This window comes from Diospyros lotus, chromosome 9 (genome assembly GCF_014633365.1).
Source record: "Diospyros lotus cultivar Yz01 chromosome 9, ASM1463336v1, whole genome shotgun sequence".
NCBI lineage: Eukaryota > Viridiplantae > Streptophyta > Magnoliopsida > Ericales > Ebenaceae > Diospyros > Diospyros lotus.
In genome coordinates this window covers 12,250,027-12,322,115 of record NC_068346.1, presented here as the reverse complement: position 1 = coordinate 12,322,115, position 72,089 = coordinate 12,250,027, and the positions used below count along the sequence as shown (strand labels likewise).

Here is a 72,089-nt window from a genome sequence, read left to right as displayed (position 1 = left end):
TGGAATAGTTCACTATATGGAGTTGCCATATATGTAACTTGGAGACGTGGTATTGTTAACGTGGCATTTTGATGACATGGCAGTCACATGGAGCACACTCACTAGTCCATATCAAGGTAACTATTGGGTTTCTTTGATCTAAACGCAGTAGAAATTTAAAAATTATTTGGATCAACCAAACTCTTTGGTTAATCTTGAAACCCAAAATGAACGGATTTAGTTTACAAATATATAATCTCTTAAAAATGAAGAACATATAACGAAAAACAAACCTTTTGGTTGTTCGATGTAGAATGGATGAATTTTTGTGCCACGAGGTGTTTCTCATCCTCTATAAGTAATCCACACCAAAGAGAAGTTTCAATTGATGTCCATGAGCATGCCTCTTCGTTCTCCTCGCATCAACTATGCAAGATCTAATCTAACACTTGGAAATATTCTTGATTTTTCTCAAAAATCATTTTCTCTCTCTAGAAAGCCAAAGAGGTTAGAGGTAAGAATGAGAGAGCCAACCCAAACCCTAGTTAAACTAGGGATTTATAGAAAACCCAAGCATGTTTTGGACATGCTGGGCCTTGGCCCAACCCATTGCTGTTTTTCACCTTTTTTTTTTTTGCTTATTTTGTGAACATCCCGTGAACTTTTCCGTGAGTGCTAACTCACCCCAAAAATTCACTAATTCTTTCGAGCCCCAAAAATATTTTTCAGTCCCACTGAATTTTCATGAAACTTCTCTTTATTTGTATGTGACCTTATAGATTCACTATGAAGATGGCAAAAGGCAATTTATAGAATTCTACTCCTAATAAAACTCTTTAATTATGATCCTTAATTTATTTCATCTCACGACAAAAATTATTATCTTTCCCTTAGACCAAAATTGACGTCTAGCAACGTATCATGACCTCCATATCATAATGAAATACAAATGACACTTCTAATGAACCTTTTCATGATGAGTTTCAGTGTTATTCGATCCCTCTATCATAATGCCTTGGTATATATAGTCTAGAAGTATGATAAAATGTCAAACTTCTAATAACCAACACTATGTGTACGAATGTTAAGTTCACAACTCATATAGTCGAATTAATAACTCTTATTAATTCTCAACTATCCACGTTGGCTAACGACTTCTCGAGTTGTGACTTCATCATTCACATAGGGTATATGCCTTTTAAATCTTACTAAGGTCGATAGATTCCATCTTGCGTACTCACCTACCTTCGTATGATTCAAATCATACTCAATAACCACCCTATTTAGGGACTCATCTTACTGGACCCCGTACAGTGGCATCAAAGCATGACAATCCTCATACAAGATAACTATGGTATCTTAGAAAAAGAGATTACTAGCATTTGTTGCCACATAGAACTCCCAATTGACATTTAGTAAGAATTGTCATTTGGGTGTTCTCAAGTTAGGTTATTCAGTGAACTCAATCATCAATGAGCACCTACACACTTGCATTAGTGTCACCACATAAGTAGTCAATGAGATCAACTTCCCTCTTTACAAGCATGCATAGTGTGTACTAGTCTTGATGGTACTATAGATGCCCCACTTTATAATCCTATGACTAGGAATAGTTTAAGAATGAAATATCAGCCATTCGATCTCATTAGTATTATCTCATCATAACTGGATTAACATTGCTACACTCTTTGAGATTCATCTAAATAGTAAAATACACAGATGAGCGTATCGCCACGTATTAAAAAAGAAATACTGATATTAATCAAAATATGTCCAAGATTAATTAGAAATCCAGCCAACTCACAACTCTTATGATTGGCTCCCAAGTTACAACTCTATCAGCAACATCATCTTGTTGGTCTATTTTTGATGACAAGGTAGCCATGTAGAGCACACTCACTCGTTCATATTAAGATAACATCATCTTGTTGGTCTATTTTGATGACATGGCAGCCACGTGGAACACACTCACTAGTTCATATCAAGGCAACATCATTTCGTTGGTCTAAATATGGTAAGAGAATCATGTAGTCAATTTAAAGGTTTATAAAAGCTCCTCTACTAAGCTAAATATGGAAAAAAAAATTGAATTGCATTCAAATGGAAAAGTTAAAGATTCAGTCTTATTGTACAACATTAATTGAGAGAATTAAGATTTGAAAGTTAAACCTTGAAAGATATTACTTTCCTTTATTGCTGATTCTCTCTCATTAAAAGGATATGGAGACTCAAATCATGAAATCAAGTATCCTAGTCATTATAGCTGAATTTTTTATCATTATGGGAGAATATTCAAAGGATATCTTGCATATATTTAGCTACACAAATTGATTATTTGTCAACATTTTTAGTATGAAAACTTGATCAATTAAGAGTTTTTGAAATGATAATTGATATCTTCATTGTTGGACAAATTTACTTTATTATTTGAGAATATTTGACTGCATTTTACACCATTTGGAGGTTTAAATTTAAATTTCAAATCAATTATGCTTGTTATTGAAGCTAAAGGACTAATTGCACAATCAAATGTGTTTGAAGATCAAGTAGAAGTCAGAATTGATCATTTCTAATTTATGGACAATTTTGCAAGAATTATGAAGGATTTTGATGATATTTTAATCCTTAAAATCAGGCATGTATTGTAACAGCCCACCTCTTCAGGGCGTGTTATGTCTTAGGAAATTTGGGTCTTATTTTTTTTTTAAATTACATTATTCCTGAAATTCCCTAAGACCTATCTAGTGCCTAATTTACACACCAGAGGTAAATACAATCTTATAAAGCGGAAGCTGAATCAAACCTGCTCATGGCATTACATAAATAATTGAACATGACATTTATTATAAAGTTGATACAAAAGCTTCTGAAAATAAATTAAAACGTACATAATTCTTGAACTATTCATATTACAACATAACATGACACATTTACTCGTTTCTTGATGTCTCGCGTCACTACACATCTTCAACCTCTGTATTATCACTGCAAATCCCGACTGGAACGTTGAATGTTCCAGGGGCGAACCCAAGTTAGATGATGAATCATCTAAGTAAGGGTACATAATGCTATGTCATGTGTGTATGCAATATCTTTCCTCGTAGGTGTTAACTGCACCCTTCATTCTACCTACCATTTTAGCAGCCACCTCTTTCAAAGCCGGGGTGTATAGGTGCACCCTTGGTAAGGCAACGGTGCCAATTCGTACTCCATACGACCTCATATGCGTGTGATCAATGACATCAACGTGTATTTATGCATTTCATAATCATGTCATAGATGCAATCTATGTGATGGGTACATTTCATAGTATGTCAATATGATGTAAAGATAAACATTTATAATTGTACTAAGCTTGAAACGATACACTTACTTCTAAGTTGTCTCGAAAAATGTGTCGACCTCAAAAATCGTGTTGAGTGGCTATTTCTCAATCTTCTCGCCCTCAAGGACTCCTAAAACATTAAATTTATTTTTAGAATATCATTTTACTATTTTTCATAATTTCTACAATTTCTCTTTTATTTCTAAGCCTTATCTCTTCGAAATTACATAATAATTATCTAGACTTCCATAAAATCTAATTTCTCTTTACTAATATTCCTTAAATAACATTTCTAGTATTCTGGAATTTTCTTGGAATTTTTCAAATTAATTTCCTATTTTTTCCTTATTTCCATAATAGAAAAATTATTTAAATAAATGACTAATTTAACATTTTCCAGAATATTTTTCATAAAACAAGACATAAACAAAATTCCAGATTTAATAAAATTTTTGAAAAATTTTATTTCTTTTATTTTTATTTTTTTTTTTCATTTTCTTGGAAGGCACGCGCCTTCTTCCTACTCGCGGGCGCGTGCAGCCACACGCTCGCCTGGTTCGTCTTCTCTACCGGCCCTCTCGCCACCGGCGATGATGTCGGGCCTCCAAGCTTCAAAAGAAGCTTCCTTCCCCCCTAATTTCGACCTCTCGAACCCGAATATAACCTTAAAATCGAGAAAAAAACAACACGAAGTACCTCAATTTGTGCAATGAAGTCTCGGCTCTAGCGAGTGGTGCGATTTTTCGATGAGCTTAGATCTCCTTCTTCACTGCTCCGTTGGCCACCAAAATTACCAGAAACATTGCCCACGAAACAAGGACTAAAACCCCACTCTTAAATCTCTCAAACACTCTCCCAATCGACCGATTTATGCAGTAAAAGAATTCTGATGAAGGCCTTGCGCGAACTTGGCTATTTATAGCCAAAACTTCGCCATGAACGTCCCATCTAGGCACCCATGTGCCCTAGAAGGCCATCCCGACGTCCTTAGGAGCATTTAAAGCTCCCCTTACCCCCTGATGGCCAATTGCAGGCACGACCATGCTCTGGCCGTGCACCTGCTCCAGATTTTAGGTAATTTTTTTGATTTTTTTTATATATATACAGATATATATTCATATACATATTTATATCATACATACGTATACATATACCTATTTATATACACTTATACATATACATCTATTCATAAACATTAATAAAATACAAATTTTTGATACATAAGCATAATTTAATTATACTCTATGATTTAAACTAAATTGATTAATTACATACAACTTAGAAATAAATTTATACTTAATAAACATTATATTAAACATTTAAAACTCTAATAATTTCTTTAGGGTCACATACCTTATATCATTAAATAAATTTCGTTACTAAATACTCACTAAAATTTTAATAATTTTTCTACAGCCTAAAATCAGGATATTTACGGTTACATGTATTGCTGAAGCTAATTTGCTCATTCAAAGCTGATTGGAGATCAATAAAAGTTAAAGTTGATTATTTCTTAAGGACTGATCATTGCTGCACGAATTTGGGGTATTAACAAAGATATTTTGATGATTTTTTTACCACAATTTTAGCTCATTTATAGGTCTTGAAGATCAATCAATTTAGCTGGTTATGGAAAGTAAATCAAGAATTCAATATAAAGAGCTGAGATTGGTTTGAAGACTTGACACATAGAGGGCTGAGATTGAATAAGAAAAGCATGCTCTAACACTATATAAAGGGTCTTTTAAAGGATTTGGAACAACTTTTGGAAGCCCTATTACTTCTATATTTTTTGCTGAGATTTTCATTATCTCTAAAGTTTTTTCTTCATCTATCTTCTTGAGATAAAATTAAGAGAGTTCTCTACAATTCTCTTATTTTGAGAGAGTTCTATTTCTCAATCACTATTATTTTTGTATCTTGTAAACTACTATTCTTGTATCTTGTAAAGGGCGTACAAAATCCAAACTAGTGAGTGTGAGACTTCAGAAGTAGTATGGTGGTGGTGAAGCCAAGTGAAAGCTTCAGTGGTTGTAACAAATGTTGCATATAGTGGATTTAATTGAAAATCCTAAGAAAGGAAATCCTTAGGGAGTGGATGTAAGCCATTAGGGCTGAACCATTATACATTATTATGTTTTTCTTCTTTTCACTTTTACTTATTCTTGCTTGATTATACTTGTTAGTTTTTGGTCTTGTGCTATCTCAAGTGGCCGAATCCTAAGCCCTGCATTCTTGGTGGTTATTTTGATTATATTTTGATTTGCTTTAATTGATCATTCTTTGTGCTCATTCAATATTCTACTTGGTTTATTTAAAAACTTGTTCTTGTGTGCACTCAAATAACTTGTTTTCACCAAGTTGTACTTTAAAAAGTATATTTGACCAAAGCACATACTAGCATAGTCGACGGATATCATATTATCCATCTAGTATTTAAGTGCTCATGTATTCTCAACTACAATTTTGGTTTGTATTAAATTTGTTTTCTCATATATATACGTGCCTATGAACCCACTCAAAAAGTCTCCAATTTGGTTCATGGGCCTGGCCCATTGTGTTTGGGGCTGGGTCTGGCCCAATTGTGACAACCCTTTGTTTACATTTCATATGATGTTATTTCTTTGAAGAATTCACTTAATATATTCATGTAGCATAAATGGTAACTTGATCACATATAATATATTTCTGTTTCTCTAGTGTCTTAATGTAGCATAAATGGTAACTTAATATAGCATAAATGGTAAATGGTAACTTAATATATTCAGTTTCATATATTCAGTTGGTAACTTAGCATAATATATTCAGTTTCATGTAGCATAATATGGTAAATGTAACTTAATATAGCATAATGTAAATTACCATTTAACATAATGTAGCATAAATGGTAACTTAATATATTTAGTTATGGCAGCCTAGTTGTGGCAATCCTTTGTCTCCTTTTTGTTTCTCTAGTGTCTTTTTATATATTCATGTAGCATAATATACATGTACTCTAGCATTCACTTGCTATAATTTTTTAGAATTTATTGTAGATAATCAACTTTATTTTAGAAGACAAAGAAAAGCCAAATGAGTAACATAGGTATGTATAATTTTTATATGAAAAATGGCACTGCTTTCTTAGTCATATGACAAAAGTGAGTATAAATAGCTTGATGGGCTCATATAGTTGTTTCCCTAAATGGTAACTTGATCACATATAATTGGAGAAAAATGGAATTTATTCAAATGTGGTTTGCTCAATTTGTGAGATAATTAGTGATATAAAACATGGAAAATTAAATTTATGGATAATGAAAATTATATATGTAACATTGTATAAATGGTAACTTGATCACATATAATTAGAGAAAAATGGAATTTATTCAAATGTGGTTTGCTCAATTTGTGAGATAATTAGTGATATAAAACATGGAAAATTAAATTTATGGATAATGAAAATTATATATGTAACATTGTATTATCTTATGATTGTATCTTGTTATGATCTAGGAAATGATAATGTACTTCCAGAATCGTATGAAAATAATAAGGAATTTTTCTAAGATAATGAGTGTCCCCCGTTAAATGACAAACTGGTAGGAGAACACAGTGATCTTGTCCCTAAGGTTGGAATGAAATTTAATAATAAGAATGAAATTTATGAATTTTATAAAAGATATGCTTACGATGTGGGGTTTCCAATAAAAAAAAGGAATTCAAAGAAGAAGGAGGATGGGGTGGCAAGATATGTGACTTATATATGTAGTCGAGAAGCTAGAAGAATTAGTCAAGCTAGCACATCTCTAAAGCCTCAACTAATTATTCGAATAGGGTGTAAAGCTAAGATCACATCCATTTTAGTTGTTTTTGGAACATGGCGAATAAGCACGGTCCATCTTGAGCATAACTATGAAACAAGTCCAAGCAAATCTAGGTTGTATCGATGCAATAGGCAATTGAGCGAACATGTGAAGCAATAGCTTGAAGTTATTGATATAGCTGGAATTTCACTACAGAAAACTTTTAACTCAGCTGTTGTTGAGGCTAGTGGGTATGAGAACCTGGCGTTTGTGGAAAAGGATTGTAGAAATTATATTGATAGGGTGAGAAAGTTAAGACTTGGGGAAGGAGATGTTACTGCTATTCATGCGTACTTTTCAAGAATGCAAGCCCTTTGTCCAGGTTTTTACTTTAATGTTGATTTGGTCGAAGAGTGTCGATTGAAGAATGTATTTTGGGCTGATTCTAGGTGCAGAGAAACATATAAAGAATTTGATGATGTTGTCACATTTGACACCACATACCTTACTAACAAGTATGACATGCCATTTGCTCCATTCATTGGAGTAAATCACCATGGGCAGTCGATACTTTTTGGATGTGGTCTAGTTTCCAATGAAGACACTAGGACTATTGTGTGGCTATTTAGAACATGGCTTTAGTGCATGGAGGATTAGGCTCCCATAGGAATAATTACTGATTAAGATAGGGCAATGCAAAATGCAATTCAGATAGTCTTCCCTAATACAAATATAGGTGGTGTTTGTGGCATATATTAAAGAAGTTGTCGAAAAAATTTGGGAACCATAAATATAAGGCCTCAATTCTTTCAACCATACACGACGTGGTGTATGAATCACAGGGTCTAGAAGAATTCAAACAGAGATGGATTTTAATGATTGAAAAGTATGCATTGCATGAGAACAATTGGTTGTCTGGACTCTATAGAGAAAGAGCCCGTTAGGTCCCATGTTTCTTGAAGACTAGTTTTTGGGTTGGGATGTCAACAATACAACGAAGTGAGAGTATAAATGCATTTTTCGATGGTTATGTGCACTCAAAAACCTCACTAAAACAATTTGTTGAACAATATGAGCGGGCAATAAAGTCTAAAGTTGAAAAGGAATTTCAGGCCGACATTAAGTCATTTTCTCATATGGTCCCATATGTCTTGAGGTTTCCCATGGAGAAATAATTTCAGGAAGTGTACACAATCTCAAAATTCAAGGAGTTTCGGAATGAGTTCACAAAGAAGATGTATTGTGAGGTTTTGTCTACCAAAGAGGGATCATTTGGTATGAGGTACGAGGTCCACAAAGATGTAATATTTGATGAAAAAGTAAAGGAAAAAAAATGTCAGTTCTTTTTGAGAAAGAGCAATGCGATTTTGTTTGCAGCTACCACATGTTTGAGTGCAAGGGAATAATTTGTAGACATGTTACTATAGTATTGATCAAAAATGGTGTCAGAACAATTTCTGAGAGTTATATCTTAAGGCGATGGATGAGAGATGTAAGTATAGCCTACACAAAAGTCAAGATTAATTACAACAGGTGGATTAATAATCCTAGCCAATTAAGATATGATGAACTATGCAAAAAGTTTTTCAAGATTTCAAACGTGGTTGTAAATGACTAAGAACATAGTGGATTGAATCTCAAATGAATGCATTAAGCATATGTACTGCGAATCCAAGCTATGGGTTATCTAATAATAATGCTGAGAACATTATGCAAGAACTAGTTCCTCATTGTGGAGAGGTAACAATAGTTTCAAGTGGGCAAATTTTGGATCCAAGATGCTCGCAAACAAAGGGAGCCCCTAGGAAACTTCGCAAAAAATGCCCATTGGAAACGAGTTCAAAGAAAATAGAAATATGTTTTAATCTATTTTTTACTTACCTGAAAGCAAGATGTAGTGCTGGAATTCCCAATTGTAATGGCTATTACTTTTGTTTGATGTTTATGTGGAACCCTCGAAATCAAAACTGTTGGTCCCTTAGGGTATGGGCACTCAAGAGATGGGTGAATTGAGTGATTAAAATTTTTCTCAATTTTTATAAATATTCTTGATTAATAATTTTATTGAAAAATATATATTTGATAAATATAATAAATTATATTTGAGATTAATAATAAATGTAAGTCACAAGATATAACAAAAATAAATATAATAAGACACAACACAATTTATAGTCGTTCAGTGTCTTCACACACACCTAATCTACTCTCCCAAGGTCTAACTATCCTTGGGGTTCTACTAAAATAATTTCATAAAGGTTTCCACGTTAACTCACATTAGAAACTAGATACACACTTAGATTATAACGAGTTCTAGGCAACCACTACACCAAGGTTTCTTCTTAGCTTACCTTGAAAATTAGATTCACTTAGATTTTAATAGTTCTAGGAAATCTATACAATTCACAATAATAATTTAAATGTTACAAATAATTTGTCCACACTTGGACATAAATAAACAATTAAGAACAAATTATACAAGACAATAATATTTAAATAAATAAATAAATTTATAATCTCAAATGGAGAAGTTTAGATTTATCGTAGAAAGCTTGAAGAACTTTTCTCCTCTTACCTTGTGGCTTTCAGTAGATGTGCAATAATATTTCGAGAGCCTCGAATTGCTTGGATGCTTTGCTTGAGAGTTTTCGGGTGTTTTGGATATGTAATAGAAGTACTTGGATACTCAAAAAATGAGTTTGGAGGGGTAATTATAAGCATTTTAGCCACTAAAGAAAGGGTTAATATGAAGTTTGAAATTCAAAAATGTTTAGGCTTTCTCAAACAATAAGAAAATATGTCTCACCTTTAATTCAAAATAAATTTATTTTTTGCATGAAAAATCAAGATTTGAAAATTCAAATATAAGCTTTTGAGATATAAATTATTAAAACAATAAAATATGTCTAAAAACAATCTCCTTTAATTCAAAATAAATTTATTTTTTTGTATGAGTAAGAGAAAACATATTTAAAAATAATTCTCCTTTAATTCAAAATTTGAAAATTCAAATATAAGCTTTTGAGACATAAATGATTAAAACAAGAAAACATGTCTAAAAGCAATTCTCTTTTAATTCAAAATAAATTTATTTTTTTCATAAGTAAAAGAACACATTTATATCATAAAAATATTTTTGTTAATAATCAAAACTTAATTAAGGTATATCCCTATATCCTAGAATTGTGCTTATGATGTTACTCTTTATCTTGCAGGTGATTGATATGATAAATAAGGCCCGAGGCAGTGATGTAATTGGGGGCATCTAAACTTCATAAGCATTGGCCTGTGAATAAAGTCCAACACCATTTATTGGTGGCCTATATAGAAGACGGGCCATCAGCCCTTAACCCTTTCTTTGGAGGAGAAAGATGCCTTCGACCATTTGCTTAAGAGAGGGGGAGCCTAAACCTAAGTGGTAAGTATTTTCTATTTCAGTTTTTGGCTGCTTGGGTTCCTTTGTGGCTTGGTGTCCCCATTCTCGGTGTTGATTAAGTAGTGTGTGAACTGACCCAGGTTTGAACCTTTAATGCAAACTTCGTGACTGCCATTGTTGGCGATTAACAGGGGGTTTATTTCGTGTTCTAAGTGTCTTTGTTCTTGGTATTTCTGATTTCGATTATATTGTGCATTGACCCTCTTTGTGTTCTAAGTGTATTTGTTTTTCATATTTCTGGAACTATCATATTGTCTTCAGAGTACTGTTATCCCTTTGGTGAAGTTTCCTTTCGTTTTGTCCTTTTTTTGGTAGTCTAACAATGAATTGGAAAATGAAAACATATGTTTGTGGCTGTCTACTAGTTGTGCATGCAGTGGTACACTTTTCAAGTATGAAATCTCTAACCAATGAATTATTCTTTTTAAATGCATCATCTTTATGCAAGAATGGACCATTTGATTGGCAAAATGGAAGTTTTAGGGAGCTTTTAGTCATTTTCAGCGTGTGGAAGGAGACGACATCCAATGATTTGTAGAAGCTTATATATTGAACTTGAAGATAGTGGAGTGCATCTCTCTTTCTCTCTCTCTAGACAACATACATAATTTAGTAGAATTGACTAGAGTTGTTTATTGTAACCCTAGTCATCATACGACAATTTGATTCCAATGAATTGGAATTCTAGGAAGAGCTAATGATTGAGTGAAATTTTATAAGATAAGTAATGATGCTTGTTTTGTTGTAAAAGTGTGTATAACCAGGCTCCTAATTAGCAGTGAGCATATGAAATCTGCCTGGTCGGATTGCACCTTTAGACGTGTTGAAAATGTATAAACATTAGATATTGTCAATGGTTTTAAAAATGACTTGTGCTCCATTGTTGACATGTACCAATTTTACTCACATAGTGCCAATCTGCCATGAATCAAATTTTTTGAATGATTTTTGATCGCCCACAATAACTCATTTCAAATACTTGGAAATCACTTATTTGTATTAGTCAATTACACAAACACCACTTATTCTTTTGTAAGAAAACCAAAGGGATAAGCAAAACATGGACAATTTCAAAATAACAATGAAGCTAGACAACTAATGGGAATATGACATCAATAACTTCTGGCCTTAAGTAATATATGTGCACCAATGCATGCTTAACCAAAGACAAACATATGCCTAGTTCATACCTACTTAACCAAAGGCAAACATGCTTAACAATGATAGTTTGTAGCATCCATTACTTGCTATCTGACCCTGATGTAAAAAACAAAATACAAAAAAAAAAAAAAGTTTCTACAAAGATGAAACACATAATATGTTTTACCATCTGCTATCCGAAGCATGTTTTAATCCTCATCATTGTCATAGACAATAACCATTTTTTCTATTTAAATAAATAATTAAAATATAAAGAATAATCATTATACAAAGGAAGCCCCCAAATGTGAAATTACGTTTTATTTTTTCATTATCATACTGATAACAAAGATAATAATAAATTACAAATACATAATTATACCAAATCTAAATATCTAAATCTACTTTCGTCATTTTTCATCACCTATAAACTGAACAACAAACAACCCAATCATAACACTATCATACCCCTAACAAACTTATTTTCTTTTGTCTTATACTCGAGTTTTATTTTCAATTCTATATTTTCTTCTATAATACAACTATGCTCTCTCCGAAGCTTCAATAATTTTTCTTTTCTTCTTAAAACTTTTTCTTCAAAAATTTTGACTTGTTCTTGTAGTACTCTCTCCTTATCCAACAAAACTCCACATAATTTTTTCTTGTAAGCTGTGCGTTCATCATCAATTTATTGAAACCAGCTGCAATCATCATCTTGTCCACCAAATCATTCAACGATTAATTTCATTCACATTAACGACTTATACATTTATAAGAGAATATATTACCTTTCAGAACCGACACCTCAACAATTTCCTTCCAGGATTAATCTTAGTTCATGATGTGTAGCACAAAACAGATACACCATGCTTGCACACAATTGTCTGATCCGAATAAGAGGAGTTAATTGAAGTTTCACCCATTTCCAAATTGGAAGTTATAATTCCTAAGATAGTCAAATTTTATTTAAATCAAGGAGGGAGTAAATGATGAAGGCAATGTTTTCTGACTGATGATTTGCTATATCCAACAATACTTTATATTTGTTTTAAATAGTATAGGGAAAGACAAGATGATGAAGGAATTACAAAAATTAAATTCTCAAAATCTAAACAAATACCATTACCAGCTACATCTAAACAAATTACAAAAATTTATGTAGAAATATTTCTATGACCCAAAAATATAGTTTTGCTAACATGGTTCTATCTGATATGTAAACATCATCCCAGCAAATTACAAGATTAACATTATATCCTAAGTAACACTATACCCATCCAAGAATCTTCAAACCATAAATACATAAAATAGGATATGCCAACTCATATGATACAAATATTACAAAACAAGTATTTAGCTCACTCGATGAGCTAGGATTCATAAAAGCATTATTAAGATGGAAGTTGCTCTTCTGATTCACCAAACCTGTATAAAGCAACCAAAATTCATAACTAGATTGAAAATTTCTTAAAAATGGAAGATGCTCTTCTTAATTAAGATTAGGGAAAAACTTTGAAGTTCCAAATTCAACAAAAATCATATGAGGGTTCAACCAGTTAGACGAGAGATGATCTCTTTTCTTTTTCTTGGAAATGTGCAAACTCAACTTAAAAGAACAAAATCTAGACACAATGATAACATATTTCAAATATTTTGACAAAGGTTGTGGTAAATTTTCATGAACAGTAATACCTGTTTTGAGGCCCAAACTAGATGTCTTGGCAACTGAGGTTTATTGAAGGGCTAAAAAGTTTAGCCACTGGAAGTTGGTTTTACGAGGGCACAAGTGATTTTTAAAAAACCTTCAAAATTTGAAAATATAACCCCTAATTTTTGGCCACATCAAGAAAAAATGGGAAAGATCCTGAATTGAGTGAAAGGGTCTAGCTAGACAAAAAATGATGAAAATGCTGATGAGTAAGACACTCTCAGATCATATAATTTCAAGTTTTCAAGACATGGATCATACAATTTTAACATTGCCATTCATTCCTCATCCAGTAATCCAAAAGATATTATAAGAGAATAAATAATCAGATAAAAAGAAATAACTTACATATCAAAAATAAGAATATTTATCATCTGAGCATTCAAGGTGATATATGTGCATTTTAGCAAACAAAAGGAAGGTAACTTCAATACATTCACTCTGCTAGTCATTTTAACAAACAGAAGCTAGGCAACTCACCCAAGATCAGTACTGAAACCCACAGCAAGAAGGAAGGTAACATCAATACTAGAATATCGATCCAGTTGCGTACCTTTTACGGATAACAATCCTTCAAGATGCTTCATAAATCACAGTTTAAACTTTTGGTAATACCCAAATCGCGCGTATATAAATATATATAATGGATGTATGCTGAAAATCATTATTGATAAAACTAAAAAACTTATCTTCTTGTTCAGCGTGGGCGATATTAAGAGAAGCGACGGTGACGATGACATGCGTTTCAGCTCGGGCGAGAGGGCAGGGAGATAGAGGGCGACGACCTGCGTGGGAGGGAGAGGGAAGGAGACAGGGATAGAGAGACCGATAGCCAACAAGGAAAGGGAGACCGACGAGCATTTCAACTAGGGCGAAAGAGTAGGAAGAATGAGAGGTCGGGTCATTTCAGCACGGGAGATAGTGAGAGAGAAGGGGACCAAACTTGAAATATTTAGTCTTGGGCCACTCAAAATATTGCGATATTTTGTAGTCGCTAACTCGTGATATCCCACGATATATGAGGATGGCTTTGTGGGTGGCTGAATAACATAACTCAAGAGTGAATGCTTACCTAGTTAATTTTTTTTTTTATTGAGACCTAATGTTGGGTTCTAGGTTCTCATCAATATGATCCCACCATAGTGGTTGGACTGAAGTTCCCTCTAATTCATACTGCCATGGTCAATCAATAGGAGAGAGAAAAAGAAATGAGTGCATTTCAATCATTTTAAAAAAATTAACTAGGGTTAAGTATTGATAGGTTAGTACCACAGACTTTGTAATTTTTTTTTTGCTAAGAGGACAAAATTTGTTAAGGGATGTTGCTATTATTTTATACCACTATATCCAAACTTATTTTCATATAAATATTGTCTAATAAATTTAAAAAATAAGTTTCAATTGTCAAGTGTATTTTTTTTAATTTGCACGCAACACCCCTTATTATTATTTAAGCAAACGCTAAATTTGGTGTATAAAGTATTAAATATTCTAAAATGTCTTTAATATAATTTATTTAACAAAACCTTCAAATCATAATAAGACAAGAAGAACCTTATAGTTGTGCCAATATTCATTTTCATTTAAATTTGTGTTTTAAAAAAATAAAATTTGATGTATGAAAACTTGAATTTTCCAATATATTCTTACTATTTTTTATTTTGAAAATCAATAAAAAAAACTATTTATTGATTTAAACCCATAACACCCAAATTATAATAATACAACAGCAACCTATTATCATGTCAATATTTCTTTTTATTTAAAATTTTATTAAAAATAAATAAATAAATTACAATTACCAAGCACCATAATAATTTAAAGGTGAACTTTCATTTTAATTTTTTTTGTTTTCTCACACGTACGTATGTAGCACGAGTCACTCCTCTAATTATAACATATACATAAAAATAAATTTATTATTATATCAAAATTTATATTTATTTAAATTTTATTTAAAAACATAAAATTAAAAATTAAACTATAATCATCAAACGTCGCTTGATAAATGGTTAAAATCTTTTATTCTTTTATTTTGATAGGCACTGCACGCATCACCCATTTAGTGAAAGATAAGAAGTATTTTTAGCTATTAGCTAAAAAGAAGGTTTTTTTTTCTTATATATAATATCAAATTAAATTTGCATTTTTTGGGTAGAATCTTGCATTGTACTGGTCCAAGCTCTCAGTAATAATTTGTTAGTGTTTATATTTAAGGTATCAATATAGGTAAATATGTCATGTCTCGAGTTGGGTTACTAACGGGTCATAATTTGTTAAATTTTAACTCGAATTTAATCTGATAATTTATTGAGTTAAGAATCCTCGATCCGAATAGTTAACTAAATAGATAAATTGGTTAACTTATTCTAAACCTTTCAAGATTAACATTTATTTATCAGGTTGACCCATTAATTTATTTATATATTTATTTAAATTTAAATATTAACTAAAATATTAAAATTAAAATAAAATAACTCACAAATTATTAATTAAGTAATTAGTTTTTTTATGATTTTTCTAAATAATCTTGAATAGTAAAGATATAAACTAAGAATAATACATCTATCATCCATGGTATAAATTAAAAAATAATCAAAATATTAAAATCTTATATAAAAGATGACTTGCCAGGAAGTGAAAGAATGAAAATTGAGATAGTTGTTAAGGATATTTTAAAAATTAGCATATATTTTAATTAATGGGTCATTTTTGTTTTCAAATTTTGTGTTGATTTATTTAAACTTGTCTTATTATTGAGTCAGTTTTAATTTTTGTTTTGAATTAATCTATTATCAACTTGAATTAGTAAATTCTTATTGAGTCAACCCTATAACAACCTAAACCTGTTAATGGCCGACCCAAATTCACTAATTTCATATCGAGTTTGGGTTAGATTATCGGAACAGATGATCTATTGACAACTTTAGTGCTTTTGTTTTCTTATTCTTCTAATTTATACTATTTTGATAGAATTTTGATGAGTCCACTTATTTATTTAATTTATATATCATTACTCTTATTAAAATAAAGTTTAATTTAGAGAGTGATGTTTAGTTAGACTTAGATACTAAATACCACGAGATTTGATTTTTTAATTTAAATTTGATTATATTTAATTCTTAATATCTAATTTGAATTTGGATTAAAAGGTCAGAGAAAGGGGAACAAGTGATGGGGTTAGTTTGAAATTTGGACATTTTAAGAAGACGGGCGAGCGAGGGCATTGCCATTCAATACCGCCCATTCAATACGATTTAATGACCAAACTAGAGCTCGTGACACAGCGGAGGGGGCAGGTGGGGTACACGTGGAGCAGACGGGGCTTTTTCACTAACTAATACTATTCTTTAAGTTGAGATTTTCCTCTTCCGTTCCTTTCTTGAAAACCATTGGGATGGCCGCAAACATTGACTCTTTTAGCTACTTTCCCTCTTTTTTGTTTTTTATATATAAAATAAATATTAAAATAAGACTATATCTGATGTAAATCTGAAAAAATATTATTATTTACACACGCATTGACCCGCGCGAGTGCAATTTTGTTCACCCCCATCAAAGCGTAACTTTTATACCTCCGTTAATTTAGGGTAAAACGATAATCTTGGGGTAATTGCTCTCGTTGTCTTGTCTTGTCTTGTCTTATTTTATCACCGTCATATCATCTCGTCCCTACATCGCTATCTCGCCTCATCATTGCATCACCACCTCATAATCGACGAGATGAAATGGTTGACGTGCAAGGAAATATGGTCGACACGTGAGAAGAGGCGACAACGACTGCATGAGACTGACTTGGGAAGAAGAGAAAATTGAGAAAGAGGGAGAAAAGAGGAGAGGATAGAGGAATGCTTGGAAAAAAAGAGAGAAACAAAGAGAAAAAAATTTGTTAACTTTTCACAAGGGTTATTTTAACCTTTGTTAAATGAGGTAGAAAAAATTGCACTCCTAATAAAATATAAAATGTATCTTTAACTAATAACTATTTTTTTATATTTGTCTATTAAAATAACAAATTATATCATATAAAAATAATTATTGACGTGCTTAATATGTTAAATAATTTATTAAAAAACGTACTTGAAATTTTTAAGAATAACCTTATAACTGAAAATTAAAATTTATGTGCAGAATAGATATTATTTATTCAAAATATCATATAACAAAATAACATAATACCAAAAAATTTAAAATAACATAATAAATTATTTATTTTTATTTATTATTATATAAAAATAATTTAAGAGTTATGATTAATAACGGTATTATCAGTTATGTGGCATATTCTCATTAAAAGAGATTAAGGAGACCATACCAATAAGAAGACTAGAGAGATCGTGTGTTATTATTTTATTTGCTTACCATTTTTTTTTAACAAAAATGCTACACATGATTGATGAGATGACTTTTAACATTATTCAGGGTGAAGATGATATTTTTACATAGGGAAATTCTATCGCGAACCCGAAAAATTACTCTTCATAACCCACGTCCCATCAAAATTTCTAATAATTTTAAAATACCTATTTTATCCCCCCACAACCAGAGCCAACCCTCTTCTCCGATCACCTCTCATCGCTGACCATCATCTCGCATCTCTCTTTCCCTTTTACATCATATACACACAAACACACATATATATATATATATATACACACAGCAACCCAGCACACACACATATATATATATATATACACACACTCATACACACCTATATATATATATATACACACTCACACACACAAAAGCATGGTCGCGGCCATGAAAACCTCCGCACCTCGCGATGTGGAGGTTTTTAGCAACTCCCGCACCGCGAGGTGCGAGGATTTCAGCAATCTCCGCACCTCGCGGTGCGGGAGTTTCAGCAACCCCCGCACCGCGAGGTGCGGGGATTTCAGAAATTCCCGCATCTCGCGGTGCGAGAGTTTCAGCAACCCCCGCACCGCGAGGTGCGGGGATTGTTGAAATCCCCGATTGCTAGCAGTTGGGAAAGCCAAGTTTCCCCGACTGCCAGCAATCGGGAAGACTTTTTATATTTTTATTTTAATTAAAATTTTTATTATAATAAAATAATACAAATAAATAATTTTTAAATTTTTGGATTTTAAGTAATTATAATTTAACTAATTTTAAATTTTAAATCATGGTGTTGAATTTTTAATACTTAAAAGAATTTAAAATTAATTAATTTATCTTATTAAATTACTTAAAGATACACATATCTAAAAATTTTATCATCATTTAAAATATATTTTTTTTATAATTACATATATTTAAAAAGAATATATTTTAAATGATGATAGGATTTTTAAATTTATCTTATTGAATTAGGTAAAGATATATATATTTAAAAAAAATTATTTTAAATGATGATAGGATTTTTAGATATGCATATTTTTAAGTAATTCAATAAAATAAATTTTAAATTTTTTTAAGTATTAAAAATTCAACACTTAATTACAATGATTTAAAATTTAAAATTAGTTAATTTATAATTACTTAAAATACAGATATTTAGAATTTATTTATTTTATATTATTTTTTATTTTATTTTATTATAATAAAACAAATTTAATTAAAATAAAACAAATAAAATAAAAAAAATTAATTAAAATAAAACAAATTTAATCAAGCCTTCCCAGCGGTCGGGGAAGGCTTGATTCCCCGCACTGCGAGGTGCGGGGGTTGTTGAAACTCCCATACCGTGAGGTGTGGGGATTTCAAAAACTCCCACACCTCGCGGTGCGGGGATTGCAGAAACCCCCGCACCGCGAGGTGCGGGGGTTTCCATGGCCGCGGCTGCCATGGTCGCGGCCATGGAACTTATATATATATAAGTGTGTGTATATATATTTAATAGGTGTGTGAGTGTATATGTGTGTGTGCGCTGGGTTGCATGGTCGCGGCTGTCATGACCGCGACCATGGTGTGTGTATATATATATGTATAAGTATGCGTGAGTGCGTATTTATATATTTAGGTGATGGCTGGGGATGAGAGGTGATCGGAGAAGAGAGTTTGTTGTGGGTTGTGGGGGTAAAAGAGGTATATTAAAATTATTGAAAATTTTGATGGGACGGTTTGAAGAGTAAATTTTCGGGTTCTGAATAGAATTTCTCTTTTACATATTAATTTTATTAATTATTCTATCAATTTATTATATATATTATTATCATGTGCACATATCTATTGAAAGTGACTTTTTGACCTTTATGGGAAGGCGATTTGTATATCTTTTTATCGCATACGTAAATTATATGGATTCCAAGAATCAAAGGCAACCAAGAGCTTTATTATTACATTGTCCCTCCTTAATTAATGACATCCATAATTGGGAGCTTCACACTTCATGCGCTTGTTAGTTTCATTCATTCATTTATTTATAGGCGGATTTATTAATTTTAAGATTAATTACTTTTCTACGAGCAAAAACTTGAAAAAAAATATATAAAAAAAAGAACAACTCATTGCATTCCGTTCATCCGTGGGGGTGTTGTCGTTCGTTTCCCTTTGGTGGAGATTAGAACCGAAACCCTAATCGGGCTGATTACCGGGAACGGCATAAGACGGAGAAGATGTTGAGATTCGCAGGAAGGAGGCTATCTTCTCTTTCATGGAGGCCAACCTATGCACCATCGTCCGCCTTCGTTTCTAGGAATTCGATCAACGGTTGTGATTCACCTTCCGATGGCTCCAGATCCGTGATCGCACCCCACGCTTTTTCTCTCAGCTCCTCGTTCCTGGATCAAGTCAGAGGTTAAACCTCTAGCATTTTTTTCCCTGTTCTCTCGGTGTAAAGTTTGTGGATACAGAATTTACCCTTTGCTGTGGCTGTTGTGTATCTAGTGACCTTACTAATTGACGATTCCTTATTGTGTGGTTGATTTATTGTAAAAAGAATGCCACACACACACTCTCTCTCTCTCGATCCGATTCCAGTTTGTCTAGATTTTGTGAAAAAGACGTGACAGGAATAATTTTTGGATTTCCTATTTTCCGCTGGAGATCGTATTAGTACCTAATAAAACAAAACAGTGTTTAAATTATCATTTTTCTACATACCAGAAGCAGCATTAGGGATTAGATCTTTCAGTTCTATTAAATAAAGATCCAATTAATTGTTCTCTAGTTTGCTTCATGAAATACGACTTTAGGATTTATTAATGAGCTCTTTGAATCCTTTAAATGAAGCATGTCATTGAATTTGTCTAGCATACTATGCTGGTGCTGTGAATATCTTTTACTAGAATGACCTGCAATTGGAAGCCGAAGGCATGAATTCCATGCTTCACCACGTAACATCTTGTACTTAAGTTGGTTAAAATAAAATCCAATTTTTTTCTTTTGTGTGTTTGTCTATTGAAGAAATGTTTAATTCCAATTTTACACTACCAAGGTCATGTAGCACAAAAAATTCTTCTACTCCTTTTATTTATTTAATTATTTATTTTTGGCATTCATCTAGCTAGGCAATAGGATCAAGACAATGTGGCTGGAAGCTTGAAAAGTTTTTTGGGGTATAATATGAGCATAGAAGTAGTTATACTCTTTATTGTTTTTATAGCAGAAATTTGCCATCGTACTTGTTGTGGATGAGGAATTCTCCAAGGATGGGGATTCTTACACAGGATTGGGTGCTGAATATTAGCAACTTTTCTGAGAAAGCTTTTTGCAACATATTTGGCTTACTTGCGTGAATTTGTCGCCATCTTATTTTGGAACAGGCAGAAATTCAATTCATATGTGCTTTATGTCTTTGTTTAAGACCTTTGTTAATATTAATTTGTTTTTTTTCCATTTCTCATCATTCCTCTAGCCATGGATAGCTTCATTTATCCTAACTCGTAAAGATTCTATTTTGTTGGATGTTGCCAAACATCTATTATGAATTTATCTTATTTATGAGTATATTTTTTTCCTTTCATCTGTATTGGATCCGTCATGCTTATGCAAAGACCATTTTTTGTAGAGCATGGTAGTCTTATAATTGTCTTCATAAGTATTCCCTTTTAGTTTTGCAAATGTTGCATAAGTTTGGTATAGAGCATAGTTGTCAAAGGTGTGCCTAGGCGTGAGACCCAGCTCTATGTGCCTCATCACCACTAAGGTGCAGCACCATGCTCGTGGCACTGCCTAGGCACATGAGGTGCAAGGTGCAAGGTGCATGAGGCGCATTCCTTGTGTATACAAATACAAGTGTATTAAAACCCTATTCTCTTGTCCATTTGTCACCTTAGATCTTATTTCTTGTTGATTTGATTGCATATTCTTATATATTGGTGAGAGGCAAACTTGGTGGTGTAAACTGGAGGCTTGTTGGATCTCCCACTCACTGGGATCCTTTAGGAGTGATGTTTCCCCCCTAGAGAACTACTCATGTCTATGTTTTGCTTTATTTTTTTGTCATGACCCCAAGGATATATTAGTAATTGTAGTTTAATGCAGTTGTAGTTATTTCTAATAGTTATGAATTAAGAGTAGCTAGGAGTAGTGGAAGTGGAAGTGGTAATCGCTATAAAGTTGTAAATAACTACTGGATAGCTTTATATATAAAGCTATGCCATAGTTTTGAGAATATGGGGCAATGATATTTGAATTCAAGTATTTTCTCTCTCAATTCTCTTTCGAATTTCTCTTTGATTTCTCCCCATTCTTTTTCTCTTCCTCTGTTATTCCGATCTTACTCCCTCTACAACAACAACATATCCAACATTTATCTCACTATGTGGGGTCGGCTACATGAATTCTAGATTTCTATGTATTTTTGTCTTTTGTTATATTTTCGTTTATGCTCATACACTTCATATAAAACTTTAATGTCTCTCCCAAAGTCTTCTTGGGTTTGTCTCTGCCTATTTTTTTGACTAATTGTTCCATTTCATCAACTCTCCTACTCCTACAGGAGCGTCTCTTGGTCTTATTCTCACGTGACCAAATCATCTTAGTCTAGTTTCTCTCATCTTCTCCTCGATTGGCACTACTCATACCTTATTACGAATAACCTCATTTCTAATTTTATCTTTTCTTGTATGGCCGCACATCCATCTTAGCATCCTCATCTCCGCTATGCTCGTCTTTTGCTCATGCTGGTATTTGACTACCTAACATTCTGAGCCATACAACAAAACTGGTCTTATATCTGTCTTATAGAATTGTCCTTTCAGTTTTAATGGGATTTTACTATCACATAACACCCCGGATGTATTTCTCCATTTTAGCCAACCTGCCTTAATTCTATGCGTGACATCTTTGTAAATTTCTCTATCCTTTTGAATTACTGATCCCAAATATCGAAAATAGTCTTCTCTTTGTATGATTTGGTCTTCCAATTTTATTATAACATCCTCCACTATTGCATTCTTACTAAATTTACATTCCATATATTCTGTTTTTAAATTCCTTATATTCTAAATTGTTTTTCCACAACTCAAGCTTAGTGTTCACTCCCTCTTTTGTTTCATTCACCAACACTATGTTATCTGCAAATAGCATACACCATGACACTTCTGTCTGAATGTGTTTTGTGAATTCATCTATTACTAAAGCAAATAAGTATGGACTTAGTGCAGAATCTTGATGCAGTCTCATTGTAATTTTAAACAGTTCAGTATCCCCCCGCATGTTCTAACCATTGTCTCTGCACCGTGATACATGTCCTTAAGGGCTTGTATATAGTCTATTCTCTCTCCATTTCTGTTCTCTCTGTCTCTCTCTCTACTTCTTCCAATTTCCATTAAAAACCTTTAGGTTAAACCTAGATCCTTGACATTTTTTTCTTTTTTTTTTTAATTTCTTTTGCAATTTAGAAGAAACTAATTCTATGTTGTAATTGTTTTTCGCTGTGTTCTACTCTATTTTTTCTTCTTTCTTCCAATTTCTATTGCAACTTAGAAGAAAGTAATTGCTAAGAAACGGAAAAATAAAAGGAATGTCGGAAGTTAATGAAAAGAATGTACTTCCATGCCTTCATTGATCCAAGATATGCACTATATATACACATAATCCCCTAAAAAATCTCCTAAAATACAAGAATAGATTACAATAACATATTCCAGATTATAATTTATTTGAACTAGGACTGCCTTATTTGGTTTTTGTAGCAGCTTTGTCCTTCATTTCCTTTATCTTCTTAGTTCAAACTCTTCTACTCTTTTGCCATCTTAATCTTATCTTCGTATCTCCTTATCTACTCGTTTACAACTTGGAATTATTTCTCTTTTTTCCTTTATCTTTTTCAACACTCCCCCTCAAGCTGGTGAATAAATATCCATCATTCTCAGCTTGTCTTAAATGGATTCAAAACCTTGCTTCTGCATTGCCTTTGTAAGAATATTTGCCTCTTGAAACTCAATAAGAATGTAAGTAAGACTTATATCTCCTCTATTAATCTCTTGCTCGACAAAATATCAGTCAATTCTTACGTGTTTCATCCGGTCATGTTGTACTGGATTATTCACAATACTTAATGCTGACTTACTATCACTATAGAGCCTCTTTGGAGAGGATACAAGTATGTTTAGGTCCATCAATTTTTTCACCCAAATCACCTCACATATGCCTTGTGCAATAGCTCTATATTCTGCTTCTACACTGCTACGAGACACTATTGGTTGCCTTTTTGCTTCTCCATGTAACCAAATTACCCCATAGTGTAGTGCAATATCCGGATGTAGATCTGATATTCTCAATGGAACCAACCCAATCTGCATCTCCATATCCACTAATTCCTCTGTCTTGGCTCTTCTTAAATAAAAGTCCTTTCCTAAGTATTCTTTTGAGATACTTAAGGATGTGATGTGCTGCCTCAAGATGCCTTCTTGTAAGTGAATGTATGAGCTGGCTAACTATGCTTATAGCATATGCAATGTCAGGACGCGTGAGTGATAAATAGATTAACTTACCAACTAGGCGCTGATATCATCCCTTATCCACTTGGTATTCTCCTCTGTTGTCTTTTTTATTTTTCCAATTGAGTTCTAGTGGAGTACTAGTAGGTTTTCACTTGAGTTTGCTGGTTTCCTTCAACAAATCTATCGTGTACTTCCCTTGGGATATGAAAATTCTTTCTTTGCTTCTAGCCACTTCCATTCCAAGGAAATATCTCAATTCTCCTAAGTCTTTTACTTCAAATGCAGTCCTTAGTTGCTCCTTCAGATTTTCAATTTCAATTTCTAGGATGTTATCCTCTGTGATGATAATGTCAGCCAAATATACAGTGAGGATTTGTTCTCCTCCCATCTGCTTCAAGTTTTATGAATAGGGTATGGTCTACCTTCCCCTTTGTGTTCTCTGTCTCAAAACCCGAGAGTATCCTTATATAAATCTCTTTTTCTAGTTCCCTATTCAAGAAAACATTCTTGATATCCAACTAGTGCGATTTCCAATCCAAATTGACAGCTAATGAGAGCACACCCAGATAGAATTAAGCTTAGCTACCGGAGCAAAAGTCTCCTCATAATCAAATCCTTAGGTTTGGGTAAACCCTTGGGTTACTAGTCTAGTCTAGTCTTGTACCTGTCAATGTTTCCATTTGACTTGTATTTCACTGTAAAAATCCATTTGCTGCCAACAATTTTCTTTCCATTAGGTAGCCTCACAATATCCCAAATTCCATTGGCTTCTACAACCTGCATCTCATCCATAACTGTTGCCTTCCATATCTCATCCTATAATGCATGATACATATCTCTAGGGATCACAATATCATCAATGCTAATAGTAAAAGCCTTGAACCGAGGAGATAGATTTGAATACCGCAAATAATTTGAAATAGGGTATTTGGTACATGATCTCACCCTTTTCCTTAGTACTATTGGGATAACTAGATCATCAAATCTATTAGATGTCATCCTTTCCACATCACCATCAACTTCCATAGTACCCGTGTTTGGACGTATCTCTAGATTAGACAAAAGGTTTGGTTGAGGCCCTTGAGGGTTATGAGGCCTTCTAGAATACACCAAGGATAGTTTGTCAAAAGCTGGATCATCTTGGTTCTGGTTTTCCTGATCTCCCCTTGGATTAGGCACTAAGGTTTGGGTAGGAGGAACTGGTTCAGTAGTAAGAGGTGGTTCAGGAGCATAAATCATAGAAGGTAGGGAAGTAGGAGGAGACATAGGAGGTGAACTCAGGTAGAGATATGGTGGACTCCCAATATTCCTTTGCACTAGGTGTGCCCCTCCTGTAGAGGAATAGGGGAGAAAAATGGTTGATGCTCAAGGAAGGATACATCACAAGACACAATAAATCGTCGTGTAGAAGGATTGTAGCATTTATATCCTTGCTGAGTAGGAGAATAGCCAACAAATATGCATTTGAGAGCTTTAGGTTTAAGTTTGGATTGAGAAGGCTAGTACTTGTATACAAAAATAGTACACCCAAAAACTTTTGGGGAAAGAGAATTTAGGACTCGAGTATGATGAGGATAGAAATTAAGAAAGACACTTAGGGGAGTTCTAAATGCAAGGACCTTGGAGGGATGTCGATTAATAAGATACGAGAATTAAACAGAAATGGAGGGAGAATCATAAGAAAGGGGGAGAGTCCAAACGAAATAGAGAGGGGGAGAGAATTTGAGAGGGAAACATAAGTCAATTATCATTCATCAATATAACTAATTCTCTAGGTTACAACCTATTTATAGGCTTTCTAGGTAAAGGTTCAAACCAGCAAAACAGTAAAGTACAACACCTAACAATACATGTAATCTACTAGTACTAATATGCCCTTGGGGCCATGACAAAGGTGTGGCTAGTGACCAAGATGTTTTGGGGACAAGAAATCTTTTAAGGGGGAGGGAATGTCATGACCCCAAGAATTAGGAAGATATTTTCTTATTTTTATTTTCAGTTGTTATATATATTTATTTAGTGGTTATTTACATTATGTTTTAGGAATTATAGTTATGGAGAAGTGGGGAGGTAGTGGAGTGATTTAGAAGCAATTACTGATAGTGGAGGATATGGTAATTGCCTAGTAGAATCTGGGATATAAAGCTATACCCTCATTGTCGAGGCATCATGTTTAGAATTATCGAGAAGAATATTGAATTCTCTCTATTTCCCTCAAGTTTTGCCTATTTTCTCCCCCATTTCTCTCGGATCCCCCCCTTCCCAATTTCTGTCAGTTCTCCCTAATTTCAGTATATTCTCCCTAATATTCTATTTGTTTCTCCCTCAATTCTTGTCATTTCTCCCTCAATTTCTAGTTCTATCTTCTAAGGAAGCATCAATTAAGACTAGGGTCCTGACAATATTCTCTTCACATCCGTTACCTCATCCTTAAAGTCATATCTATAATAATCCCCACTCTATTCTTTATCCGGTCCTTCCTTGAGCACCAAAGTTTATATTCTTTAAAGCTTCTCTTCAACCCATCTCATCTCTTGAAACCACATGATACTAATTTCTCTTTTAACCACCAGGTCCACCACTTCCATAGATTTTTCTGTTAATGTCCTTGATATTTCATGATCCAATTCTTGATCTGTGATGTTGGACTAAATTTTTTACTCACGCATCCATGATCTTGGACTACATCCAGGCACTGATGTAGCAGCTCTAGCTCATTTTTCACTGCACATGAGTAGTGTAGGGTGTTGCCATGGAGGCTTTCGCCCTAATGATTTTATTTGTCTAGAATTAATGTTGTTTGTTCAATGAGTTTTAAGCTAGCTGTTTGCTACCTAATACATCCCCTCTCCTTTATATGAGATTGGGACCAACAGTAGATAGGAATCCACGGGAAGATTTCCTTTCTATGTCAACTATTATGCCAATAAAAGTTACAATTAAGTCTAGCAGAAGCCCGAAACTGTTTATTCTTCTGGCTAATTAGGTGCACTAATCTGAGTTAATGTAATTTGTGCTATATTGTGAGATCTTTTTCGGGCAACCTTCATGACAGCTGGTGTGTTAACTCCTCTCAGGTGTGAGGGATTGTTAGATACGTAGTAAAGAAGTTAACCATGTATTTTGCCAATCAGTTGGTTGTTTAGTCTTGTTTTAGCTTGTCCTTGTTGATTAGTTTCTGCTTGGATTACTTTGTTATTGACCATTTATTAGGATTTCTTTGTTCAGTTTCCTGTTTACATAATTTCTATGTTAGAGTCATAATTAAGATAGTTTGGATGTGAGGAAAAGACTGATAGACACACTTGTGAGATGAGTGCATGAAATGGAGAAAGTTTGTAGCAACAGAGGGAGAGGAAATACCCAAAGAAGAAAACTTGGTGGGAAGCCCTTAACATGACTCAAGATACAAGTCGTACAAAATATGACTGTGGATAGAGATGACTAGAAATCTAGAATAATTTAGCCAATCCCACCAAGTGGGATTAAGACTTGTGATTGTTGCTGTTGCTGTTTTCTTTCCCTCCCTCTCCTGTCCGCCACCACACCCCATTTGGGGGGTCATCAGATGCCAGAAACTCCTGGGACATTTCCTGTGACTTTGCCAGAGTTTGACCGCATCCACTTAGTGGTGGAGAGATGAAGGAAGAAGAAAGGAGAAGGAAAAAAAAGAAGAAGAAAACATAAACAATGAGAAGAAAAGTTGAAAACGGACCAGACCTTCACATGTTTTCATCTTTAAACTGAAAATGAAATGTGCACACAAACCAGAGAGAAAACTGAAAATAAAAAATTGGAAGTTATTTCAAATGCCTCAAGGCATCCTCTTTCTACTTCTTTGCTTTTGGCTTAACAGTTTCAATTGTTTGAGTTATCACGCTTCCTATTTAACCATCCTTGGAAAACACACTCACACATGCACACACAAATTCATAATATGTGTTCACTTCCCCTCGTAACAGACTTTATCCGGGTGTTATTTCTCTGAATATCATATTCTTATGCGGGCAGTCTTACTATAATCCACATTTAGTGATTAAAACCCGTGATTGTGGTTGCAGTTTACCATAGTGGGAATGCTTTTATAAACTTCTTGGACTCACTTTATTTACTTGTGATTCAGTTGGTGGGCTTTCTTGCAAACCAAAGAAATAAACAATTACATAGTGAGTGTTTTTTTTAACGGTTGATTTATGGTTCCAGGATTTGCTTCTGATTCAGTGGCTGCTCCCCATGAAACGGGTATATTCTCCGACCTTCCAGCTACTGTGGCTGCTGTCAAGAATCCCACCTCAAATATTGTGTATGATGAGTACAATCATGAGCGTTATCCTCCTGGCGACCCCAGCAAACGTGCATTTGCATACTTCGTCTTGACTGGCGGCAGGTTTGTGTATGCTTCATTGATTCGTCTCCTGATACTCAAGTTTGTCTTGAGCATGTCTGCCAGTAAAGATGTTCTTGCACTTGCCTCTCTGGAGGTCGACTTGTCCAGCATTGAGCCCGGTACAACCGTCACAGTCAAGTGGCGTGGTAAGCCAGTTTTCATCAGGCGTAGAACCGAGGATGACATCAAGCTGGCTAACAGTGTCGATGTCGCTTCCCTGAGAGACCCACAGGAGGATGCCGCCAGAGTGAAAAACCCTGAATGGCTTGTGGTTGTCGGGGTCTGTACCCATCTAGGGTGCATTCCATTGCCGAATGCTGGTGACTATGGTGGTTGGTTTTGCCCGTGCCATGGATCGCACTACGACATATCGGGAAGGATCCGCAAGGGACCGGCACCTTTCAATCTGGAGGTGCCCACTTACACCTTCTTGGAGGATAATAAGTTGATGGTTGGGTGAAAGTCGAGTCTTGAAGAAGGGGGTTGGGGGGGTAGGATTTCTGCAATTGCGGAATCTGGTGTTTGGTTTTTGGATAATTTCTTGGGAAAACCTTAAAAAAGCCAAAAGGTTATTCTCGGCAAATTTGTTAATTTTCTCATTCTGACCTATTTACTGATGCTTCAGGTGATCTGAACCTTGTAACTAGTCTTGGTTGAAGACGGGCATACATGTTTTTGAATAATTATTCAATTGACTTCTTGACTTTTCGTGTTTGGCGGTCTGAACGTTGCTTTGCGTTGCATTTCGCCTAAAGTATGATGCTTTGCACTTATGCGAACTTGTATTTTTTTTTTTCCATTTTTGCTCTGCAAAGGGGTAAGTCGGGGTGTAAGCGATTAATTAGGCTTATTATATTACTCCCGTGTTACAGATTAGGTTTATTATAATATCTCGCATTACACGTCTAATTTAAAGTGAAGTTCAAGCGGATTTGAGAATTGAGTTGGATTATCAAAGGGGAAAGCTGAGAATATTTCAAGAATTCAAAAGGAGTTGAGAAAATTAAAAAGTTTTAGATTTAATTTAATCATCCTTTATTTAAATTCCTTCTGAAATAGTTCCTAGAGATTTGGCCAGCTTAACAGGCCTAGTTCAATGAGATGATGCATACACAGTTTGTTGATTATAATTTTTTTTATAAGTGTAAAATGAGAAAAAAAAATTCACCATCATCTGAGTGACCAATGTGAAAGGAATATTTATTGGAAAAATAGTTTCATACTTTCATTAAAGTTTTTCTTAAGCTGAAGACTCTTAGGACAATTTAATTATTTATAATTTAATTATCCTTAATTGATAACCTTCAATTCAGGTGTCATTTCCAAGTAGATGAATTGATATTTGCTACGTTACACCAAGCTAAAAGTGAGGTGTTACAGTTATTCTTTACTCCGCTTAAAAAGTTAGGTTTCATAGGCTTTTAGTTATTAATAAAAAATACTATTTACTTCACCTGTATTTAAATTGAGGTCACGATGTCTTTAAGATAAATCTTTCGAGATTTTCAAGACTAGAATACCAAATTTTGAATTTACCAATGCAACTATCTATTATTATATTTTCAGTCAAAACATGTTCAATTGAGATGATTTTTCTTGCACGACCTGTAAATCATAAGTTGGATCTTTGGTCTTGTGTAGAGAAGAAATTGAACTTACGACCCACCAAACTACGCTGACACATCGTTCACCTTTTTGCCATCCGACTTATGCCCTAGAGGTCAAAACATGTTCACTTGTCGACATATATAAAGGCGCGAGATATGTTTTTGATGATAAATGATGCATATTTTACTATTAGTATTTTTGAATTATGAAAATGTCATTTAAATATAAAGTTTTGATATGTTATGTAATGTTTAGTATCAACAATAAATTATATAATTATTTATTGTGAAATTAAATTTACAAAAACATTAATGCTGAACGTTATAAGGAGTATTATAACTCTATGTCTAAATAGTATTTTTGTTTGAATTATTATTATTCTGTATTGGAGAATGTGTTGTCGATAATTCAATAAATCAACTATTATTATCATACTATGAATTACTTAACAGCACAATTTGAGCTATTTGTTACGGCTTAAAAATATATTGAAAAATCTTTATGTGTGTGTTTTTTTGCCAAGTCAAAAACCCCATTCCATTAAAGCCCTGTGGTTTATATACACCTCTCTTATGAGTTACATTAACTTAGATTATGCTCTCTTATTTAATTTAAAAGAGTTGATGTGATAAGACTTTGACTTAATGTTTAATTTTGACTTCAATTGTTCAAGGGCATTGAATGAATGGAGAGGTAGACAGGAAATCCATTTATATGCCACGAGGGCATTTTTGTCCAACCATATAGCATTTTTGAATTCATTTTATTTTTAATTCATGAAGAGATAAAGGTTATATATATGATAAATTAATAATAAAATTAAATAACATTATGCGCATAAGAGAGATATTGCCCAAAGTAGTGCAATTTTTAGTTCAATTTTTTTTTTTTGAAAAAAGTATAGATGTTATATTAATATATATATATATAGTGAATCGTAGTTGTGATTAAGGCCAAATCGACACCCCTAGGCGCTGGCCTAATTAATAGGGCTCGATTGACGCCTAATTGCCTAGGTCATTCTCTCTCTCTCTTGTTGTATGCGGCATGGACTTCTTGTGCTCTTGGGCTGTGCGTGGCTTAGACTTGTCTTCTTGCTCCTTGTTGCGCCATCTTCGTCTTTGCTCCTTGTTTGTACCAAGCCATCTTCCTCCTTGCTACTTGCATAAAGCAACAAGTTATAACAAGCAATAAGTATCATCTTGTTGTTGTTGTTGCTTGTTTATCTTAAATAATATTAAAAAATTAAAATTAAAAAAAATATATTTTTCCTAGACGTTGCCTAGGTGCCTTAGGCGCTAGGCCTCGTCTAGAGCCTGACTAGCGCATTTTAGAACATTGGTGAAGTGTCAAAAGGACCACAACACCCCTCAAAGCATTACTTGTTAATTTATCCCCACCTTATCCTAGGATTAGTTAATTAGTTAAAGTAGTACTTGTTAATCAAGATATATGATAAAAAAAAAAGAGATATGAAAAATATTTCAAATAAAAATATTTTTTTATTGTATTTATAAAATTTATTTGATAATACTTAGAAAAGAAATCGCGTGACTTCTTATCTAGATTTATTCAGATAAATTTATCACTCTTCTTTTTATATAAATTTATCTTGAACTTTATAGATAAAAAAAAAAAAAGACCCATATATCCCCCAATGCATTTCAAAAAATTTAACAAACAATCTGATAAAAATTTTAGAATATTTTTTTCTTGACCGTCTCATATCTTATTCCAAAAAACATTCTAACCTTATCTTACTCATTTTAACAAATGCTATGCACTAAACAAAGAATAATGTCTCAGTCGAGAGGATACCACAATTTGTATCCTGCAGCCAAACATGTTGTCAAGACTTGTGCACGGCCTAAATTACTCCGGAGGAGGGTGGGAGGATAAGTTTGTCCCACCTCCATGGCATTACATAACCACCCCAGGACTAAGCTAATCCTATTATAAAAAAACATGCTGTAACTCTTCCTCTAGGGTTTTTGACAATGACTTTGCATAACCAGTTTACTTGCATTGATGACTTAGTCGATAAGGTCACAAGTTTTTACCACCTAAACATAGTAGTAAATAGAAATGGCTATTACATATAAATGGAAAAGTACCAGTACTAACATATTATAAGCAAACATCTAAATGGAATAGTAGCTATTACATTAACATATATAAGATGAATGAACAGCCTTCAACACAAACAACAGTGGCATCTCGTGGTTTAAAAATGAGTAAAGCAACAGATAATTAAGAATCAGCTAATTAAGTCTTAAGTCTTGCTAATAGATACAACAATTCGAACGAAGTGGCTCACGTTAATCAGTTAATTAACAATCTTGCATTGGAACTAATGGTAACTTGCCTCCATAAATGTCTGCAAGTTGACTCTCATCGATGTCAGCCAGCAGAGTCGAAGTCAGTTTCCTGTCCTCTACAAATACTATCTGCACAAGTGTTATTTGGCAAACAATTAATCACTCAAAAACTTTGTTGTAACCCTGAAGACATTAATTCTTCCTCATAGAAGATGACGAGGGTTGCATTAGGTAGTTGACAGTTGGCAGCATAAAAATATGGATCACGGGCGTTTAAGAAAAGAAGTGATAAACAGTTGGGTACCTTCTTCTTCGTTTTCTTGTCGATAAATGGATACACAGCTTTCCATGCCGTCATAAACAAGTAAGGCACGTGGATTACAAATAACTTCCCAAGTCTCTCAGGGTAGCAATCCTGCCATCAATTAATTTCGACAGTTAAATCAACACCTGTAGGTTTTAAAGATCTCTCGGTTTCTAGAGCACCTTCGTCAATCATCTGTATGCATCCTGCATGCTCTCATGCGATGCAGTACCATCATTTTGCAATGCTTAATTTACACGTTAAAATTCAAAATGCAAGTCTACAAGTGAAGCTTTTATGGAGAAAGAGTGAGCTCATTCAAACTTGGCCGAGCAACTCCACAGAGTACATCAATATTATGTCACTGCAATACAATGGGGCAAGAACTTAAACCACCTGTAAGATCGACAGAGCTGCCAGGTATCCTCGAACGTCACTGTTGGTGTATCCCCATCCCTCAAAGTCTCCAATACAAAGGAATTTCTCTTGTCCGTTTGGCATTCTAAGATACAATAAGGAAGATAATTAAGATGGGTCGTCACATCATCGCTGAGATGCCGTAGTATATAGGATCAAAATGATCGTTATGCATCAATTAAATTGCATATAAACCCCAAAAAGGCAATGGTAGGGTCTTTAGGTGGCAGGTTGATGCCCTTCATTTTGAATCTCCTACCCACTATGAAAATATTTTACATTAGCATCCTTTGTGGAAAGGAGCCTCAGCACCTAGAGAGACGAAGGAATTACCTGGCGCATATCTTGTCGAGACTATAAACCACAAAACCTGTAGAAAAATCATATAGAGAAGAAATTAGTTGACATAAGGCTTCATCTCCAACAAAATCCTTTGGTCTATTTATTTATTTTTTTTCCAATTTCATATGCCTGTCAAACTAAGAAATGAAATATGAATTGAACGTTGTAGTGTTCAGACACTCATGAAAAAGTTTTAAAGGAATATCATACGCTTGAACTCCTCTAGACCCCCCTTAGCGGGTTTGTGTCGGCCGCCAAAACCAACTACTACGGGTCGCCCCATCTTGTCCACTCCCTGCATAAACAACTTGTTTTGGGCAAGTTCATTTGGAATTTCTGATGCAGATATGGAGCCCTTTGGAACAAACTCTCGCCTCCAGTTCAGGTATTTCACAAGTAGGTTAGAACCCTTCTCAATGTCCAGATCACGAGCTCTTAGAAATCTCCGGATCATCAGGTCATCCACTTCCTGCATACCCAAATAGTATACACAAACACATTATAAGTCTCTAATATTATTCGATCCAGGCACACACTTGGTGTTGAGCCAACTTGAATTATTATTATATATATTAAAATTTTGATAATTAACAAAAAGATTGATTTTAGACTGCATACAAATTGACATCCCTAAATTTTATTTTCTAATGATTTGCATTATGGGTTTAATTCAAATAAAGTATGATTAATTAGTTAAATTATTTTGCAAATATTTTTCAACGGAGAAAACGCATTTTCAGCATTTATAGTTCATTAGTCGACTATTCATAGTTCATGAGTCGACTCAACAGAGATGCTCTCTGCATAAATGTTTTCTTCTATGTAGCATTAATTGATTGGGCCAAGTAGTGTTTTTTCATTAGTCGACTAAACTTCAGATTAGTCAACTATTGAATTTTATGAGTCGACTAAAGGTTCATTAATAGTCGATTAAAGGTTTTGATTAGTCGACTATCGGTGTCCAACGGATAGAAAAGTTTAAAAGGAAAGCAGATAGCCCTAAGGAATATAAAATCATCACAATCTCGTTTCTTGAAGCCTCTCAATTACGTTCAAGCCTTCAAGAGCCATCTTCAAGAAGTTAAAAACGTCATTATTCTTTCATTCAAGATTCAAGAAGCTTGTGTGCTAGATTGTTAAATCAAAATCAAGTTTAGGCAACTAAAAATTGAAGCGCTGAAAAGAGATCGATTCCTTACTTCATCAACTGAGGGTATATTTAGTTTATTCAATTATTGCCTTGTAATAGTTTTTATGTGATTTATTTGTGTCTTTGTGAGGATGATTCTTATAACCATTAAACTGTTGCGTGGATTGTTTTGGTTTTCTAGATTCGTTGAAAATCTAAGTGTTGGTGTGTAATTTCCAAGGTTAGCTAAGGGAAAACCTTGGCGTTGATTGGATTAGTGGAATCCCAGAGTTGTTAAAATTTTGGAAGAATGAAGTAAGTGTTTGAGATACATCAAACCATTATACATCGTCTTGTCTATCATTTGTTCTTTATTATTTTTATACCTGTATCTTTATTTGGCGTAAAATAGACATAAGTTGATATAGGGTGAATAATCATCTAAAAATTTAAGTGATTGAAAAAATTTTATATAACCACTCAATCCACCCCTCGCTCTTGAGTGGCCATTACTAAGCTACCAACACTTGGTACACAAGACCGTGCAGCAACCTAGCTACATAATCTCACAGATTAATGACCCATGCCAATGGATAAAAATCACACAAAGTCTCAAATGTGGAAGGACAGGCCTGAGAGCTGGCACACCAGACCAAAATATATATTTATCTTCTTTTACTCTTGGGAATAGGCTTATGGATCTTCAGAAAATGGCATTTATGGGTATTATTTCCAACCAATAGTCCATGTTTATCCTTTAAATTCTGGGGAGAGGCAATCGGAAGCAAGCAATCTGATGTTCTAGTTTGTTCTTCAGTCCATCTTATTCAGTAAATCTGATTCTTGAGTTCAAGAGTAAGCTTTAGCTGTGATTAACAATGGTAGTCTTTGAAGTACAGTAAAGTGAGTCTGGGAAAATTGTGAATCTGGTAGTGATCCCAGAGAAAATTAAGAATAAACTAAAAGCAAAAAGTGAACAAGATAATGAATTAAAAGGAACAGCAGTTCCTGAACCTTAAAAGAAACAAGCAAGAAAGTCAGGGCAGCAAAAAGCAGGACATTTACAAAGTGGAAAGGAAAAGTGGCCTGTGTCCCAGGAATCCTTAGGCCTTGTTGAGCGAAAAGGGCAACCAATTCCACACAAGGCTCCAAAATCAAATCCAAATTGAAGCCCTCTTTTCGAGAGAAAAAGATTCAGAAAAGATGACAAGAACCCAGATCAATCAATCAAATATAAGAAATAAAGAAAAGGGCAAGTGGTGTTGACCTTGGCAGAAGGGTCTTGACCTTCAACAATGGCTCTCATGATCCCCACTTTGCTGCGCTCTATGTCAGTGTCATCGAAATCCACCCTTTGTTCTTCCCAACTCTCACGTACATGCTCACTTTCAGGGGATATTGCCACTGAACCCATTTGCCCAACCCGGCTGCAAAGACTATTTTCTCTACCAATTTAACAATTAACACACAGAGAGAGAGAGAGAGAAGGGGGGGGGGGGGGGGGGGGGATAAAATCCCACACAGCTACAAAATTAAATCAAAATTGAAGATCATTTTTTTTTTTTGTGTGGACTATCGTGTTCTTGTTTGGTGCGTTAAGCTTAATGATATTAGAGAGAGAGAGATTTTTTTTGTGTGGACTATCGAGTTCTAGTTTGGTATGTTCAACTTAATGATATTAGAGAGAGAGAGAGAGAGAGAGAGAGGGGGAGGGAGGGAGAGAGAGAGAGGGGGAGGGAGAGAGAGAGAGAGACATTAATTACAGACTCCATTATTGAAGGTGGACATTGACTCCCCCTTCATTCTTTTCCTTTCGTTGGAAAAATCGCCATTCTAGGTGCCAGCCGTAGCCGTGGCCGTGGGTGTAGTTGCGAGTCATGAAGAAGATTGATGATGCCCACCGCTTTTGAATATCAGCTTTTCTACCTCTTAACTCTTACAATTGTCAGATTTCTTTCTTTCTTCCTTCTTCTAGTTTCAAAGTATATAAATATAAATATATAAATATATATATTCACAACTCATTAAAGTATATTAAATACATCTCAATTACGTGGGTGGGCTGTTGTTTAATTCGGTATTAAAAGTGTATTTGTAATTGGGCTAATTTCATTTCAATAATGACAATAATAATGCTATTTCTTATTCAATTTATAAAAGTACGTAGGAAGGGTCGATTCTGTGCCCTTTTTTACAAAAGAAGGAATCTCAAGGATATGTTTAGGATATAATAATATTATTAGTAACGGTTTCATATCTGTTTTGAAACAGTATGATGGGTGGGTGTTTCATATAATTAATTGTCTTGTTAATTAATATACATAGTTGCATAGAAGATTAGTGGGAGATCTGCCATTACCAAACACCAACCAAAATAAAAATAAATAACATTTGAATAACTCTACTGCATGCATGCATGCAAAGTTTGTGAGAACTGATAACTTTTCATTTTCCCTTGTAAATGTTTTTTTTAAAAAAAAAAAGAAAAGAAAAAAGAGATAAGAACTAATAATAATAATAATAATTAGTGTTATATATAAGTGGTCCCACTCCTGGGTTGTTTGGGAGCAGTGAGAAAGCAACAAGGGCTGGGCCCTACACGCCCAACCCAAGGGCCCACTTGGGTTGCCTTATATTTTTTTTAATTGAAAATGTTATTTTTATTTCAATATATTTAAATTTTTGGGCCCCAATTGTATTTTTGGGCTGGGCTACACACACATATATATATAGTTATGTTTTAGTTAGGCCTAATTCGATTCTTTCTTCAAGATTGGACCCAGACCTGATTTATCCCCACTTTGCTCAAACCTCTTAGAACATTTTTCAATTACTACACAAATTCAAATTAGGCCCCAACCCAAAAGCCTCAAATGGTATGGTAATTTATTTGGCCCAACTGACTCATTCTTGCTATTTCCGAACCATGCCCGTTTCTTTGCAATGAAGCTCTAATAGACAATTTTTTAGCAAACTGGGATGCAGCAATCAGCATGCTCTAGAGAGCCCAAATATTATTAGGAAATGTTTTTTTTTTTTGCCTAGGGTGTTCAAGTTTTGCCCGACCAATCTTTTGAGATGCATCTCTCGGACACAGTTTATATACACATAAAGTTGGACATTGATACAGTTCATGTGAGACTTGTATTCTAGCGTTACTGTTGTCTTTCAGCTAAATATTACATTTCAATAATAAATTTGCTTTTCAAGTCGTCGCACTGATTCGAACTCCAATACTCTATATAAAACTTCAAATACTTTACCACTACACTATGTTCGTGGAGATTTTCTCATGCATAACAAAATGTTATTGTTCTCGGGATGATCGCCCTTGAGCGGCTCCCGATACTTGTACCCTCAATTACGTAAGAAGAAATAAATTATAAGTGTAAGGCACAGAATGAGAATTGAACTAACGATTCACCAAACTGACACTGACATTTCACTTCTCCGATCACTCCACATATATCCCCTAAAAACAAAATATTATTGTTCTTAATTGATCATACATGCAACCCAAAACAAACACTCTTAAGATCCCCATCATGATACGAGGAGCTTAAGCCTCGTTCATGAATCTTCTATTTGCGGTTGCCCAATTGTTGTGGGTTGTGAAATATATGATAAAATTAGTGGATTAGTTTTTGATAATTTTATTGTTTTCAAAAATAACAGAAAATGGCCATTTGACTTTCTGGGAAACAGTATTCATGGCGGCGATTGATGATTTGCACATCTCTCGTCTGTTAAGAAGGGTGTCTAAGTTAATCACTTTTATTATTGTCGATGTCTGAATGATATAATAATAATAATACGGATCAATTGATTCCTTTTAGATTAATCACTTTTATCATTTGTCGCATACCCATCCATCAAAATTCAAATCACCCACCTCTAGAGCATTCCTGGATGCGGGTATTCCGACCCGAACAGGTGGGGAACGATGACTGGTGGGTACGTAGGGCCAGGCGAGACGTGTGAGTGAGTGAGTGAGTGCCCATGCTAACAACAACAACAAGAAGAAGACAGACACCCTTCTGAATAAAAATTATATTATCCCATTCTGATTTTTTCAGTTCAATTATTGTCTTTTAATTTCATTTTATCCATATACTTTGAATCCCTTGCTAACACGGTACGGTTTGGAACTGTCACTAACAAAATTCTCATTCTAATTCCAATTTTCCATTCTATTTCTATTTCTATTTCCCTTCAATAAAAAATAATTCAAAACGTTGTTTGGTTCTAAAATTTAGAAATTAAATAATAATTTTGAAAACTACCACTCAACCTTTACAAAACAACCCACACCAACATTTGTCATTTTCATTGTCTACCAAATGAAAATAGTAGTAATAATTGTTGTATTGGATGAAGATATTATAAGATTGGTCAATGTGGATGTCGCAATTATACCATTGAGTTGTTGGTATCCAAATAAATAAACTGCTCAAGTAATTGTCAAAATCCATATAAAATTATAATCAATTATTTACTTCTATGAAATCAACTATTTAATTTAAAAGAAAAAAACTCAATTAGTATGAACACAACACAATCCTGTTTGCATTCGTATTTTTCATTTACTTACTCATATTTTTTTTAATTATTATTGATTGAAGTCATCCGATCATATGATATAAATAATAATAATAATAATAATGCCCAAACCAAACAAAATAGCAAGTCCAGGACTCTCAATCAATCTTGCTGTCCCTACCGACTCTCGGCCTCCCCGACCCGACCCGATCTCATTCTGCATAATTTATTTATTTATTTATATAGTAATTGTAATTGAAGAAAGAAAGAAAGAAACAAGTCCTCTCTCTCTCTCTCTCTCTCTCTCTCTCTCATCGGACCTCTTCACCCTTTCTCTCCGTGATCTAATCCCGCCATGGCTACCGTTTCGAAGCTCTCCAGTCCCAACCCTACGTGTTCCTCCCCCACTTCCTTCAACCCCAAACTTGTGCGTTCTCGATGTTTGATCGAACTCAATACTAAATCCTCCTTTAATCGAAGACTTTCATCGTCTAGGCTCTCCATCCACGACAACCACGCTCCAGCCCCCTCGATGGTGTAAGTTTCCTTGCCGTTGGTTGCATCTTGCTTTAGCTACTCAACTTTGATCTGCTTGCTTTTACTGATCACCGCACAAGGAAGAGCACATCATCGATGGATCGTGTGTCGGTTTGACAATCGCTTCGGTTTTCGAGTTTGTTTGTGCTTTCGGATACTTCCGAGGGGCCGACCTCCATCCTGCTAGGCGATCCTAAACATTTTTTTTCCCCCACTTTTTCTCCATTCCGAGCTGCCTGCATATATGTATATGTGTGTTCTTTTTGTTTTTATGCTTTGAGTAATTGCTGATGCGACTTATCCAAGCTATGTGGTACGGATATTTTAATTCTTGAAAATATCTACCGTGTGTCGTATTTCCTTATTTGTCGAAAGTGATTTGGTACTTGGTACTTTTGCGAAGACCTAAAAAAAGTATTCCTTAGGACAAATATGTTAAGATCGCAGGATTGCTTCACTATCTGCTCTGGAGGCCATCTAAATTTGTGCTCTAGGTCATCGTGGCGGCACAGTGCCAAATATCTGGTTTTCCGCAATTTAAATGATATATTATGTTTGTTTTCCTGGCATCTGTAGCATGCTTATCAATGAATCTATGGATCTATAAGATGCGCCATTGAATTTCGGCTTCGGATCCTCATGGCTTTCCCTATCTGTTGTCCACCTACTCTGTGATGCCTGTTACCTATGCATATGGTTGACCCGTCTAGCTGTTGGTAAATTGCTCTTTATTTTTTGCCCCTACTCATACCGAAAAATATTATAATAATAATAATATAGAAAAAGGAAAAAAATGACCCCCACTACTTAATCGAGGTTATGCTTGCTTTGATTGGATCATTACATTCTTGTTCTGATAGCTTGATGAGGGATGGGCGTGATTCAGGCTGTCAATGCTCTGAAGGCATGCTGTATGCTGCCAGACCATCCCAGATGCCTGAGGACTATTTTTGGATGACAGATTTTTTCCACTTAACATTTTCTTTTTGTTGCTTTCTCATTAAAACGTCTTAAATTGCCCTACTTGAAAATACAAAGGGTATGTTGTGTATTTGTGCAAAACTCACGTTAATATATTTGAAACGATTTTTTCAGTTGGAAATTGTGAGTTTTATGTCATAAGTTACTCACAACAATGAACATGCAGAACAATCATCTAGACGCAGGGATGCTTCTGTTTTATTTTACATGGAAAAGGACATGGTGATTGGAAGTTCTCCGATCTTTTGACCGTATTAGAGGAAATCTTAGGTTGTGTGGTCATTACAACGAATTGTTTAAGAAAATCATGTCAATTTCCATTTATTGTACTTACTTTTGAATTGATGCCTTCGTAAATTACGAATGAGATTCCCATGTCCCAAGATCGTAGGGTTGAAATAAGACTACTTCCAGTATTTGTGTTAGTTTTAATTCTTGTCCTGCAGATTGTTCAAATTTTCACAGTTTATATGTTACTGTTAAAAAACCAAGATGCACAAGTTGTATTGAATAAGTTCTTGAACAGAATCAAATGCTCCCAATTTGATGGAAATGGACCCCAAATCAAGAGAACAGTTCTTCACGATCTGTATGAGAAAGCAGGTCAGAGTCCATGGTATGATAACCTTCGCCGCCCTGTTACTGATCTACTTCCCTTGATTGAACGTGGTGTCAGAGGTGTGACCAGCAACCCAACGGTACTTGTGAAATTCTCTCTTGACATGAAAGATAATTGAAACAGTCAAAATGAAGTTATCTTGTCAGATAATATGAGTTGCTTTCTGCACATCTCTTTTATTATTTCCTTAATGAGTTTTGAGTTCATGCAATAAGCAATTAAATAAATATGGGTGCAGATTTTCCAGAAAGCAATATCAAGTTCAGATGCTTACAATGACCAGTTCAGGTATTGTTGATTATTTCTCTTTCTCTTTAGTATTTTTGATTAAATGAGTGAATCAATTAACAGGTTCCTGATAACCTAGAAGTACCATAGGATAGGGCTGAAGTACACTGCCTTGGGAATTAAGGTTTTGCATCATTTTAGTGCCACCTTGGCTTGTTAACGCATTGGATGTGGTAAAGACACACGAGGTCAACATGTTATGCCCTGTGTATAAAATAAGATATTTTGGTTCTGTTTTTTCTTTGAGTCTTAATACTGAAACTCTGACTTAGTGCAACAATCTGTTCAATTTATGATTGCGCTTGCAGAGAACTTGTACAGTCAGAAAAAGACATTGAAAGTGCATACTGGGAACTTGTGGTGAAGGACATTCAAGACGCATGCAGACTTTTTGAACCAATCTATGATCAGACAGATGGGGCCGATGGCTATGTTTCTGTTGAAGTTTCTCCAAGACTTGCTCATGATACCACAGGGACTATTGAAGCTGCAAAATGGCTTCATAAAGTGGTTAATCGCCCCAATGTCTACATAAAGATTCCTGCCACGGCTGATTGTGTCCCCTCAATCAAGGAAGTTATTTCATGTGGCATAAGCGTCAATGTTACCGTAAGATGACTCTGTGTATCCCAAATTTGACTAGATTATGAGTATTGAAGCTATTACCTCTGAAAACAATGGGTGATTGTTAATTGGATGAATAAAACCTGCTAGTTGGTTCCCTGATCATCTCTTTTGTATCATTAATTAAAAGCCTTATAAGGCATCATTCTAATTTCAAGTTTCTTTGTGCATTTGAGCAGCTCATTTTCTCGCTCACTAGATATGAAGAAGTAATTGATGCTTACTTGGATGGCCTTGAGGCTTCTGGGCTAAGTGACCTGTCCAGAGTAACAAGTGTTGCTTCCTTCTTTGTTAGTCGTGTGGACACACTTGTTGACAAGCTGCTTGAGAAAATAGGAACCCCTGAGGCCCTTGATCTCCGAGGAAAGGTATCTAAAAGACATACTTGCCACTTCCGCTATCCTTTTTTCTCTTATCTCAAATGGATTGCAAACGTGAAATATCCTCATGCCATAAAAAAATTAATGTCTTTTTTCAGGCTGCAAATGCTCAGGCGGTTTTGGCATACCAGCTCTATCAGAAGAAATTCTCTGGTCCCAGATGGGAGGCTTTGGTGAAGAAAGGTGCCAAGAAGCAGAGACTGTTGTGGGCATCCACTAGTGTCAAGAACCCTGCTTATCCTGACACATTATATGTTGCCCCTCTGATTGGACCTGACACAGTAAGCAACTTTCTTTACCTTATCTCCTCCTTGTGGTTTGTGCTTGTCAGTTACTACTAACACTCAAAAGGTATCAAATGTCATACATCCAGACATTAACCATATGTTTGGAACAAGGATTTTTCAATGGCGTAAAATGAAAAGGAAATAAAATAATTCAAGTGCACAAGGATATTTAGGGGCTGTTTAGCTATAGAAAACATTTTCCTGTTTTTCATCTCTATTTTTTTTTTTTTTATCTCCAGCTTTTTCTCCCACAAAATTTGGAAAATTTATTCAATTGTTAAACATAGAGATTTTTTTTTTTTTTTTCATCCTGAAAACTGAAAAAGGTTTTCAAAAGGGGTATATATAAGATGTGTTCTCTTGTTATTAATAATAATATTAAAAATCATATATTATTATAAAATTAATACTGTTCCTGCAATATTTATGATATTACTAATGTTAATGGTAATCATTAATAATATGATCATAAATTTTAACTTTTTTTTTTTTTACATTTTAAGAACATTTGTGGTACTAATAATTTTGTTATTAATATTTTTACTATTTATTAATATATTTACTAATTATAATACTAATATTTGGTTGATTTTATAATTATGTAATATTATAGTATAATAAATTATTTATAATCAATCAAATTTTCTACTTTTAATATTGTTCATATTATTGTATTATTAGTAGTAAATTTTAAAATTCATATTTTTACTACATGACATTGATATAAACACAAATAATATTGATTTTGATTACAGTGGGACCTCATGTTTTTTATTTAAAAAAGATGGAGAAACCCACCCTTGTTTTCATGGAGAAGATAGTGGAAACCTCCAAAATATGTTTTCTAATAGTCCATAGAAATTTGGAAAACTGGAAAAACGAGTTCTGTTTATTTTACATTTAAAAAAATTTCTCATTTCCGCATGATTTCCAATTTTCTGGTTGATGTGGAAGAGTTTCTCTAAAACAGGGCATGTTTTCCACAACTGAACATCTCCATATTTTCCTTGCATGTCGGTCCCATTCCTTTCACAAGACCTAGTTTCAAACATAGTGCAAGTAGAATTCCATTTCCTCCTTTTATCTTTTCTTGTCTATTGTCTCCGTGAATATTGAAAATGCCATTATTCTGTTTGTTGTGTATGTAGGTGTCAACCATGCCTGACCAAGCTCTGGAAGCATTTATCGACCATGGCACAGTGTCGAGGACCATCGATGCAAATGTATCTGAAGCCGAAGGCATCTATAGCGCCCTTGAGAAGTTGGGCATTGATTGGGGATATGTTGGTACTCAACTTGAAGCGGAGGGAGTGGACTCCTTCGAGAAGAGCTTCGATGACTTACTTGTTAGTCTCCAAGACAAGGCAAACTCTCTTCAACTCGTTAGCCCGTAAATTTACCGCAACCTTACATCTGAAATAAAAGGCAAAAAATAATTTTTTTTAAAAAAGGTGGTGTGGTTCTACGTGTTTTCTAAGATGAGAATGATGAATAAGCACTGGTTCTTGTTAAGTGGTGTATGTGGTTGATAAAGTGTGTTCAGTTTAAGCTGATGAGAATAACAATGTGCAACTATTGGGATTTGTACGAAAGAGCTAGAGCTATTATGTGCGTGTGAATTACATTATTCCTTGTGTTTAAAGAGAATGGTGTTAGATGGATTTCTAATAGCGGATAAATAATATTATTGACAAATTCTTACCGAATGTTTTCGGTTAGGAATGGTATTTCTGATTTTTTGTTTTCCTGGTAATGATTAGAATATTCAAAATGTAATAATACTCGTAATGTCTCTCTCACTGCCGTCCAATCTCCAAAGGAGGGAATTTGATGAGTTAGATGCCCAGCTTGAAAGCAGTTGGGCAGGTGTGCCGAAACATCTGCTGCGCCAGGCTCCACTGCATGAAATCTCTACTGTCTCTGTATTCCCCTAGTGTAGATATTAGGAGAATGAAACTGGAATTTCGTATAGTTGGCCAAGTGTTTCGGCATGGGGTGCATATAGGGTCTAAACGAATAATTAATACCTTCGTGAAGGAATTTGATTTCAGCTCTTTCTATGTTTGTTTATTTATTAAATAAATAAATAATTTTGAATAAAAATTTAAAATTTATTTAATAAATAAGAAACCTGCTCTGCTCTTTTATTTACTTTTATGGGCAAGCTTATTTTTAATTTATTTAAAAAAATTTATTTATTTGTTCATTTAATAAGAGTATATATTATATTTAATATGTTTTTTGTATTTAAATTTTTTGCTTTTAAATCTAAGATTTTATTAAATAATATAATTGTATAAATTATTCATTAAAAAAATAGTTCATCTATAAATGATTGTATTTTTATTTAAGAATGAACTCATTTTTTTTTTTTTCATGAGTGAGCTTAATAATTTGTTTATAAACGAATTCTATAATTTTTTATTTATGAACTAAATGAACTAAACTAGAATTGAATTCAAACATAACAAATTATTTATGAATTGAGTTCAGACAACTAACTCAGTGCCTTTATGATGGGTTTCAAGAACCTTTCTAAATGGCCACTCCTTACAACTGTTATTGCCAACTACTTAACCGTAATATATCATCACACCCAGCAATAGCATCAAAACTATCTAGAACTCCATGGCTAGAAGAAGCACCTAATGTGCTACAAAGCTACAAACTACAAATCTCATAACCAAGATGACAAGAAACCAGATGCCAACAAAATCCAACAAAATACTGAGTCCTCAAGCCAAGTTAGACTTGGACATTTCCACACAAATGAAATAAAACACAAAATGGATACCCAGAACATACAGAACAGGGCTTCAACTTAAACCTGTCTGTCTCCTCCATCGACATCCTGCAGCAAGGTTTCCAGGTTAGTTAATTGGAAGTTCTCGGCGCTTGTACCGCACCATAACCTTTCCTTTCACTCCCACAACCATGGCATTCCAGTCAATCTCTGGAAAGGGTGAGACCAGTTCGAACTCGAAATTTCGCAGCAAATGGCTCCAAATCGCCTTTATTTGAAGATACGCAAATGGCTCACCCAGACACCCATGCCTGCCACCGCCAAAAGATATGTACGAGAATGCCCCGGTTGTTTTATCTTCTTCTCGACCAGGAGCAAATCGGTCTGGGTCATACATGTCGGGATCCTTGTAAATATGAGAGAGACGATTAGCAAATGCGGGAGATGTGGCAACAATGTGGCCCTTTGGAATGTCGTATTCTTTCCCTTCCCTTGTTTTCACACTGAAGTCGCTGTGGGAGCTACGCAGAAGCATGATCAGAGGAGGGTGCAGGCGCAAGGCTTCCTTGATACATCTATACAAGACTTCCATCTCAGACAGGGTATCATGATCAACCTTGTTTCCGTGCTTTTCCACCAGGTTTTTTTGCTCGTCCAACACAGCTGATAAGTACTTCTTGTTTGTGAGAAGGTAGGCCCCCGTCCAAGTGGAGGTGATGGAGCTTGTATGCTGACCGGCAAAGAGAGCAGCAATTAGCAGGCCAGTGACCTCAGACTCGGTTGTTTGGCGACCACATTTGTACTTTGAGTCCATGAAACACTGCAGCATGTCATTCTCTGATTTTCCAGTTTGTTTACGGGCGGCTATAATATTTACAAAGATTTCTGCAAGCTTCTTGCGAGCCTGGTCTCGGCGGCTGTGGGCTGGAATGGGCAAGTAGGGGAATATGACACTAATTGGGAGCATCCCATTATCAAGGTCATGAAAGAGGGCAGACACATCATCAAAGAGTTTGTTGCGTACTTCTTCGCCCAATAGACATCTGCTGGCGGTCAAGATGATTAGATGCTCCAGTTCATATTTTAAGTCCACCTCACCACAGTCTCCCCATTTTGAAAAGTAATCCTGCACAGTTTCGACTTACATAAAAGCAAGAAAACAAAAATTTCTGCTAATTAACAAAAGGAAGAAAACCAAAGTTTTTAGTAATATCATTTCAAAAGAAAATAATTTCAAGTTGTCATTTCTTTTCTAATAATTTGAATACAAAAACAATAATGTAAGTGATCTCGATACTAATAATGAGAATGCCCACTTTTTCCAGAAAGGACGGCATAAGCAGGGTTTGGATACAAACCAAACTACTCACGCTGGACAAGATCGTTCTGGTAAGAGCCACATTTGAAATCACGTCAAGTAAATATCAACCAAGCTTGATTAAATTCAACTCATTAAATAATAGAAATCTGAGTAAGACAGGATTTTAAACTATTTAAAGGATAAAGTCACCAAAGCTAAAACAATACATGGGCTTGAATTGAGAAGGTTAATTGAAATTGCTCAAGCACAATAACCAAGCTTCAGAAACCCACTGCTTGGATTGTTTGGGCATTATCTGCCACGAACCAAGACCATGTTTGAAAATGGGATTTTTCAACAGAAATGGAAATGAGAAAATGTGCAAATCCCAGTAAATTTATGCAATTTTTATAGTTACTTTTTTCATACACCATTCTTTTCCTTTTCCTTCCACAGTCCAAGTTGCAACATAGTGCAAATTAACTCCTAGGCCTAATTGAGAACACAGTTGGCCAGTATATTGACAACGGAAAAAGGGGCACCACCAGCCAGAGTGTAGAAACTGTTTGCTACTACAAAAAATATCGGGTAGCAAGTGCATTCAAGATAGTTTTCCATTCTAAACTAGCATGCTTGCAGATGTAAATGGCTTCTCAGTAGTCCAGTACTGCAGAAAACATGGATTAAATAAATCCAACTGTTTTATATTTGCTAATGAATGAAGGAAAAAGACAACTGATTTATTTGTCCCCATTACTGCAGAAACTCTCAAACATAAAGCATCAATCTGATAAAAAGGTTCATTTATGAATGCATTATAAGTGGTTTGCCAAAATTCAACAATCTCAAAGAGTTGCTTGCTATTCTAAGACAAAGGTAGGTTGTAAGGCTTAAGCAAGCATCTTATGAAGGAGCAAGCGAGGAATATGAAAAAGTGGGTGGTATTAGTGTATAATCTATAACTTGTCTTTGTCCAGTCTAAAGTTTAAGCATCTTAACATCCTAGTTCTGAAACTTTGCTGTCCACTCGGCACTTTTACTCTACTTCTGCCACAGTTATGAAAATCAAACCAGACAGAGAACAGATGAGGGTGCCAATTTATGATTCATTGTAGGCCTGTAAACAGTACCTAATCGGGTTGGAACTAACAAATCCATATCCGGACCATTTATTAGATCTGTAATGGGTTCCAAAACTGGGTTCAGGTGATCAGATATATATTTAGTACCAAACCCCCAATAGATTGAAACAGATCCAGTCTAAATCTTAATGAGATCCGTTGATAGGTCAGCATAATTTTAGCCAATGTATATATATATATATATATAGAGAGAGAGAGAGAGAGAGAGAGAGAGAGAGAGTTCATCATCATGGAGAGAGATCAAGAGGAGTGAATGAGATTGTAGAATGAGAAGATATAGATTATAGAGAGATCGAGAAAGATATATGGCAACACATTAGGGTTTGAACTTTGAATGAAATGGATTTGAAATGGGAGATAATGGCAATTAGCTTATTTTAATGGGTTTGAGTATTTAAAATGGGCTGGTCAATCTCTTTTAATTATTTATATTTATTATTATTTTTCCTTTTTTATGTGTGGTATAAATAATATATTATATAATTAATTTTAAATGGGTTTGGATCCAATTTGAATCAGAACTAATAAATCCATATCCAAAACGTTTATTATATCTATAATTGAATCTAAAACCGGATTTGGATAATCAGATATAAATATAGTACCACACCCTAAATAGATGGATTGGAACTGGAGCCCGTCATGCGTAGGCTCAGTCCATTTACAGGCCTAATTCATTGATTTAACAGTGGTTCAATCTGTTCAAATGTTCTTACAGTAATAAAATTTTATAAACCTGTGAAGTTAATTATGTATGTACATTATCTGATGCTAAAATCAACAATAAGAAAATACATGATTTGGCAATCCATCAGCAATTGTTCCCCAAAAGCACTCATTTTGAGTCTTGGAAAATGCAAGAATGTTAAGCTATTCCGCCTAGATAGGATAATAAATTTGATCCCTTTTTTTGACTTCGACTTTGGAAGTTCTCCATTTTCTAGCCTCCCAATCCATTGAACCAGTGGACTGATTGGTTCTGAACTCAATCGATTGAATTGGCTAGTCCAATTTGTTCTAATAACAATAGTGACTTGTTTTAGCAGATGGTAATTTCAAGACTGCCTCAACAGCCAAAAAATAAGAGTGAGTGTTAAGTGACTTAGAAGAAGAAAAACTTCAGGAGGAGAAGGGTCAGACTGCATCGTTTGTTCTCTCACAGTCACACTAAATTTAGGGAAAGGACAAGGTAACTACAGAATTCCTAAACTCAATACTCCTTATATACATGCCAGGACAATAAGAGAATAAGAGGCATGGTAATGTAACTCACTATTTAATAGGTCGTACATTTATATAACGTAAATGTCAAGTGTTTCCTATCAAATGTAGTTGGTAACTTGATGCATGTGCTAGATTTGCATTAGACCATATTGCTATCCTTTCTAGGATTAGCTCACAAGCTCATAGAAAATCACAAGATAATAGCAAACAACAAAAGGTGATATACTTTCTATGGAAAGGTTAATCACCTTCAGATAGTTGGATGTTTAGATCCATATTTGGATCCTAGGTGATATGAAAGCTACTTTAGGATCTGTGGGTTATTAAACTACCAAATTTGAAAAATTGGGTGCTATAATATAACTTTGTATCGCCTACATTAACAAGTTGACGATAAGCATACTTGAACTGCTAACATCCATTGCTGGGTAAACCATCACCTCTCATGCCTGGTGACTGATTCTATCATAGAGGCCAGCAATAGACAATAACTCCCCCTCCCCCAAGAACACAACTTACAACTTTCATCGTATTGTGCTCTCCAAAGAGCAACTCTTCTCAATCTACTTGGACCCTGTGAGCATCCCTACTCTTGAGTGATATTTTGAGAATAGTTGCTCTTTTTAGAGCACAATCTCACCCAAGAGTAGGGTGCTCATTGCTACAGGTAGACTCTAGAACCAAACCAAACCAATGTGATTGGGTCAGTTTGGTTCAGGTTTATTTTAACTTAGTTTGGCTTTAATTCTATTTTCTCGAGTCAAAAGGGCACTAAGTTGGAATCCCATATGTTGGTTGGAGTCACACTTTGGATAGTGTTAAACTCACTCTCACAAATGAATATGTTGCCTTTTATGAAGGTATTGCAAAGTAAGAGGTTGAAGAATTTTATTTCAGAACTTATTATTACGGATTCTACCTCCAAGCCACCAAGATCTATTGTAATAGAAGTGGAACTGATATTTTCAAAGAACACTAACAGTTCATGTAGGTCAAAATATGGATATCAAATATCTTACAAACTAGTTAAAAATTGTTAATAATTGAGCATATTGACTCAATGGTAATGATTATTGATCTTTGGACCTATGACATTTATGAATTGCAATGCCAACCCTCAATGGCTTCTTAAGATTATAGGTTAGTGAGATTATTTATTATGTTATTTTCTTGCAACACTGCTACATATAAGATGCAAGTGAATAGAGGGGTTGACATTTGTAACCAAGGTTTTGAAAATCAGAAATGATATTGAACAAGAGAAGGGAAAGGATAAAAAATCAACAGTCGGACCAAGACTGAATATCATTTCAAGATAACTAATTAATTAAATAAAAAAAATTATAACTTACAATAAAAATAAAAAAATAAAATGTATCACATGATAGATTTAAAATATATGTTATGGACTTAAACAAATTAACAATATATATGTGTGTGTATAATTGTAATAATTTTTTTTTACATATATTACTATTAATTTATCATAGCAATATTTGAATTTTATATTTTGTATACAGAATTAACCCCTACTACTGAATATTATGCTTTTCTTTGTCACATTTACAAAAATACACTTATGGCATAGAAAGGCAAAACTTTCATCCTTCCCATACTCTTCTCCCCAACTTTTCCTGTTCCTACTCCCCTTCATCCTTCTCCATCCTTTTGTGGTAGGCCGCAACAGCGCTCTCCTCTACTTCACTTGGGCACACACTCTCCACGTTCTCTCCTTTTACAGCTTGGCAGTTGCCCCTCTTCTAATTCCACCAAACTCTCCTTTCTCTTCTTTCTTCTTCTCTCCTTCTCGGTTCACCAACTCAAATTTATATATTTCATTTTCTCTACTTTTGGGTTTGATAAACCCAAAGGGAAACCCAAATCTGGGTTCCCCTTCTTCTCTTTTCTTAGGTTCAATGAATCCAGATTTGGTTTCTCCCTCTTGTCATTCTCTCTGTTTAGGTTCAGTGAAACTCAAATTTGTTCTCCTCTGGTTCTTATTTTTTCTTCTTCTATTCCTAGATTTGGGTTTTGCTACCCTATAAAATTGAGATGTTTCATCTGGTTTTCAGTTGAACAAATCAATTCTCTGGTTACTCGAACAGTTGTTTGTTTGCCAGATTTTCGCAACTACCCACAGATTGATCTGACAACCAGTGACTAATTAATCGGTTCAAGCAACTACCCCAGTTCAATTTTTAGATTATTGTTTGTAACTACAAATTCTTTTTCCCTTTTTGATAAGCGTAACAACAAGTTGGTCTTGTCAAAATTCCATTACTTGAGAGTACAATCCAACGCACACCTTGTTTTAGATGATGCATATTTAGGCATGGGTCGTTTCATATGTAAAACCCAAAATTCTTGGATAAGATCGAAGCAAATAAGGGCAGGTGAACTACCTCAGCTTCCATAACCATCTGATCGACATAGCCTTTCAATTTGGTGACTCTGAGCGCCTCGGTGAAGAACCGGAACTGCTCCTGCCGCACCGAGTAATCGACGTCGAAAACGACACCGGGCCCGAACGTGGGGACGTTGAACTGGTAGACCTCCTGCTGGCTGAGATCGGATTCAGGGGCCTTGAAGAAATGGGCAGAAACCTCCGGCCCGATCAAGAATGTGATGTTCTTGTTCAACAATTTCAGAGTGAAAACACTCCCCATTTTCGGATACTCCTCCCGGAGCATCACCACCGGCCCTTTCAAGAACCGGACGAGCCCTCCGACGAGGGGCCATGCCTTAACCACCGGCGGCAAGCGTTTCTGAGATTTGGGAATCAGAAAGGCGGAGATGAGTTTTGCGATGACGAGAGTGGCCACAACGACAAGGCCCACATTCCAAAACTCGTTCCCGATTTCCATTTTTAAACTCAAAGGGGGCCTGCAAAGTAGAGAAAACAGGCAATTAAGAGAGAGTGACAGTGGAAGTGATTTCAGATCTAGAAACTCTGATATTGAATATGTACGGAGATGGATGGCTACATTTAACAACTGCTTCGGCAGTAAAGAAGAGCGTTCCGGTAGGTAAGGAGAACGTCGTACCTGATTCCCGGAATCGGATTTCAGAGAGAGAGAGAGAGAGAGAGAGAGAGAGATCAGAAGAGGGGCAATTGCGACGATAATGATGAGATTCCTAAACGACAAAAACAAAGGGAGAGGCGGGCAATGTGCATGGTGAAAATGGAAAAAGGCTTTTAAGGTTGAGGGGCTGTGGAGGAGGAGGAGGCAGCCAGCCAACATCCAAGCGGCCCGTGGTTTAGTTGGAATCTTGATGGATCGGCCTCTCCTTTTGCTCGGAATAAAATTGAGTCATTCTGCAAACTGGAAATCCCAAAACGGGGGGCCTAAGGATGTGGTTTTGTCGGACCACCCACCTTTTAATTTGTTTGTAATTTTGCTCGCTCCTCTTTAGTCCTCACTCACATCACATGTGAATGCGGTTACCATATCATACATATTATATACATATATATAGAGGTGTCAAAAAGGTCGAGCAGTCCGCACCTGGCTTTAGTCCAGCAATTACTGTTCAAACTGGCCGGGCCGAGCCTGCCCCCATAGGGGGCCGGGCCGGGCCAAAGAAATTGGGCCCACGGCCCGGCCCGGCCCTTATGGGCCGAGCCCATGAGGCCCTTATGGGCCCGTCAGTTAGGCCCTTACTCATTTTTTTTTTAATTTTGTTATTCTTTAATAATTATTGATATTGGATACTAAAAAATTTATATTTCGCAATATATATAAATAATAATTTATTTAAAATTTATAAGTTAAATTTTTTATATATTTAAATTATAAATAAACATTCTCCATTATTTTTCATATCAATTCACAAGAAAATTTATAAGGCATATAGAATTTTGAAATATAAATGATGAAATAATATTTAAAACTTAAAAATTAAGATAGAAAATATTTTAAAAAGAAAAAAATTGATTTTTATATATGTATTATTTTGATATTTATAAATTTTATATATGTATATATTATATGCATTATTTTTAAAAAAAATTATTTAAAAAGAAAAGAAAAAAAAGGCCAGGCCCATCGGGCCAGGCTCGCTAGGCCCTGTGGGCTAAGGGCCCAGCTCAGCCCCCTTGTAAGGGGGTTGTGGGCCGGGCCGGGCCCTATCTACGGCAAAAGGACTAAAAGGGATGAGCCGACCCTTTTGACATCTCTATATATATATGTGCTGCGGGTTTAGTTTAAGGGAAACTCTATCTGCTGCCGTGAAATTATTCTTCACAGTTCATCCCATGTAAAATTCTTTACTAATTTTAAAATTTCAATTTTAGCCCCCACAGCCCACTATATCTTCCAACCACCTTCGATCGTCGCCTCACCTCTCTCTTTCTCTCCCGGACCATATACACACATACACACACAAACGGCAGCCATGGCTACCGACCCACCGCCATTAGCCTCATCTCCCATACATTCTCGCTCTCTTTCTCTCTGTACAATGGTCGCAAGCCGTAGCAGAGAGAAGAGAGGGTCGGTTGCCATAGCCGACCCCCCCACACACATATATATATATACACACACTCACACACACACACATATATATACACACAGCATGCCTGCGGCCATGGAACCCAGCCCAGCACACACACACACACATATATATATACACACTCACACACATGAAAGTATGGCCATAGCCATGGCAGTCGCGACCATCAGAAACCTCCGCACCTCGCGGTGCAGAGAATCCTCAAACCTTCGCACCGCGAGGTGCGGAGGTTTCTGAAACCTCCGCTCTGACCCTTTCCCACCCCGGTGATGATGACAGCATCGCTGCCTTCATCAGCCGCTATGGTGGGGGCCACCATCATCCCGAGTCGAGGAATGCTGGGTTCCTCAACTATTGCCATGGCTAGTTTCATGGCCGCGGCCATGCGTGTGTGTGTGTGTCTATATATGTGTGTGTGTGGGTCGGCCATGCTCTCTCTCTCTCTTTGCGACGGTCGCCAGGTAAGTCGGCTTCCATGGCCGCAACTGCCATAGCCGAATCGTGTGTGTGTATATATATGTGTGTGTGTGAGTGTGTATATATATATGTGTGTGTGGGTCGGCCATGTCAGCCAATCCATTCTCTCTCTCACTCTCTTCTCTCTGCTTATAGCTGTGGGGTTAAAATTAAAATTTTAAAATCAGTGGAGCATTTTGTATGGGGTGGGCTGTGAAGAGCAATTTTACGGACTGCGGATAGAATTTCTCTTAATTTAATAAGTAACCTAATAAATTAGGTCTTTTGTCCTAAGACCGGACTAATTGCCTAGGGAGATGTTATTATCATTTTTCACCATAGAGTTTGTGCTCCCTAACTCAATTGTGTTTATTTTGTTTGTCTTATCATACATGCCTTATGAAACAATTTATTAGTAGAGTTTTGATTATGTTGAGCCACCATATTACACAGATTAAATTTATGACGTGGTCAAGATGAGATTCTATTATCCTGTTTCTGTATTTGTCTTTTGCACATTATCTATATATAAAGAAAGAAAAAGCAAGTAAATAAACATTTGCATTCCATCAATTTTCCATTTGAGAAACAAAACAAAATAGAGATCTGAAGAAAAATAAATAGGAAGTGATTTTATCAAAATTTTATATTTATTTATTCTATTATTTAAACAAACACTTTACTTTGGTGTTAGTTCAAGTCGGGGTTAATAAAGTAAAATTAATTAAATTCTTATATATATATATATATATTATATTGAAACACACCGTATATATGCTTGTCTTGATAGAGGTGTTTAAATTTTAGTTTAAACTAAAAAACTAATCCAAATCAGTATGGTCCCTCAATCTTAATACTAACCATAATTGTTTTTTCATTCCATCTAGTCCGGTACTAGTCTAGAACTGAATATTGGTTATGGTTATTAAACATTAATAATAATTAAAATAAAAATAATACATAATAAAATAATATCATAATACAATATGGTATTTTTTTAAAAAAAATTATATTAAAAATAAAAAAAGAGTATGGATCAATCAGGATTGAATTGGTTCAGTTTTTGGTTTGGAATCTCTAAAAAATTTGGTTCTAGTTTAGTTTGGTCTAAAATCTATCTAAATTGAGTTAACACCTTATCTCTCGATCGAAGAGGGACGAGATGTAAAAGATTAAATTTGAGGAGTTTGAATGAGTAGAAGTGGACCCCGAAGGGTGAATATGAGAAAATTTCAAGAATTCCCAAGGACTTGAGAAACTTGAAGATACAAAGTTTCGGGTCTAAATGAGGAAATTAATAAATGTCGGAATATGTGTCAAGGGCATTTATGGAAATAAAATAGGGTCCAAGTGAATATAAAGAAGCAAATCGGATGTGTCAAGGGCATTTATGGAAATAAAAGGGGGTCCAAGTGAATATAAAGAAGGAAAGGGGTTTATGTGAGAGATTTCTTAAAACCTTATCAAATAAGGTAAAATTTGAGGGGTAAATGTGTAATTATCCAAAATTTGTATATACATGTATATATATAGGTGTTTGACATATTCTTAGTCATTTTCCCCAAAAATAAAAAAGAATGGAAAAGATGAATGAGGAACTTATTGAATGGTTATTGTAATGCTCCGTAAATAGCAATTTAATTTAATTTTGGGGTAATTTAATTTAATAGAAATATCAAAATAATTTGTTGTGATTAAATAAAAATAAATTATGTGATTTTAAGGAAATAAGAAATTAAGATAATTAATTAATTATTTTAGGAATATTTTGAAATAAGAAAAAATAAAAAAATAAATTAAATTGTGTGATTTTTATAAGTTTCGAGCGTTAGTGTAATTAATATAGGAGGTGTGTGTGATTTATGGAAGTTTGGGGGTGCTGATGCGAATGGCGAAAAAGGCCAAAAAGTCACCTTAAATATAACAAAAGTCATATATATGTTGAAGGTTAGTGCGGGTGCGAGCGGTCGCGTGCGAGGCGGGCGTGGGCAAGGTCTTGGGTTCGATTCGCGGCAAGCGCGGGCGCGAAGGCTGATTTTAATCAGCCAAAGACGTCGTTTCGGTTAGAGGCGGTGGCCTCCAGTGCTGGTCCGCATGCTGCCATGTGGCCGCGCCTCCACCGCCCATTTTGCCCCTATTTAAAGCCCAATTCGGGCGTTTCTTTTTGCAATTGTTCAGCAAATCAATTACAGAAAATAACAGCGAGCACGCGATGTGAATTTGAGATATTTTGGGCTTCAAATCAGGATTAAATCAAGTTTAATCAGCGATTTAATTATCCAGGTATGTAAACAAGCTAGTAATAAATATTCTGTGCGGTCAGAATTTCTTTTAGGGCCTAATTTTATTAATTTTGACAAATAATTGGGATATTGCAGTTTGTATAATTTTTGCTGCGTTGAGTCAAAACAAGACTAAGGATATCTTCGTAAAGGCAAGTTCTTTATACCCACATTGTCGATTCTTTCATTGTCAATTTATTTGACCTCCATTCGTTCGTTTTGGCTGTTAATAAATTATGAAATTTTAAATAATGTGTTTTAAAAATTTAATTTATTAACCTAGTCTCGATGATTTTATTCGTTGGTTGCCTACAGGAGTTCGTACCACCCTCAAGCCTATGAGAATGATGTCGTACTCACCCGGGGCTAGGTTCTTAGCTGTTCGGGTACTATTATTGAATTTTTGGTTATTTATTGGCTAGAGCGGTTGTGCAGTGGGGGCAAGGATCGGCTGTTCGGTGACGGTGTGACTGTCGTACGGTCTATCTTAGGCCGTCGACTAGTTTCTCTTATTCACTGACCGTTGATCGGTGCCAAGCACTGTTGACTAGCTCTGCCGTCTCGTGATTATAGCATGCCTGGTTATATTTTATTCTTGTACATGGTTTGGTGTGTACATGGGTACGGGCTGCATGTTGGGATTATCATGATTTGGTTATGCTTGGTCACGGACATCCTAACTTGGTTATGATGCATCCAGCACAGGCATATGCATCGCGTGTGATTTACTATATGGGCGGAGTATGGTCTGATGCCTAGATGTATGGGCGTCATGTATCACGTTGATGCTCACTACGCCATTGTATTTTATGTGCATTGCATAGTTACTGGTAGTATTTAGTTCTTGGATGGGAGTACCGTTCTGAGGGAGCCTATAGCTCGGCTATCGGGAGTACCGACAGGGATACGGGTGACGGGAGTACCAACCCGGGACAGTGCGCACAGGTTTGTGGAGATTTATGTTGCATTTCAAGACAGCGACAGGTTGGTATGGGATTTGGGTGCCAGGTGTCTTATGTGGGTCCCAAGGACGGGTATGTGCTTTTATTACGCGACACTACTATTTTGTTGCATCATATGGTTTGTGTGTACATGTGGGTTTATATTTGGGATGATTTCTTCTTCTATTCGTGTTATAGCCTTCCTTTTCATATAAACTTGCTGAGTCTTGCGACTCACCTTGCTTTCCATCATTCCAGGTAAGGGTAAAGCGAAGGCCGAGGGCGAGGACTGCGCCACCTAGCAGCCAGCCGTGTCGGTAGGGTGTACAGTTAGCTGCCCCTGTCATCTCTGATATTTTGTTAGAACTTCTGTCTCTCATTTTTTACTGTGCCAGGTTGTCCCTGATATCTCCTATTTATTGGCACAGGGTTTGTATATATTTATATACTCCGTGATCGCTGTTCCAGCGGGGTGCTTGTGGGCGTGCATGTTTACCGTTTTTGCTTCCTCTGTTGTATTTCTTATGTATGCATGCCAAGGTATTTTTGTCTTGTGTTTGTTTCTCTTCCCTTATGTAAGCGCTTTTGTTCGGATAAACCGGGTGCTTGGGATATTCGGGCGGGGGTGCTTACAATGTTGGTATCAGAGCGTCATTGAGTCAATTTGGGGGATAAGTAACTGTACACCAAGGCTATTAGGTAGAGTTAGAGTGTTAGGACGTGTCTGTTATTTCGAATTGCGTTCTAATTAATCTTGGTAATGTAGGACTCATGGACGCATGTCGTGGACGATCGTCGGCGCGAGGTAGAGGGCATCTTGTTCCTACTCCTGAGGTACAAGCGACAGGTGTAGGAGATGAGAGACAGCCAGGGCCTCCATATTATTCAGCAGTCGTGAGTTCGATCAGGAGGAGACGTGTGTGAGAGGGAGAAAAATGGCCATTTTATTCGACTAAGGGAGGGTCGAAACGACTCTGCCCAAGGTGGTGGCAGCCTTGCGTGATCGCCACGTGTCCTCTCCCCAGCCATTCATTTTGCCTCCATATTGCTCTATAAATTGAGCAAAAATCGACCATTTCAGAAGGAAGAAATTTAGGAAGAAGGAAGCTCAAGCAACAATAAGAAAATTGGAGGAAAATTTGGTTTATTTGGAGTTTAAGATAGCTAGGTAAGTGGAAAAAATTACTAGAAGTATCGTACGGTTAAATCACAAATTTTTCACAGTTAGATTTAATTATTTTGAATTGTAGTCTCAATATTTTTTGTAAAACATATTCCTTTACAACGGGAGTACGAGGAGGATGAGAATCGGTTATTCAAAGACAAGTTCTAAGCCCTCTCTACCTGCTCATTAATCTTTACGCTAGTCCTCGTCGTCATGCATATTTTATTTTCTCCCTTACCCTGATTTGGTTTCAAATATTAAACTTGTGAGCTGTTAGTGGAGTTGTTGACAGTGATTTTAAGTTAAATAAAAGTCCATTTGTGCTATTTATTTCTAATCGTCACGGAGCTTTGAATCATCCTATTTTCTTGAAAATGATGTCGCACTTGGTTGGGTTAGGTTCTAAAGGGGTGATTATGTGTGATAGTTGTGGGTCTTGGGTCTCTTGTATGTAAATTTAATATTTATTTAATTATAATCTGATGATGGCAGTGCATGTTGGGATTTGTGAATTGCATCAAGGGGAGGGGGGCATATTATGTGAGTGTTTGGGCACAACATCTTAGGGTGTGTCTTGCATGAGCATTGCATTGAATATGTTAATTATTATGTGGGCGAAGCATGGCTGATGTATGGCTTATGGGGCCCATCATATTACATTTATGATTACTATGTCATTGTATTCTTATTTGTGCATTGCATGGTTCCATTGCGCTCAATCATTATTATTGTTATTATTACTTTTATGCCAGATGGGAGGACTATGCTTGGTTGGGTGACGGGAGTACTGACCCAGTGAAGGTTCGGCTCGATTTTTTTTAGACTAACTCAGGGAAACTCCTGAGTTGGTAGGTTTGCTCAGTGGTGCTGGAACCTGATCTTCTGATCATAGTATTGTGTGCAGAGCTCTCCTGAAGATAGGGTCCTAAGTGTAGTTTTTGTTTTTTGTTATGTTGATAAACTTTTGTTTTTGAGAACGACAGGTGTTATATAGTCTCGAATTGTCATATGTTGTATGTGGTTGAGCATGGACCTAATTTGTGTAAATCTGGTTGACGGATATTAAAATATAATATTTGTTTATATAATAATATGGAGAATTAAACTATTGTTTGTGAAGATAACTAACTAAAGTGATGTTTGAGCAAAAATATAAATAATAAGAGTTTTAAGGATAATTTTAAATTATATAGAATCTGCATGCAAAAAATCCAAATATCACATGAAATCCAGGGACAATTTACCTTTAAAATTGAATGCTATTATTGATAAAATTAAAGGTCAGATGTAAATTTAAAAAAGGCTAAAGGTTGCTTATTTTTTGATAATTTACCCAAACATTTTGTATTTGTCCATATAATTTTCTAAAACTATATTTAGTTGGTCGTAAAGTATTTATTGGCAAAACATTTTATTATTTTCTACTAGTTGCAACTTTTGATAATAAAACAAGTTTTAAAAATATATTACAAGAGGTTGACTATTTTCAATTCAAACTACAATTATTTTTTGTAATTAGATCTATAAAATATTTATAGTTTGGACCGAAAATAATTTTACTTTATTTTACAATATCAAAATATGAGCAAAGACTGAAATTTTATTTTGTTAAGACCTTTTTTTTAATTATTATTTTGAGAGAAACTAAAAGTAAACTTTTATTACAATTTTTTTTAACACAAAATGTTTTATTTTTTTAATATATATATATATATATTCTTAACATGAACATTTTTCCAACCAATATATTTTCATAAATTATTATGATTTATGTATCTTATATAAAATATTTTATAATTAGTGCAAATCTAATTTCACGAGGGTCACATAAAATCACATAAATCAGTTAGAATCGAATACACATATAATATAATTTAGATGAAGACCATAGTCGAGCCTAAATCCTAATCCATGCATGATCATATATTTTTTTGGTTTTTATTTTTATGAGAATACAAAATAAGACAACTAATGTAATAATTCGAGCTGTGACCATAATTTTTGATCTACCTTATTTAAACCTCATATATCTTTGAGAAAGGGAGGGAGAGAGGGCTTGTCGTCATGCACTGACACCTTTGATACAGGCACTTTATACATTTTGAAAAAAAATTAAATAAACAGTAAACAAAGTGCATACGGCCAGCTTTCAAAAGTCAATGGAGATGTTGATAATTTCTAAAAATTTTATTAGTTGAGTTGTACGAGCCGTTCGATTTCCATTTCAGATTTCATTTGATTAAGGAGACCTAAATAGTTAATACATTAACTTTTAATTTACACACATAATTGAAAACTTTAATAGCCAGGCATCTGGAAGGCGATGCGCAGGGATATACTATTCTATGCAAGTGGATGCAGGGCCGGCTTCGAGACATAGGCCTGCCTAGGAATATATTATTCGGATTATGTTATGTAATATCCAAAAAAAAAAAATTAAAATTAAAAATAAAATAAAAGTATAAATTAAATTTATCTAAATTGGTTTAAATTAATTAAATTAGTTAATGTGTTAAAATGAGAGGCGGTGCGTGTGCTAAGCATCAAAAGAATTTGCCATTTTTGTGTCTCTCATTGAAGCTTCTGACTGAGAAGGAGAAATCAAGAGAGAAAGAGAGAGAGAGGGATGAGGGCTCGGGAGAGATCGAGAGGGCAGAGAGTGAGAGTCGAGTGAGGGAGATGAGATCAAGAGAGATGAGGAGGTGGCGATAGTGTGCTGGTGCAGCTGTGGGCTACCATGGAAGCTCGGCCATGGCAGCCGAGTGAGGCAGGGCAGCAGCTCGCGTCGGAGGCAGCCATCAGTGGCGGCCTTGCAGCACAAGGAAGCGACCAGGAGCTTCGCCAGCAGCCATGGCGGACGGCCGTTCTGTGCGTGCGTGCTGACGGGGCTGAGGGTAGTGGTGGCTCGCGAGGGTTGCTGGGCTGGCGGTGTGGACCAGCTATGGTGGTGGCGGCCCAAGGCGCTAGTGGTGCGGTGATCGGCGGCGGCGGCGGCTGGGCAGCAGTGAGAGGCTGCTGGTTCGTGCAAGGAAGAAGCCGTGGGGAAGAAGAAGAAGAAGAAGAAGAGAAAGGAAGAAGAAGAAGAAGGAAAGGAAAGAAGAAGAAGAAGTTGCAGGAGCAGTGGGCGTGGAGAAGAAGAAGAAGAGGAGGAGGAGGAGAAGAAGAAGAGAAAAGAAAAGAAAAAGGAAAGAAAAAGAAAGAAAAGAAAATAATAAAAATGGGGCGATTTTGGGATTTTGTCAGCATGGAAAGTGACCAGGTACGTGGGTAAAAATTAATAGGAGCATGTTATGTTTTAATTATAAATTTTACGCGATTAAAATTAATTAATTTAGACTCCGATTGTGTTATTTGCTAGGAAATGATTTAATTTGCCTCGGGAGCTTGAGAGAGGTCGAAATCAGCTAGTTTCAGGCAAGTTCCTAATGCTTTTCTCGTATTCTTTAATTCCCGTGAGAAACCCTGTGATTTCTCATATTTTATATCCTCCCTTCGTTTGTTTCGGCTCGTTTATTAATTATAAAATTTTGAGTCGTTGATTTAAATTTAATTTATTAAGCTGGTTCGATAATTTTATTAGCATGATTTAATTTAAAATAAATATGAGACTCGTTGAGATTTTATTTGAGGTGTGCTTACGTGGGATTTTAGACTGCTAAATTAATTATATTACGCGGTAGATTTATTTAATTAAAGTCGCGATTTTATTTATTGCCAGCGAACGTTTACTTCGCAGCGGATGCGCAATAAAAGCAAGGAACGGCCGTGTAAAGGCAAGCTCTTAACCCTCTCTTCTTGATCTTTAATTCCCGTGAAGATCTCGTGATTTTCTGTATTTTATCACCTCTCTTACTTTAATTCGGCACCTTGCCTTATTGGTTGAACTATTATTCATTTGTTTTAATTTAAATTAAATCTAAGGCTTCTATAATTTTATTCTTTGTGAGCCTACGGGAGTTTGTACTGCCCCCATTCCTTTCGGAATGGTGCTGAACCCAGTTGGGGAACTAGGTTCCTAGTCGTGCGGGTTTTATTTACGGTTTTTCTCGGATTTACTTATGATTTGGTTAGAGCTATTGAGTAGTGGGGCAGGGGTCAACCGTTTGGTGACATTGGGGTAGACTACAGTACGACCCTGAAGTGGACCGTCGGGCGGACACTCCTAGTCACTGATCGTTGGCCGGTGCTGGACACTACTGACTAGCTCTACCGGTATGTGATTTACTGCATGATTAGATACCTTATATTACTGTTCATGATTTGATATGCACATGGGTACGGGATGCATGTTGGGATATTCATTTATTGAGTATGCTTGGACACGGACATTCTAGCTTGGTTAGGTTGCATCCAGCACGGCATATGCATGGCGTGTGGTTTACTATGTGGGCGGAGCATGGCCTGATGCCTGGATGTATGGGCGCCTTGTATCACGTTGATGCTCACTACGCCATTGCATTTCTATGTACATTGCATGGCTACTAGTAGTATTAGGTTCTCGGACGGGAGTACCGTTCTGAGGGAGCCTATGGCTCGGTTGTCGGGAGCACCGACAGATACGGGTGACGGGAGTACCGACCCGAGATTGCGCGCACAGGTTTGTGGAGATATTTGTTGCCTTTCAGGGCAGCGGCAGGTTGGTATAGGACTTGGGTGCCAAGTGTCTTATGTGGGCCCCAAGGACCGGTATGTGCTTTTATTTTGTTATGCTATTGAGCTGTTGTGTTGTAGTGTCTCATGGCTTGTGTGTATCTGGGGGTTTATTTTGGGAAGAGTTTTCTGGTTATGTTCAGCCTACAGTCTTTCTTTCCTTATGCTTGCTGAGTCTCTCGACTCACCTTACTTTCCATCATTCCAGGTAGTGGCGGCGTGGGCCATAGCAAGGGAGTCAGCTTTAACGGCAGAGTCGGTGTGGTGTACAGGCAATCTCGTCAATCCCTATCCACTCTGATGTCTAAGTAGAATTTGCTCTATTATTTCGTACTGTGCCAGGTGTTTTCTCGAGTCTTGTGTATGTTGGCACAGGAGTTTGTGTTTATTTATTTATCTTGTGACCGCTGTGTTAGCGGGGTACCCATAGTGCATGCATGTCTTGAGCTTTGCTTCCGCTATTCTTATTTTCGTGTATGCATGCTGGGGTGGTCTTTATCTCGTGTTTTATTATTTTTCTCCTCCCGTAGGCGCTCCCGTTCGGGTAGTCCGGGTGGTTGGGGATATCCGGGCGGGGGTGCTTACATGTTATTTGTACATAATATAGCTTATGGGTAGAACTTTATTCAACGTCAACCATCTATCCTCGCTAGTTACTCAACTTTACTTGCTCTCGTCGCTAGCTACTCGTCGCCCGCTGTAGTCTCGCTTGGCTAATGCCCACCGCTCACCTTAGTCTCGCCTTTCACCCGAACTACTATTGCCTCAAGAGGCGAGGCGATCAGGCGAGGATGTAGCAGATGACGAGCGGCGGTAGTCAATCAGGCGAGAGGTAAAAGGTGGGGCAACGATTGGCCAAGCAAAAGGCGAGGCATCAGCCAGGCAAGGTAGCAATGGGCGTCGACGAGTACGAGGTAGCCGCGACGATCGATGACAGGCAACGAGGCAGAGGCAACGACAAGATGAAGGCTGTGAGAGACAGTGCTTAAAGGGAAAAGGAGAGAAAGAGAGAAAGGAGAGGAGACAGAGAATATCGTGAATTTATCATAATAAATTTTTAATTTATCACGAAAATATCATTCACTAAATTCACCTGTAAAATTAATTCTATACAAATAACATTATCCTATGTTATTATATGCAAGTGGATGCAGGGCCGGCTTGAAGACATAGGCCTGCCTACGAATATACTATTATATGTAAGTGGACAGAGGCTGATTGAAAACATAGGCCACTAAAGATGAGGAATCCTCGAGGACACAAGGGGTTTTTAAATTAATAATTATTTTTTATGTTTTAAGATATAAAATTATTAATTTTATTTTATAATAATTTTTTTAAATTTATTTTTTATTATTTTATTTGAATGAGGAGGCCATCTAACTCTTCAAATCTACTAATTATTTTCTAATATTAGAAAATGTCTAGTAAAATGTCATTTAAACAAAGAGTCCCTTAACTTTCTAAATCTATAGATTATTTTTCAGGTAAGAAATGAATAATGTAATGTAAATTAATAATATAACAAAACAAAAAAATAAAAAGTGATATTATTTTAGGAAGATAATTTAATAAAATAATTGTTTAGACGATGAAAATTTTATCTAAAAAATTTACATTGATATGTGCATTAAAAAAAAATAAAAATAAATAAGTAAATTTTTAATTTGTAGATTTGACTTTAATCTCTTTGTATTTTTTACTTATTTATTTTTTATATTTTTAGATTTTTTTTCTTTTCTCTATATTATCAATTAAAAAATATTTACTTTTAAAATTAGAATACAAAAATTTAATTAGTGATTTTATATCTCAAAAAATTAAAAAAATAAATTTTTAATATTTTTTAAAAACCATTAAATTAATTAACTTTTAGGCCCAAGAACCTTTAGTCGACGCTTGTGGATATATGCTGTAATATATTGTTTTACATCATGAGATAATTGTTGGACGCAAGGGCGGATATAGGGGGGTTGGACGCAAGGGCTGATGTAGGGGGGGTTGGCACGGGCCGAAGCCCGTGCTAACCCCAACTAAATAATAAAAATATATATAATAAATAACATATATATATATATATAAATATATAAAATTTTAAGCACAATCCAGTCTCAAGCTCCTGCATCCGCCCTTGGTTGGACAGTCCAAGAAAAAGATTCGACGGTCCAAACAACTTATGATTCTTTATTGCTAGAAACCAACTACTTTTCATGTATAAATAGGATGGAAAATGCTATTGATACACCTATTTTGTACACCTTGGGCTACAAAATGAGGTATTATGACAAAAAACCCCTCATGAGGCGCATAGAGACGCGTGAGGCTCATGGAGAGGCACAAGATATTTTGGTCATAATACCCCTTGTGTAGCCCAAAATGTACAAAAATGATGTACATGTAGCATGATTCAAATAGGATTGGCAAATGGTTCGCTAAGTCCTGGAAGAGGAAGCTGTAGTCTGTAGGGAGGTTACGAATCATTTCACTATTTCGATTTCCGATCCATCTTGCATCCATAATAATGACTGGGAACTCTTCTACAGGGCCAGACGCGATTACCGACGGGTTTACAGAAGTGATATCTCGCGATATTTTGACTGATAAAATATTGCGAGATATTGGTTAAGTTAGAAGCGCTTGCGGGAAAATTTTTAGGTTTCTTCCTTAAGATTTTAGTTTGTCAAGGGCTTTTAGTTTGTCAAGATCTTCAGATTTTAGTTAGAGGCTTCTGCTTGAAAGAGAGATTTGTTGTTGATTTTATTTAGATCTAAAAGATCTGCTTGCTGAAAAGAGGAAAAAACTGTGGGTTTTTGAGATTGTCAACAAAGGGGAGAGAATAAAATCAGAACAAGAGTAAATCCACAGGAAAATCCCAATGTCTTCGAAATGATACGGCTTCCTGTAATTGATCTTTCATTTCAAACTAAAGCATCTGCCATTATTCATCAGAATTTCAGAAATGAGAGCTTTTTACATAAAAAATCTGTTAGTTTCCTTTGGATATTGACAGACACCTCAAAACATGCGTAAGATAAAAGAACAGGATAAATCTACAGAAACAGATTCAGTCTTAAGAAACAAAAAAACGCACCCACAAATTTATCATTGTTTCAGAAACTACTACAACAGACGGAGATGAGAGAGAGAGACGGCCGCTCCTGGTGTTCTGATGGTCTCGTCGACGGAGATGAGAGAGACGGAGTGACTCGAGAACAGTCCTTCAGTTGACGAGGACGGGAATGGACGCATGGAAAGGAATGGGGTGCGATTGAGAGAGACGGCCGCTCCTGGTTAGGAATTGAAAGGATGAGGAGGAGGAAGACCGACCCTATTTGGTTTGCAGGAAATATTACTAACTTGTTAGGGACATTTTTGTCAAATCAAGACTTTCGGTAAAGCCGTCGGTAAGGGCTTTCTGGCCCTCCAGAATTTTCCTAATGACTGGTCCGACGTTGTCGGTCGATATTGGACTTCTATCTATATCTATCTATACCTAAGGACAAGGCATTTCTCCGTGGAGTCAGAGGCCTTCAGCCGCCGAGCGACAACAATCCTCCCTCGAAAGAGGGGCCAGGCGACGGTCCGGGTGGAGATGGACATGGTCTTCCCCCTGTCCAATCCCCTCCCGCCGAGTCCTCCAAATAGCTGACCAGGACGAGGAGCTTCCGGATGATGCACCCGGTCCAAGCACATCTGTCAAAGAATTTGGGCTTCCCATAATTCCGTGAATAATTACCAAAAACTCATCCGAGGACACCACGGTTGATCTACTATACTGGCCTTAACTGTTTGCTTTATTAACGTTGTTGTTGCTTTTTATATATTTTGCCTTTGACGTACCGTATTAGTATCGTCGCTATAATTTTAACTTCTAAAAAATCTGCTTCTTATGTTGTTATAAATAAATTGTTTAATTTTGGTTTTCTTTCTTTCCTTTTTTTTTTTTCTTTTTTTCTTTTGTTTGTTTTCTTTCTTTCTTAATGAATAATGTTATTTGACTGATATTTTAATTTCTGACATCATAATCACAAACGTCAATTTTTGTTATAATTTAATTTCTATTTTAATTTTTCATTAAATTCTATTAACAGAAACTAACGTGATCTATACCAATATGAATTTCAAAGTTACTTAATTATGCAATTTATGTTAATTTTAAGATTTAAGTGATTTTTGAGTTATATAAATATATATTGCGTTAATGTTTGTTGACATAATTAGATTAAAATTAAAAGATTGATTAAATTATAATAAAAATTAAAATTTAATGATTATAATAATAAAAATTAAGATAGAATAACTGATTTATTAAAAATATAAAAATTTAAAAACTAAAATTATGATTTACTCGTCTAAAGTTTCGTCGGCTCTCGTTCATTAATTTGGCAGCAATAAATATATAAACAGGGGTTTCCTTTGATCCATAATAATACATGGGTCTTTCAATTATTGATGGGTTGTTAGAAACATACATATGAAAAACACGGTTCTTAAGCAGCAAGTTTTTAAATTCTTAAAAATATTAGAATATAAATTTACATTCTCATATTTAATATAATTTTTTTTAAAAAAATTAAAAATTATATTTTCAAGATTTACTAGTTTAAACCCGTGTGATGTGATGTACGAGAAATATAATCAAAATAGATTTATAAATTTAAAAATTAAACTCATTATTTTAAATGACTAGCAAAATCGATAATTACAGTTTTTTTCTTTTAATACTCAATATTTTATCAAAATTTAAATTTAATTAATTATTCACTATTCAATATGTTAATAGAGAATACGCTTAATTCAATATACTGTCATTCAATGTGCTAAAGAATAGTCATATTTTCTCACTTGTCCTTCTACAATATTCTTGAAACTTAATATTGTCTTTGTCAACGATCTTTTCAATTATATTTTTCATAAAATTAAAACAAAATTATCAGTTATAAATGTATAAATAATTGCATAATCAACTTTTATATGTAATGACCTGTTAGTGGGTCTAGGAGTTTATTAATATTTTATTTATGAACATTGAAAATTTTGCCCTTATTAAATTAAATGTTAAGAAATATTTCTATGTCACAAAATTTATGTAAATAAATTATGTGGATAAATTATAAATATTATTATTATATTTTGTGAAGAGAGGTGGAATAAAGAAAATGAAGAAAAGAAATGGAAAATGGTTGAAAAGTCCAACTCACTGGGTTAAATTAGATTTGGGCTAAGAGTTCAAAGATCTAATGTAATGGATAGTGACAAATTAAAATAAGTCCACCTCCGACTAAAATTTGGTTAAGTCCAAGTGTGAATTTTGTATATTTAATTAAGTAAAAGTTGTAAAGCCCCCGTTGGGCCATTAGTTTGGGATTGGGCCCATGTGTATAAAAGGTGTCATTATAGTTAAATAAAAATGAGAATTATGATAAATGACAAAAATTGGCATGCTTTATGAAAAAGGTGAGTGCAAAAAGGAAAATTTCATAATTGGTTTGATAAAGAAAAGAAAAAAGAAAATGTGAAATGTTCAAATAGAGCTTATGTGCTATGTGTGTGTGTTTTATGTGGAAGGGCAAAATGGTAAATTCTAAGAGGGTGGTTGGCAACCTACTTCTCCCAATTTTTCTCCCTATGCTCCATTGTCTCTTCCTCATTCTTCTTCTTGCTTCTTCTTCTTCCATCTTCTTCTTTTTTCTTCTTCCATTATTCTTGGTAGAATTGGAGCTTCAAAGGTGTAATATCCCCAATTAAATAAATGAAATGAAATTAATTAAATTAATTAATTTGTGTTTTAATTTGAGGCGGTGCGCGTGTGTTGGTGCTATCCATCAAAAGAAATTGAAGCTTCCTGAAGCTTCTGGCCGAGTGAAGAAGAGCAGAGTAAAGACAGGGGGAGGATCAGAGAGTGAGATAGATATTGGGTGAGAGAGAGCAGGGAGGGCTGAGAGATTGGGAGGAAGGGAGTGATCGATAAAGGGAAAGAGAAAGAGAGAGATAGAACGAGGGAGAGAAGGAGGTGGCTGCCATGGGAGCTGGCCGAGAGCTCGGCCATGGCAGCCGAGCAAGCAACCAGCAGCACAAGGCGGAGCTGCAGTGCGCGGTGATAGCGGACCGACCGCATGTGGAGGCGGGCTGCGTCCGGCGGCCGGGGAAGACGGCCACGATGGCCGGCGTCGGGCAGAGGCAGCCGCGGAGGCGGCTGGGCATGGTCGCGAGCTGGTGTGGCGCCATGGGGAAGAAGAAGGAAGAAGCAGCGGCCGCAGGAGGAAAAGAAAGAAGAAGAATGGGTCGCAGGCGCGGGAGATGCAGGGAGGAAGAAGAAGAAGAAGAAGAAGAAGAAAATGAGAAGAAAAAAAAAAGAAAGGGAAGAAAAGAAAAAATAGGAAAAATAATAGGATTTTTGGGATTTTTCGGCAAAGGAAGTGATCAGGTACGTGGGTAAAAATTAGTCGAAGCATCATGTTTAAATTATAAATTTTATGTGATTAAAATTAATTAATTTGGGTCCCAGTTGTGTTATTTGCTAGGAAATGATTTAATTTACCTCGGGAGTTTGAGAGAGGTCGGAATCAGCTAGTTTCAGGCAAGTTCCTAACCCTTTCCTCGTATTCTTCAATTCCCGTGAGAAACCCTGTGATTTCTCGTATTTTATACTCTTCCTTCGTCTGTTTCGGCCCGTTTATTAATTATGGAATTTGGAGTCGTTTGATTTAAATTTAATTTATTAAGCTAGCTTTATTAGCGTGATTTAATTTAAAATAAATATGAGACTCGTTGAGATATTAATTGTGGTGCGCTTACGTGGGATTTTAGACGGCTAAATTAATTATATTATACGGTAGATTTATTTAATTAAAGTCGCGATTTTATTTATTGTCAGCGAACGTTTACTTCGCAGCGGATGCGCAAGAAAAGTAAGGAACGGCCGTGTAAAGGCAAGCTCCTAACCCCCTCCTTGTGCTTTTCAATTCCCATGAAAGACCCCGTGATTTCTTGTATCTAGTCTTCTCCCTTACTTTGTCTTGGCACTTAGCCTTATCTGTTGAATTATTATTCATTTGTTTTAATTTAAATTAAATCCGAGGCTTCTAGCATTTTATTTGTTGTGAGCCTATGGGGGTTTGTACCGCCCCCACTCCTTTTGGGAATGATGCCGGACCCAGCTTGGGAACTAGGTTCCTAGACGGGCGAGTTTATTTATGATTTTATCAGGCTTATTTATAGTTTTTCTCGGATTTATTTATGATTTGGTTAGAGCTATTGAGCAGTGGGGCAGGGGTCAACCGTTTGGTGACGTTGGGGTAGACTACGGTACGGTCCTGAAGAGGACCGTTGGGCAGACACTCCTAGTCACTGACCGTTGACCGGTGCCGGGCACTGCTGACTAGCTCTGCCGATATGTGAATTACTGCATGATTAGATACATCGTATTACTGTTCATGATTTGATATGCACATGGGTACGAGATGCATGTTGGGATATTCATTTATTGAATATGCTTGGACACGTACATTCTAGCTTGATTAGGTTGCATCCAGCGCGGCATATGCATGGCGTGTGGTTTACTATGTGGGCGGAGCATGGCCTGATGCCTGGATGTATGGGCGCCTTGTATCACGTTGATGCTCACTACGCCATTGCATTTCTACGTGCATTGCATGGATACTGGTAGTATTTAGTTCTCGGACGGGAGTACCGTTCCGAGGGAGCCTATGGCTCGGTTGTCGGGAGTACCGACGGATACGGGTGACGGGAGTATCGACCCGGGATTACGCGCACAGGTTTGTAGAGATATTTGTTGCCTTTCAGGGCAGCGACAGGTTGGTATGAGACTTGGGTGCCAAGTGTCTTATGTGGGCCCCAAGGACCGGTATGTGCTTTTATTTTATTATGCTATTGAGTTGTTGTGTTGTAGCGTCTCATGGCTTGTGTGTACCTCGGGGTTTATTCTGGGGTGAGATTTTTGGTTTTGTGTAGCCTTCAGCCTTTTCTTCCTTATGCTTGCTGAGTCTCTCGACTCACCTTGCTTTCCATCATTCCAGGTAGTGGCGGCGTGGGCCATAGCAAGGGAGTCAGCTTTAACGGTAGAGTCGGTGTGGTGTACAGGCAGTCTCGTCAATCCTTATCCACTCTGATGTCTAAGTAGAATTTACTCTATTATTTCGTACTGTGCCAGGTGTTTTCTCGAGTCTTGTGTATGTCGGCACAGGAGTTTGTGTTTATTTATTTATCTTGTGATTGCTATGTTAGCGGGGTACCCGTAGTGCATGCATGTGTTTTTCTTCGCTTCCGTTGCTCTCATCTTTGAGTATGCATGCCGGGGTGGTTTTTGTCTCGTGTTTCATTATTTTTCTCCTTCCGTAAGTGCTCCCGTTCGGATAGTCCAGGTGGTTGGGGATATCCGGGCGGGGGTGCCTACAAAAGGTGTGGGAATTTGCAGCTTTGAGGAGGCTTCTTATTCTTTTCTCTTTATTTTAAGCTTTAAAGGCAAGTTCTCTTACACTCCCTCTTTTGAATGGTTTGTGCATGTTCTCTTTTCTTGTTCTCTTCTTTTGGCAAGCTTATTCTTTGTTTTCTTCTTTGATGTAAAAACTTAAATCTTCTTGTGGCCATTAACTTATAGTAGTTTTCCAAATTCTTGGAGCCATTTTCTTGAAATAAGTAAGTTTTGTTTTATATTTTTTAAAAAATTGG

General features: G+C 35.6%; 4 protein-coding genes across 5 annotated transcripts; 2 read left to right on the top strand and 2 right to left on the bottom strand.

Moving 5' to 3' along the window:
• Positions 1–19,832: 19,832 nt before the first annotated feature.
• Positions 19,833–29,346, top strand: LOC127810602 (cytochrome b-c1 complex subunit Rieske-4, mitochondrial-like). Its single transcript, XM_052350156.1, has 2 exons — positions 19,833–20,129; positions 28,427–29,346. The coding sequence occupies exons 1-2, from the start codon at positions 19,949–19,951 to the stop codon at positions 29,068–29,070; spliced, it is 825 nt and encodes a 274-aa protein (XP_052206116.1). The 5' UTR covers positions 19,833–19,948; the 3' UTR covers positions 29,071–29,346.
• Positions 29,347–32,317: 2,971 nt separating this feature from the next.
• Positions 32,318–36,421, bottom strand: LOC127809158 (uncharacterized). Its single transcript, XM_052347888.1, has 6 exons — positions 35,996–36,421; positions 33,810–34,068; positions 33,591–33,627; positions 33,237–33,342; positions 32,841–32,951; positions 32,318–32,665 (listed from the first exon to the last, which is right to left on the bottom strand). The coding sequence occupies exons 1-6, from the start codon at positions 36,140–36,142 to the stop codon at positions 32,549–32,551; spliced, it is 777 nt and encodes a 258-aa protein (XP_052203848.1). The 5' UTR covers positions 36,143–36,421; the 3' UTR covers positions 32,318–32,548.
• A 3,107-nt stretch (positions 36,422–39,528) lies between these two features.
• Positions 39,529–44,701, top strand: LOC127810353 (uncharacterized). The gene is made up of 7 exons (XM_052349784.1): positions 39,529–39,804; positions 41,312–41,483; positions 41,643–41,692; positions 42,001–42,301; positions 42,496–42,684; positions 42,795–42,977; positions 44,132–44,701. Exons 1-7 carry the CDS (start codon positions 39,623–39,625, stop codon positions 44,375–44,377), a joined length of 1,323 nt encoding a protein of 440 aa, XP_052205744.1. The 5' UTR covers positions 39,529–39,622; the 3' UTR covers positions 44,378–44,701.
• Positions 44,702–45,634: 933 nt separating this feature from the next.
• Positions 45,635–52,750, bottom strand: LOC127810062 (sterol 14-demethylase). Of its 2 annotated transcripts, none has more exons than XM_052349287.1 (3): positions 52,377–52,750; positions 51,795–52,275; positions 45,635–46,852 (listed from the first exon to the last, which is right to left on the bottom strand). In XM_052349287.1, coding segments are annotated over exons 1-3 (1,482 nt in total). In that variant the 5' UTR covers positions 52,379–52,750; the 3' UTR covers positions 45,635–45,853. The 2 variants fall into 2 exon arrangements, with proteins under 2 accessions (XP_052205247.1, XP_052205248.1); XM_052349288.1 differs by having other exon boundaries at positions 52,437–52,749.
• Positions 52,751–72,089: the final 19,339 nt, after the last annotated feature.

What these genes read in the sequence shown, in the direction of transcription:
- LOC127810602 (XM_052350156.1), top strand. Translation starts at nt 19,949, where the DNA reads ATGTTGAGATTCGCAGGAAGGAGGCTATCTTCTCTTTCATGGAGGCCA. An exon ending in GTTCCTGGATCAAGTCAGAG is followed by an intron (nt 20,130 to 28,426) that starts GTTAAACCTCTA and finishes TTATGGTTCCAG; the next exon opens with GATTTGCTTCTGATTCAGTG.
- LOC127810062 (XM_052349287.1), bottom strand. An exon ending in AGATGGTTATGGAAGCTGAG is followed by an intron (nt 46,853 to 51,794) that starts GTAGTTCACCTG and finishes GAAACTGTGCAG; the next exon opens with GATTACTTTTCAAAATGGGG.
- LOC127809158 (XM_052347888.1), bottom strand. Translation starts at nt 36,142, where the DNA reads ATGGGTTCAGTGGCAATATCCCCTGAAAGTGAGCATGTACGTGAGAGT. An exon ending in CTCGACAAGATATGCGCCAG is followed by an intron (nt 33,343 to 33,590) that starts GTAATTCCTTCG and finishes ATTGTATCTTAG; the next exon opens with AATGCCAAACGGACAAGAGA. An exon ending in ACAAGAAAACGAAGAAGAAG is followed by an intron (nt 32,666 to 32,840) that starts GTACCCAACTGT and finishes ACACTTGTGCAG; the next exon opens with ATAGTATTTGTAGAGGACAG.
- LOC127810353 (XM_052349784.1), top strand. Translation starts at nt 39,623, where the DNA reads ATGGCTACCGTTTCGAAGCTCTCCAGTCCCAACCCTACGTGTTCCTCC. An exon ending in GCATAAGCGTCAATGTTACC is followed by an intron (nt 42,302 to 42,495) that starts GTAAGATGACTC and finishes GCATTTGAGCAG; the next exon opens with CTCATTTTCTCGCTCACTAG. An exon ending in CCCTTGATCTCCGAGGAAAG is followed by an intron (nt 42,685 to 42,794) that starts GTATCTAAAAGA and finishes GTCTTTTTTCAG; the next exon opens with GCTGCAAATGCTCAGGCGGT.